Genomic DNA, 67,748 nt, shown 5'->3' on the forward strand with positions numbered 1-67,748 from the left:
GTCTCCTACAAGTAAGTCTCCCTGCTCCCAGGCTGTGCCATCCACTAGCCACGTGACCTTGAATAATTCATAAAACCTCTCTTAGCCTCAGTTTCTGAATCTGTAAAATGGGCTGTTAATAATAGTACCAGGTCAGGCATGGGGCTCACACCTGTAACTCCAGCACTTTGAGAGGCCGAGGTGGGTGGATCACCTGAGGTCAGGAGTTCGAGACCAACCCGGCCAACATGGGGAAACCCCATCTCTACTAAAATACAAAAATTAGTCAGGCACAGTTGCAGGAATCTGTAATCCCAGCTACCTGGGAGGCTGACACAGGAGAATCATTTGAATCTGGGAGGTGGAGGTTGCAGTGAGCCAAGGTAGTGGCACTGCACTCCAGCCTGGGCAACAGAGGAAGACTTCTTCTCAAAAACATAAAAAATAATAGTACCTACTCAGTAGAGTAGCTGTGAGGTTTAAAAGATACTATAGGTGTAAAATGCTTCGAAAAGGATATGGCACACAGTAAGTGTCTTAGTCTGCTTTGTGCTGCTATAAAAGAATGTCACAGACTGGGTAATTTAGGAGGAACAGACATCGATTTCTTGCAGTTCTGGAGGCCGGGCAATTCGAGATCAAGGTGCTGGCAGGTTTGGTCCGTGGTTCCAAGATGGTGCCATGTTGCTGTGTCTTCCCGAGAAGAGGAATGCTGTGTCTTCACATGGCAGAAAGTGGGAAGACAAAAAAGAATGAACTCTGTGGAGCTCTGTGGCCTCACATGGCAGAAGAGCAGAAGAGAGTGAACCCACTCCCACTAACCCTTTTTATAGCAGCATTAATTCATTCATGAGGGCAGAACCCTCATGGGCTAAACATTTCTCCAAAGACCCTACCTCCTAACATTTACATATGGATTCAATTTCCAACACGTGAGTTTTGGAGACACATTTAGACCATAACAGTAAGCATTCAATGAGTGTTAGTTTTTCATTATTGTTTCTGCTTTTGTTTATCTCCATCCTTTTTAAGGCTCTTGTACCATAGGTACTTACATGCCATCTTTAAATGCTCGATTGGTCTGCAAACTTCTTTCTTTTTCTTTTCTTTTGTGAGACAGGGTCTCGCTCTGTTTGTCCAGGCTGAAGTGCAGTGGTGTGATCATGGCTCACTATAGCCTCGACCTCCCAGGATCAAGCGACCCTCCTGCCTCGGCCTCCCGAGTAACTGAGACCACAGGCACACACCGCCATACCTGGCTAGTTGGTTTTTTTTGTTGTTGTTGTTTGGTGCTTTTTTGTAATGGAGGCAGGGTCTCCCTATGCTGCCCAGGCTGCTTATGAACTCCTGGGCTCAATTGATCTTCCTCTCTCAGCCTCCCAAAGATTACAGGTGCAAGCCACCATGCCCAGCCACGTCTGCAAGATTCTTGAAGGCAGAAGGTACCTTATCTATCCATCTACCTATCTACTTATCTACCCAATCCATCCATCATCTATCTAGATATCTACCTATCTATGACAGCTGTTGCCTTTTACTCCTACTTCATGGTGCCCATGCTCACCCTCAGATCAGGTCTCATTGGAGTAGCTGGGGGAATTTTTTTATATCCAGCTAAGGGGAAGTTGAGTTGAGGATATATTTAAGTTGGGTTTAATGGCATATTGTGTGTGTGTCTCTTTTTTTTTTTTTTTTTAGACAGTCTCGTTCTGGCAACCAGAGTACAGTGCAATGGCGCCATCTGGGCTCACTGCAACTTCCGCCTCCCATGTTCAAGCAATTCTCCTGCCTCAACATCCTGAGTAGCTGGGATTACAGGCGTGCGCCACCAAGCCCGCCTAATTTTTGTATTTTTAATAGAGACAGGATTCCAACATGTTGGCCAGGCTGGTCTCAAACTCCCAACCTCAGGTAATCTGCCTACCTTAGCCTCCCAAAGTGCTGGGATTACAGGTGTGAGCCACCGTGCCTGGCCTTTTGTGTGTACTTTTAACACATTACTAGCCAGTTTCAGAGTGGCTTCTAGGAAACTCTCACTCCACCCCCCCAACCTGGATAGACTCTCCAGTTGGTTCAGGCCCAGAGGTTAGATCTCAGCGTAAATCCGTCTGATGGTGTCCAGAACCAGAAGTATAGTGGAAGAGAAACAAGTTTGAAAAGTGTGGAGTCAGAAACTACTCTGGAAAATTCAGACACGAAAATTTGTAAGCAGGGGATTAAGTTGCCATCCAAGCCTACACGAAATGAAAATTCTTTCCTGTCTGGAACATATTCGGTGATGCAATGTATACAATTAGGAATGTACCATACATTTTTCTTTTCTGATGGAATGTATGTGAAATAGAACGGATCAGGATTCCTGGTTTATAGGGCACAAACCTACATCAGTACAAAAACCAGGGAGCAAGTCTGTGTGTGAAGTCACATTTTTGATCCAGCCCAGTGAATTGGACCGCATCTTGGAGTACCTGATGTCCCCTGTTCTGATGAAGTCTGGCAGTTCCAGATGAAACGGCAGGCGAAATTGCCACTGACACAGCAAAATACCCTAAAGAAACATATTTATCAACGAGCCAATTTTTATCCCATAAAGAGTAATTCGATTACATAATTACGTAGCCCTGTACAATGTAGAGGAAATTTAAGAAGGCATTTGAATTGCCCTTATATGTCCTAATTTCAGATTAACTATATAATATATATAATGTATTAAGTGTGTGTGTGTGTGTGTGTGTGTGTGTGTGTTTGGAGTCACACATTTCTGGAATCATTGATCCAACCAGAAATCGATCAACCAGTATGCAGGCCAAAATGGCAAGATTAAAAACTACTATAGGCTGGGCGCAGTGGCTCATGTCTGTAATCTCAGCACTCTGGGAGGCCGAGGTGGGTGGATCACTTGAGGTCAGGAGTGCCAGACCAGCCTGGCCAACATGGTGAAACCTCGTCTCTACTGAAATTACAAAAATCAGCCGGGCGTGGTGGCACATGCCTGTAGTCCCAGCTATGTGGGAGGCGGAGGCAGGAGAATGGTTTGAACAGCTAGCAGCTTTGAGTAGTCTTAGCTATCTGGGAGGCAGAGGTTGCAGTGAGCCAAGATCTCACCACTGCACTCCAGCCTGGGTGACAGAGCAAAACTCCATCTCAAAAACAAACAAGCAAACAATCAGACTACTACTATAGAGGTGTGTCAGGCAGTTAATTAATAAAAACATGTTACATTGCCTAAATTTTGTGAGGTTTAAGGTACTTGTCAACTCTTTAAAATTCAGGATTTACTGTGATTTCTTTACATACTAAAATGTGTACCTGGAATCCTATATACTGCTACTTAAAGTGGAACCCCAAAATTGTATAAGTTCCTGGCCCCACTTTGCCTCGGTCCTCATCAAGTGTCACCCCTGACGTGTGGTACACACCACACATCACACACATTTCCACAGGGAGTCATGCTGGAAGGTGTATCTCTTGATGGAGGGAAGAAAGGGCCAAGGGCCTTGATGGAGGTAAAAAGGGCTATGGTTCTATCATGTAATAGAGCTGGGACTTGTAATCCACAGAGGTGAAACGATGGGGCAAATCCAATCACTTGGCTTCCACTTTGGGGACTGAGGCACAAGAATGGCAAATAGAAAAAGAGGAGGGGGTTTAGCAGCATCCATGGTCGAAAGAAAGAAAGAAGGGAAGAAAGAAAGGAAAGGAAAGAAAGGAAGGAAGGAAGGAAGGAAGGAAGGAAGGAAGGAAGGAAGGAAAGAAAGAAGGAAAGAAAGAAATAAAGAAGAAAGAAAAAGAAAGAAAGAAAGAAGAAAGAAGAAAGAAAGAAAGAAAGAAAGAAAGAAAGAAAGAAAGAAAGAAAGAAAGAAAGAAAGAAAGAAAGAAAGAAAGAAAGAAAGAAAAAGAGGAGGGGAAGAAAAAGACCCTTCTAAGTAGGTTGCAGTTCTGTATTTGGCCACCAGATGGCGGTAAAAGAATGTGCTCTCCATTCATTCCAAAAACTCATTAAGAGCTAATCAAAGCAAAGCGGGTTTTTCCTGTTTCCTGCCGGTGCCTTCTCCCCCTTTCCAAGCCTCAGTGCACTTACTATTGTTCCATTCTTTTTGGTTAAAGTCATCAGAAATCTGCGTGTTTGTTTGTTAACTCAGCTGTAGCCTGCAGTTCGTCTTCTAGACAACTTTCCCTGCTTCTTATAGTTAAGGATTATGTTCTTATTAACTGTTATTAGAAGAATTTTCTGACTCAGAAGTTTCAGGACTTAAAGCTATAGTCTTCGTTTAATAATTGCCTGATTATGTGCTGCTCTGCTCGGAGCTTTCATTACCCGGCTTTTATTTCCAGAGCATTTCTCATACCCGGCTCCCTCAGGGCTCTGTACTGAGCTTTATCTGACAAACCAGCCTCGACTCCAGTCTGTCTGGGAGAGATACGGTTCCATCTGGTTTTGCTGGGGCCCCACGGAGGTGAATTACTCCTATGTTAACCATAACAAAAAAGGTCAACTTGCCTAAGAAAAGCAACGACAGAAATAGAAGAGTCAGCCTCGCTGGATCCAATCCTTCATTTGCCAAGCTGGCCTTGGACACTATTGCCCCCTTCTCTCCCACCAGCCCCCCAGAGATTTTGATAGCCCTGTAGGCCAACACTATTTGCTCAGACTGCATCCCCAGAGAGTACGGGGCGGCCACCACAGCTGATCACCTCCTAACCTCTTTTGAGAGTTTTGCCGTCACCGAGGGCCCTTGACCTGAATGTGTACTTGGCGTATGAGCGGGGCCTCTTGCTGGGAAACCGTGCCAACAGTGAGAGGCAAAGAACACAACTCAAGAGCAACCATGCTGCTCTCCTGAGTGTACCGGCACAGGAGCTCCTGCCTCTCCAGCAGTTGAGATGACCATGTTTGTTTTGATGAGTCGTGTTTGCCTTCTTAAATTGATGACACTGCCGGCTGAGGTTTGAGAGCCATCTGTGTAAGAAGACGTAGCAAAGCTCACTGGCCCACACTGACGGCAGATCTTGGCTGCATCCTTAGTAAGCCTCCCACGGTCCTTGACTGCTCCAAGATTGACACGTCCCATGAGACAATGGACACTTTTGCAAAGAGGAGCAGAATTAGAAAGCTCACAGTCTGTTTTCCATGCAAAGTGCCTTTCGGGCTCCAGATCCTGATTATTCTGGTTTGGCCTTGTATAAATGTCCTGCTCTGAACAACAGCTTGAATTCTCTGGTTGGGCAGAATGGAAGAATCAGTGCTGGACAAGGAGTTAGGGGACCTAGATTCAGATGCCAGCTGTGTCCCTTCTTTTGCAATGAAGGACTTCTTCCCCTGGCTTCAGAGTGCCACCAACAGACACCCTTCCCCCGTCCCCCTCAGGCCCTAGCTATGGCTACGGCTACATCTTTTCCCAGGATAGCCCACACCCGATGACTGATTGACAAGGGGGAATTAAGGCACAGCCCTCTCATCCCATCTTAGGATGGCTCCAAGGGTCATTCAATCTTTCAACCTCCTTATAGAGCAGGCTAAGACTCCCCTAAAGACTGCATTGCAGCTCCGCTTCTTCTGCCCACTCTTGCTTGCTTTCTTCTCTTCCCTTCCTCAATCATGGATCCCACAGGCTCTCCCTAACAAATCTTCTGCACACTGAACTCCACCTCAGAGTCCTGCTTCCTGGAAAGCCCTGCGCGCAACAGGGACCTTGAGAAAGTTGAGTACCCTTTCTGAACTGTGTCAGGAGGTTGTCCAAGAGCCACAGAGCTATGTTCTGTGCCGCCCCCTTTGTGGTCATTTTCTCTCAGCTGGTCACTACAGATTCCACCAGCTCTTGGCAACTAGACCCACCAAGGAGCTCAACATGGCCCGAGAACACAGTCACAAAGATGTATTCACACTGGACGTGGCTGCTCATCAAGGCAGGCTCGCAGGCGGTGCTGGGATATGCTCTGTAGCTCTCAATTGCAATCCAAAGAGCATGGCTGTATTTGGTTTTCAAGCCCATTTGCTGCTTAATTCTTTTTTCTTTCTTTCTTTTTTTTTTTTTTTTTTTTTTTGAGAGGGAGTCTCGCTTTGTCGCGCAGGCTAGAATACAGTGATGTGATCTCAGCTCACTACAACCTCTGCCTCCTGGGTTCAAGCAATTCTCCTGCCTCAGCCTCCCAAGTAGCTGGAATTACAGGTGCACGCTACCACACTTGGCTAATTGTTGTATTTTTAATAGAGACGGGGTTTCACCATGTTGGTCAGGATGGTCTCAAACTCCTGACCTTGTGATCCACCTGCCTTGGCCTCCAAAAGTGCTGGAATTACAGGCATGAGCCACCATGCCTCGGCTTTGCTGCTTAATTCTAAGGAATAATTTTCCAACTCAGTTCCTCCAACCTAGAGACAGGCCTGGGAGGTTGTCCACTGGGCTGCTTTATCCCAATGCTGACCTTTTCTACCTCTCTTCCTATAGAGCAGCCCTGTCCAATAGACATAGAATTCAAGCCATATACGTAATCTTCAGTACTAACAGCCATATACCCAAAAGTAAAAAGAAACAGGTGAAATTGATCAAAACAATATACTTAACTCGATGTGTCCAAAATAGGATCATTTCAACATGTGATCAGCATGAAAGTAAGGTATTTTAATTCTTTCTGTTCCTACTATCTTTAAAATCTGGTGTATCTGACACAGCACATCTCAGATTGGACTAGTCACATTGCACATGCTATTGAACTAATCACAATACAGTTTAGGCGACGGTATTGGATGGAGCTGGCATAGATTAGAAATCAAGAGCGTTACAGAATAACGCAAATGAGAATCTAGGATTTTGTAGCAGAGCACTTCGCTGTCTAAGGCTGATGAGTTTGAAGTCTCAACTCGTAGGTTTTTGCTGGCCCTTGTATCTCATTTTTCCATAAATTAAGGATAGGTCAGGTGCAGTGGCTCACCCTGTAATCCCAGCACTTTGGGAGGCTGAGGCAGACAGATCCCTTGAGCCCAGGAGTTCAAGACCAGCCTGGGCAAACTGGCAAAATCCCATCTCTACGAAACATTCAAAACTTAGCCAAGTGTGTTGGTGCGTGCCTCTAGTCCCAGCTATTAGGGAGGTTGAGGTGGGAGGATCACTTGAGCCCAAGAGGTCAAGGCTGCAGACAGCTGTGATTGTGCCACTGTATTCCAGCCTGGGTGACAGAGCAAGACCTTGTCTCAAAAAAAAAAAAAAAAGGATAATATTCTACCTGCCTCATAATACAGGTGTGAGGCTCTAACAAGATAACGCCCCTAAAGCAACAGTGCATCATAGGTTATCGAAATACAACAATTTTCTTACTGACTTCCCCCCACCCCAATGCTCATCAGCAGCCAGGACTGAGGCTTGTAATATTTGAAAGCAATACCAAAGACATGTTTATTTAGAGGTGCATTTGTGTGCCTCTTACAAAGTCTTGACCAATTTTCTAATCCCAATCAGGAAAGGAAGCGTTTGGAGCGAGGTATAATGCTACGTGTTCCTTTAGAATATAAAACGTTTAATTAGATGCCAAGAATTGGAAATCTTGATTCAGAGCCCGAAATGGCTAATAAGGTTTTATTGTTGCTATTACTTAGAGTTTTTATAGAACTTTAGGCTTGCAAAGTGCTTTTCAATCACTTGAGAGAATCTAAGTTTGTTAACAGCGAGATGAAAAAATGTTCCATTCATCAGAAGAGACAACATACATAATATTTTAAGTATTTAAGAATTACGACCCTGCTGTGAGAACTACTAAAATTACTTTTACGTGGATACGAGAGAGTCTAGTTATAGACAAAGGACATTAATGCGGATACCAGTGTTATTACCCTGCTGAGTCTGCAAGGGCGAACTCTTGCAACTCAGGAAGTAGCAAAGTTTGTAAAACAAACATTAGCTGGCTCTAGTTACATATACGGAGCTTTTTGCCCACACGTCAGTTTTGAACATTTTTCTAAAGGGGCCCTTAAGGTTTTATAGGTGATCATACTATAAAATCGTACATCATTCCAATATGCCATAATTTGTGACTGTTCTGGGTCACTGAAATCTCCCAGGATTCTGCTGTTGGGGCTCCTTCAATGAGAGACAAATTTGTCCCAATTCCTCTATACATATCAGTGGGGCAGCATTGGCTGGAAAGCATGTGAAAAGCCAGTTTCTCCTTCCCATGTATACCCAAGGTGGTTTCAGGGCCTTTAGCCTGTTGGAGGTATTAGTTAGCTTCTGCTATGACTCAGAGCTCAGTGCATACAACCGTGAGTGTTGGTGGATCTGGATGGCTGGTTAGGTGGCTCTGCTGATCTCGGCTGAACTTGATCACATGCTTGGGAGGCAGCTGGTTGATGGTGATTAAGCTTCAATTCAGCTTTGCCCCAAATGCTTCTCATCATCCAGCAGGCTAGCCAGGACTCTCATGGAGATGGCACCGGGTGTGATGGTGCATGCCTGTAGTGCCCCCTACTCCAGAGGCTGAGGCAGGAGGATCCTTGAGGCCAGGATGTTGAGGCTGCAGTGAGCCGTGATTGTGTCACTGCACTCCAGCCCTGGGAGACAGAGCGAGATCCCGTCTCTTTAAATTAATGGATAAAAATTTTTTAAATATCATGGAGATGGCAGAGTTCTAAGGGAGCAAGCTCCAATGCATGAGACACTTCGAGCCTGTGGGGGCATGCTTGCTAATAGCCCGCTGGCCAAAACAAAGCAAGTGGCTGAGTCAATGTCCAGAGCTGGGGTAGATCAATGCACCTGCTGTGGGAAGGCACTGCAGAGTCACATGACAACGGGCACAGATGAAAGGAGGGGTGAGACTTGTGGCCATCCACACGAACTGCCATGGGTGGGGACGGATTAGAATCATTTTCACCAGGCACAGTGGCTCATGCCTGTAATCCCAGCATTTTGGGAGGCCAGAGTGGGTAGATTGCTGGAGTCCAGGAGTTCAAGACCAGCCTGGACAACATAGCAAGACTCCCGTCTCTACAAAAAAATTACAAAACTTAGCCAGTCACAGTGTTTCGTGCCTGTAGTCCCAGCTACTGGGGAGACTAAAGCAGGAAGATCACTGCTCATGGGACGTCCAGGGTGTAATGAGCCACGACTGTGCCACTGCACTCTAGCCTGGGTGACAGAGTGAAACCCGTCTCCAAAAAAAAAGAGAATCATATTCTTGAAAAGGAAAGATGTGTTATCGACATATGCATCCATTTGGACTGAGAGCAAAGGTTCACTGGCAATACCAAGCTAATGCCAAGCCACTTTCTGCCTTCACCTGTCAAAACAGTTAATAGACCAAAGATCAAGGGAAAATTTTTCCCCAGCTTTATCAAAGTACGATTGACAAATAAACCTTGTATTTATTTAAGGCATACAACATGATGGTTTGATGTAAGTATACATTGTGAAATTAGCTCTCTAATCAAGCTGTATCATCACTTCACATATTTACCCTTTTTTGTTAAAACTCTTGAAAGATCTCTATTAGTGGCCGGACACAGTGGCTCACGCATGTAATCCCAGCACTTTGAGAGGTCGAGGCAGGTGGATAACCCGAGGTCAGGAGTTCGAGACCAGCCTGGCCAACATGGCAAAACCCCGTCTCTAGTAAAAATACAAAAATCAGCCAGGCATGGTGGCACGTGCCTGTAATCCCAGCTGTTAGGGAGGCTGTGGCAGGAGAATCACTTGAACCCGGGAGGCGGAGGTTGCAGCGAGCCAAGATCGCACCACCGCACTCCAGCCTTGGCAACAGAGCAAGACTCTGTCTCTAAGAAAAGCATTTTTTTTTTTTTTTGGTAGAGATAGGAGTCTCATCGTGTTTCCCAGGATAGCGTAAAACTCCTGGCCTCAAGTGATCTGCCTGCCTCAGCCTCCCAAAGTGTTAGAATTACAGATGTGAGCCACCATGCCTGACCAAGAATGCTTTTCAAGTAAACCCCTCCCTAACCAACACCAGCCCACAGCCACCTCCTGCCTGCCTCCTTGGAGTGGCCTCCATTTAAGGCCCTAAGCGCGCTGCAGAATTCAGCCTCAGAAAACAGGAGGTCAGGAACTGCAGGCCCCAGCAGCCATGCCTTGGCTGTGTTTGGGCGGTTGCCACGCATGCTGGGGAGAGATTCTGCTCTGTGCCATTCAGCCGCGCATCAGCTGGTCCCGCGCCAAGCCCACACTCAGGCCCGTCTGTCAGGGTGGCACCTGGCCTCTCGCAGAAGCAGATGGTTTCCATTGATCTTTCCTTGCTAGTGTTTTCTGCATTAACACTCGCTTAATCCTGGAACTTAATGGAATCCTCACATGCTCTAGTTTCCTCTATGTTTTCCCCGTAGCCAAATTGTTTTTCTTTCTTCCTTTGTTTTTAAAGTTTTTACTTTTCTGCAATAGTAGAATTATAAATGGATTTGTATATACAGAGGGAAAGATCAATAGCCTGTATTTTCGAGGGCAAAATGTAACCTCACAGCAAAGCAAAGACGATTATGAAACAATCATTCGTTTTTCCATTTCACGGGTCTCAACATACAGCTCACCTCACATCCCTAGACCAAACCGACCTTCACCTCCCTGGAGGCAGGAGGCTCAGCCTAACAAAACCTCTCAGGGTACAGAGAAAATAGGAAGGCCCATCCTTTCCTTTGTAGTGGCCCAGAGGACAATATGGATTGAAAAGTTTTGTTTTTAAAGAAAAGGCATGACTTCCCGGCAGCTAAATGTTACAGACGTTCCAAAGGCAAGACAGCACTGCCACCCTGAGGTTCCAGCTGCGGAGGAGACAAGTATCTCTGGTGACCTGGCCAGAGGAGAGCAGGGCAGCTCCCCCCGTGCTTGGGCTGGCTGATCTCTGCCTGCAACCCAGCTTTGTGCAGGTTTAGCTTTGCCTACTGAGGCTGCCCAGCCGCACCCAGCAACGTGCCAATCGCAGCCTTGGTTGGGCGCTCCTTCTGCTGTGTGCCTGAGATGCCAGCGTTAGTGTAAATAAAAGGGGAGGAAGGGCTGGGCGCGGTGGCTCACACCTGTAATCCTGGCACTTTGGGAGGCCACAGCGGGCAGATCATCTGAGGTGAGGACCAGCCTGGCCAATATGGTGATACCGTCTCTAATTAAAATACAATAATTAGCTGGGCGTGGTGGCGAATGCCTGTAATCCCAGCTGCTTGGGAGGCTGAGGCAGGAGACTCGTCTGAACTCGGGAGGTGGAGGTTGCAGTGAGCTGAGATTGCACTACTATACTCCAGCCTGGGCAACAGAGTGAGACTTCGTCTCAATAAAAATAAAAGTGGGGGCAGGGGGCCAGGGAAGGAAGGAAGACCTAGAAGCAAATACTTGAATATGCACAGACTAGCTCTGGCCAATAGAAATATACTGCAAGACACAGATGTGATTCCAAATTTTATAGTAGCCATTTTTTGTTGTTGTTGTTTGGATAGTCTCCCTCTGTCACAGACTGGAGTGCACTGGTGCAATCACGCCTCACAGCAGTCCCCGACCTCCCAGGCTCAAGCAACCCTCCCACCTCAGCCTCCCAAGTAGCTGGAACTACAGGCTTATGCCACCATGGCTGACTAGCTTTAGTTTTTTTGTAGACACAGGGTCTCACTATGTTGCCCAGGCTGGTCTTGAACTCCTGGGCTCAAGCCATCCTCCCTGCCTAGGCCTCCCAAAGTGCTGGGATTATAGGCGTAAGCCACCATGCCTGGCATCGTTTTTGAATGTAAAAAGAAACAGGTGAAAATAATTTTAATAAAATATTTTATTTAACTCAGTACATCCAAAATATTATCATTTCAACATGTAATCCATATGAACTGTTATTAATGAAACATTTTACATTCTGGTTTTTGTAATAAGTCTTTGAAATCCAGTGTGTATTTTATACTGCCAGTACATCTCAATTTGGAAGAGCTGAGAACTTGCTAGCCACATGTGGCTGGCTAGTGGCTGCTCTATTGGACAGCACATGCCTGGGGTTTTTCTGAAGGGGACTCCAGAAACAGTTTTAACGGGGGTTGCCTCTCAGGAAGAGAACTAAGAGAGACTAAGGGAGAAGGGATGACAAAGTTACTTTTAACCATAAAGGCTTTTATATTGCTTGAATTATGTGCCAAGTATATGGGTTGCATATTAAAAACACACACACAAAAAGGAAAATAGGCACCGTCCTACACTCTTGGCAAGAGTATGTGCCGATCCCACATTCTGGAGGGGAATTGGCACAATTCTACGTCTAGAAACGTAGTTTAGAGAAACGAATCAGCCGGGCACAGTGGCTCACTCCTGTAATCCCAGCACTTTGGGAGGCCGATGGGAGCAGATCACTTGAGCCCAGTTCGAGACCAGCCTGAGCAACATAAGGAGACCTCATCTCTGAAAAAGAAAAGAGAAAAAGAAACGACTAGACAAGAGAAGCCAGTATATTATGAAAAAGGATGCTCACATCAGCATCTTAGTTCCTACTGCAGCATTGAAACATCCTAAGCGTCATAAACCAATGTGCAGTGAAACTGCACCCTCTGGAGGGGGTGCCTTCTAAAGACAGGCAATCAGAGACGGAAATCACCAACAGTCAAAACTGCCTTTGAAAATAACACAGGCCAGCGATGCGGTGGAGGCTCAGCACTAAATTCTATACAGCCAGGTCACTGTTTCTCAGAGTGAGTCCCAGGTGCAGTAATTTGCTCACATGTAGGGGCCATACTGTGAGAAATATGTGTCCCAGACACTAGTATCACTTGGCAAGATTGGAGAGAGACATTTGAATTGAAAGCAACTGAGGAAATAGAAGACTCGTGGCTTCCATCTCATGTTCATTCCTTGAGTGAACTGGTGGGCCAAATCACCCCTATTATTTCAACTGTTGCCTCTTGCTCTTCAAAGTGTACAGTGAAATTGACATATTTTAAAGGGGCTGATGATGTGACTCTGCTGCATATTGACATGTAACTATAAAGAAAACAGATGGAAAGGTACGCCCCAAACATTGTGTTTTTTAACAAATGATTTTTCCTTTTTTGTTTTCATGTGTGCATATTTATCTGCATTTTTACATTTTTCTCCAACGAACAGCCTGAGAGTGAATTTTGGATTCTTTCTGGAACAGAAAAATAATTGTTTTAAGTCAGTGCTTGCCCACTGCAAGGTAGCCCACCAAAGCAGAAGAGTTATAGGTTCCTCTGGATCCCCCCAGGGCATCCTAAAAAGGGAAAATGTTGTGTTCTCTCCTTCAAGCCCAGGGCACATTCTCTTGCCACCACAGTCAAAGGGACTTGGGAGGCATTAGAGATGGTGCTGGTGCTTCTAGAAACTGCGGTCCTGCTGTGGCCCCCTGAAGACAGCAGCTCCCCTGCCCTAACACAATGCCATTACCCCCGGGATTCAAAAAATATGAGAAACATCTACTGCAGAGAGGCTCCCCACTCTGGGGACCCAGCTACCTCATCCCTTCCCCTGGGGGCTTCTGTCACCACCCCACTGCCATGCCACACATGGAGCTAGGAGCTAGCACAGCTGACCTACCAGTCTCGACACAGCAGGACAGACTTCAGTAAACACAGGGCACCTTTCAGAGGAACGAGCAGAGCCTCAAAACATGCAATTAGGTGCAGGTTGAAAGCATGAAACAATCTCTTGCAGCAACTTGCTGCCATTTCCAGTCCGCACGCTCCCCCCTCGGAACATGCTAACGAGCGTCACCCCCAGGTACTCTCAGCTCACCTGGAGCCTACAGCATCTCACTGACTGTGCAGAGCGAGCCTCCAGCAGGGAGTTGTCACTCCTACTTGACAAGTGAAGGAAGCCAGGCTCCTGGAGACAAATGAACTCACCTAAGTGTCTCAAGGTGGGCTCCCTGGGAAGGAGACTCCTGGGGCAGAGTTGAGCCTGCAGGATGTTGATTAAGTACTTTCGGAAAGGAGGAGAATGAACTGGGGGAGCAGAAGGGAGGGAGGGTGGGTGTTGGAGTCAGCTGTGACGCAGGCTCTGGAACAGCCTCAGGCATCCCCGTGGGAAGCTCTGGAGTGAGACTGGCTTTTCAGAGTTGTCCTGAGTAGGGTCAACACATGGCTGGATTTTTCAGCTCTGGGCCGTCAATGAATGGGGACTTCCCTAGAAGGCGATGACCTTGATGAGGCGCTCTCTGGAGCTGCAAAGGGCTGAGGGTGTCTGCAGAGCCCTGCCGATAACAGAGGGATGGGAGCAACGCATCCTTCCTTGAAGGGGGATCACTGTGAGCACTGTTAAAATTCACACTCTGATTGAAGAGACCCCCCAAACAGGCTTTGTGTGAGCAACATGGCTGTTTATTCACCCAGGTGCCGACGGGCTAAGTCCGAAAAAAGAGTCAGCAGAGGGCAGTGGGATAGGAGTTGGTTTAATAGGTTTGGGGTAGGCAGTGGAAAGTTACAGAAGTTATGGTTTAGGGTGGTTTTTTTGCAAGCTGGAAGGGGGTCGTAGGTTTGCAAGCTGGGAGTGGGCTGTAGAGTGTGAAGTCATGAGTTGATCAAGGTCAGTTCAAAGTCCAGTGGCCTTTTCAATTGAGGCCGGATTAAGAAACAATAGAAGAATGTCTCACGTTAGTTAGGCTCTGCAAGGGTTGATCGTTTTTCCGCTTTTCATGGTCTTCAAGTTATTTCAGGTTTTCTAATTCCGGAAGGCCCTCCAGAGGTGTATGTGAGGGCCACAGAGGTTACCATGCCATCCACAGCACAGTCAGACCTTACAACCACCACACCAAGGTCACCTAGCTAATGAGTGAGCCGTCATTGAGAGCAAGCAATTTGTCAGTGCTTTCTGCTCTGCTGCTGAGTTAAACTGCCTCCTCTGAGCTTCAGCTTTCACAGCATCTCTGGCCCTCCTCCTAGACTAGGTCCTCTCTCTCAGTCCTTCTAGAAAAGATCAAGTCCCTTTCGAAATCTAGATAACAATGCCATTCCAGTTGCATGTAACCTAGGCCAAGTCTCAGGAGTTCCCTGACCAGCTATTCCAGTTTCTGAGGTTTCAAGATCTTTCACTAGTGTCCCAATTAAGCCAAACATGGCAACTTCTTCCTCTTTAGCTCAAGGGTGAGCCACTCTGCCCCCCACCCACCATCACCACCATTACCTCTACAACCTCCTTCAGCTCCACCTCATTCTTTAGCAATTTTAAGAAACGTTGTTCCTAAATGAATCAGCGCAGGAACAGAAAGCCAAATACTGGCCAGGTACAGTGGCTCATTTCTGTAATCCCAGCACTTTGGGAGGCTGAGCCAGGCTGATCACTTGTGGTTGGGAGTTCGAGACCAGCCAGGCCAACATGGCAAAAACCCTGTCTCTACTAAAAATACAAAAATTAGCTGGACGTTGTTGGTGGGCACCTGTAATCCCAGCTGCTTGGGAGGCTGAGGCAGGAGAATCGCATGTACCAGGGAGGCGGAGGTTGCACTGAGCTGAAATCACACCAGAGTGAGACTGTCCCAAACAAAAAACAAAACCAAACTAACAAAAAAGGCTGCTCCTAAGTGAATCAGTGCAGGAACAGAAAGCCAAATGCTGCATGTTCTCACTTATAAATGGGAGCTAAACACTGAGTACACATGGTCACAAGGAAGGGGACAACAGACACCAGGACCTACTTGAGGGTGGAGGGTTAGAGGAGAGAGAGGATTGAAAACCTATTTATCGGGTGCTAATGCTCATTACCTGGGTGACAAGATAATCTGTACACCAAACCCCCATGAGAAACAATTTACCCTTGTAACAATCCTACACATGCACCCCTGGAACCTAAAATAAAAGTCGGAAAGAAAACAAAAAGGCTGTAATTATCCAAAGGAGTTTTACTAAAACCTAAGGAAATTCACAAGGGAACCAGAACACTGGCAGTGCACAGTGGCAATTCGTAAGGACAGTTTTCTCATCCGGTGGTAGCTTACCAGGCATCAGTGAGCTGAACCAAAATCCTGACTCAGAGACACCCCTTTTCTTTTTCTTTTCTTTCTTTTTTTAAATATTTTTTTGAGACCCAGTCTCGCTCTGTTTCCGAGGCTGGAGTGCAGTGGCGCTATCTTGGCTCACTGCAACCTCCGCCTCCCAGGTCAAGCGATTCTCACGTCTTAACCTCCCAAGTAGCTGGGACTACAACCATGCACCACCAGGCTTGGCTGATTTTTGAATTTTTAATAGAGACAGGGTTTTACCATGTTGGCCAGGCTGGTCTCAAACTCCTGACCTCCAAGTGATTCACCTGCCTCAGCCTCCCAAAGTGCTGGGATTATAGGTGTGAGCCACCATGCGTGGCTTCCTTTTCTTTTTCTTTCTTTTTATTTTTTTGGAACAAGATCTCACTCTGTCACCCAAGCTGGAGTACAGTGGCCTAATTATGGCTTACTGCAGCCTTCACCTCCTGGGCTCAAGGGATCCTCCCACTTCAGCCCTCCCCTCCACCCCTGGAGCTGGGACTATAGGCCTCAGCATCTCAAACGGCTGGGATTACAGATATGTGCCACCACACCCAGCTAATTTTTTAAAAAAATATATTTTGTAGAGCTGGGGGTCTCACTGTGTTGCCCAGGCTGGTCTCAAACTCCTGGGCTCAAGTGATGCTCCCACCTCAGCCTCCGAGTGTTGGTATTACAGACGTGAGCCACCACACCCAAGCGAGATGCCCCTTTTCACCTCTCAAGTGTGTGTGTGTGTTTTGAGACAGGTCTCACTGTGTCACCGAGGCTGCAGTGCAGTGGCACAATCAGCTCACTGCAGCCTTGACCTCCTGGGCTTAAGCGATCCTCCCACTTCAGCCCCCCAGTAGCTGGGACTATAGGCATGAATCGCCATGCCCAGTTAATTTTTGCATTTTGCATAGACAAGAGTTTTACCGTATTGCCCAGGCTGCACTTCTAGGGTTTTTATGCCCCCTCCTCACCCCCCACCAGCCACACAGGGCAGGAGTTAGTGGGCCACTCATTCCTGTAGCCCGTCTGGAGGTGAGTGACACAGAAGACAACCCACACAGGCAAAGGGCAGCCAAATCATACCCCTCACCCTTCCTTAGAGGAGGACTGAGGGATGTACTTGGAAGGCTGAGGGATGAGAATCGCTTGAACTCGGGGCGGGCAGAGTTACAGCTAGCCAAGATCGCACCACTACACTCCAGATTGGGCGAGAGAGCGAGACTCCATCTCAAAAAAAAAAAAAAAAAAGAATTCTTGTAAACGTAATTAGAATACCAATATTGCCCCCAAAATAATTAACAATGATACCTTAATGGTTTTTGTCACTTTCTGTTTTTAGGATGAGGTCTCACTCTGTTACCTGGACTGGAGTGCGATGATGTGATCATGGCTCACTGTAACCTTGAACGCTTGGGCATGTAGTAACCGAGTGAGTCAGAAGGAACTCGCCATGCTCTGAGTTCCAAATCAAGAGTCCTTTATTAATTAGCCAGCGACTGAGAGATGGCTAATGCTCAAAATTCTCTCAGCCCCGGGGAAGGAGCTTGATTTCCCTTTACACCTTGATTTAGGTAGGGGAGGAGGAGCCTAGCTGAAGCAGAATTTTACAGAAGCAGAACAAGCAAGTCAGCTAGTAACCAGTGGGGAGGAGGTTCCCAGGATTGTTGGTTGCTAAGGGTATTTCCAAACAATCACCAAGGGGGATTCAAAGAGAGTTATACACAATAGCAGGTGTGCTTGCCAAGCATAATGCAGTTACATTGGTCATATGGTAGGATAAGCACAGAGTCAGTGTGACATAAGCACAGTTTCAGTGTGGCCCAGTTATGCACCCAAAGGGGCTGTGGAAGGGAGGGGGAGGCTAGGTTGGAGTTTACAGCTAAGATGGAGTCAGTGATGCTAGCCCAGGGTAGGTTATTACAGGCATAAGTGATCCTCCTGCCTCAACCTCCTGAGTAGCTGGGACTACAGGTACACTATTATGCCTGGTTAATTTTTTTTATTTTCTATAGAGACAAGGTCTTGCTCTGTTGCCCAGGCTGGAGTGCAATGACATGATCTTGGCTCACTACAACTTCTGCCTCCTGGGTTCCAGTGATTCTCCTGCCTCAGCCTCCTAAGTAGCTGGGATTACAGGTGCTCGCCACCATGCCCAACTAATTTTTGTATTTTTGATAGAGACAGGATTTCACCATGTTGCCCAGGCTGGTCTTGAACTGCTGGCCTCAAGTGATACACCCCACCTTGGCCTCCCAAAGTGCTGCGATTACAGGTGTGAGCCACCCCATCTGGCCATGTTCCTTTATTTTTTGAACTGGTAGTACATTTACATAGTTCAAAATTCACAAGGTAACAAAAGATATATAGTCTCCCCACTCCTGCCGTCAGCCATCCATATCGTCTCCCCAAAAGCAACCAGTCTGATCAGTTTTTCGTGTGTTTCCTTCAGAGTTATTTTATGTAGATACTAGCAAATATGCATATATCTTTATATATTCCACCCCTTTTTACATAAATGGTGGCATGCAAAAATGCTACTTTTTTTACACTTAACAATACATCTGCAATTGATCCATAGAGCTTTCTGTTCTTATTACAGCTTCAGAGTACAGTGTATTCTGAAGTATAAATGTATTCTGAGCTATTTAACTGAAAGCCTTTTATTGGTGGATATCCCGGTTGGTTTACATGCCACTTACAAATACAGTCATGCCTCACATAACAAGGGGGATACGTTCTGAGAAATGCATAGTTAGGTGATTTTCTCACTGTGCAAAACCAGGGAGTGTGCTTACACAAACCTAGATGGGATTGCCTACTACCACAGACCTAGGCTGTATGCTGTGGCCTATTGCTCCTAGGCTACTAACCTGTACAGCATGTGACTATACTGCATACTCTAGGCAACTTGTTGGAAATAGATGCTCATTGCAGCAAAGAAAAATGAGCACTGAGACAAAGGATCTCTCAGCAATGCAATTTTTACTTCCAGGACTGCAGGAGGGGTACTCTCACTAGCCATGGTGCCACGAGAGTACAAAGAGCAAAGGAAAACACACAAATGTATTTCTTGTGCATTTGGGGTCGTTCTTACAGCTGTGTCTGCTCTCCGTTGTCTGGAGCCGGACCTCACAATCTAAACTAAAACCCAATTGGCTAATTTCTAAACAGGTTAAAGCAATGGAGAGCTGGGACATGCTTGTGAGCATGTCCAGTACAGATATCCTGGTTAAAGTACAAGGACATAGAATGTACTACATGCCTGTAAGCATGGCGTGTCTAACAGCTACACAGGATAGGGCTTAACGAAGTTATTAGCACACTTATTCTTTAACAAGAAAGGAAACTTTAAAAAGGAACTTTTCTACTTCCCACACAGCTGTAACACAATGGTATTTCTGTATCTAAACATAGAAAAGGCACAGTAAATGGTATGATTTTATGGGACCACATTCATAAAATAACACCTTCATAAAAACACAGTCTGGACTGTTGATCAAAAACATCATTAGATGGCGCATGACCGTAACTATACTGAATAAACCTATTGACAGTACTCACACAGCTTTTAACCAGTAAGTTCTCTTGCTTAGAAACAAATTAAAGTTCCAAGTAAAGGAGGCACCCTGTTGTGTAAGATAAACAATAATAACATACCCTAGAGGATCAGAAAAGATACAACTTACTTTTGGATGGCTTGGGACAAGGGAGAAGATATATGTGGAGTGAAAAAGACTGAATGTGGGCTGGGCACAGCTAAGGCGGGTGGATCACCTGAGGTCAGGAGTTCAAGACCAGCCTGGCCAACATGGTGAAACTCCGACTCTACTAAAAATACAAAACATTAGCCGGGCTTGGTGGCGGGCGCCTGTAATCCCAGCTACTCGGGAGGCTGAGGCAAGAGAATTGCTTGAACCCAGGAGGCGGAGGTTGCAGTGAGCTGAGATCATGCCATGGTATTCCAGCCCAGGCAACAAGAGAGAAACTCTGTCTCAGAAAAGAAAAGAGAAAGACTGAGTCTGTAAGAGGGGAAATCACAGATGGATTCATTTAGAAAAAAATTAAGTGACATTGAACTATGTATAGAATGCACAGTATGGGGGTGGTGAGCTGCTACTTCAATTTAAAAAAAGGAAAAAAAACCTCTAACTTAAAAATTCCAATATTAAAATGGCATCATATATACTGCTTGCCTAGGAATGTAAGTATCAGGCTGTCCAAATAAATCACAGACCTACGGCAAAATCTGACCCAGTTCTTAGGAACACAGACTATAAAACACCATAATGGAGGCAAAAATCCACATCAAAATCTCCGTTGTCTCAGAAGATTGGATTTAAAGAAGTCCTTCTCTATTCAGTGACACTATAACTGGTAAATTCGAATAATACTATTCCTGCCTCTTGTCATTAACATATGCTTGCCACTTCTTGGAAAATGTCTCTGGTTTCTTTTTGGTTTGTGGGTAGAAAGTGAGTATAATGCAGTTAAGGTAGGAAATTTTCCCACAAATAGGCACTGTAGACGTGACATCTTCCCACAATGCACCTGACGCTCTGAATTATTAATTAGGACATTATATGTATTGCTCCATGCATGGGGTTATATTTAACTCCATGTACTGAACAATCTAAGCTTTCTACCTTCCTGAGTTTGAAAATTAATCTGTAACAACATTTCTTTTGTGTTTATTCAGAAAAACGTTCTTGTAACAAGGATGGGAAATCATTTTCAGCTGACCCAGAGAGGTGAAAAGTCAATTGAGGTCTGGGATAGAATCCCCAAACAGGAACATCCACAATTAGCCCCTGGCACCCCCAGGTTCAATCTTCCAGAAAATTCTGTCTAGAAGTATTGAAAAAGCTTTGCCATCGATCAGATCTGAGTTCAAATCTAGATTCTACCAAAATCTAAAATATGGCTGGGCAAAGTGGCTCAGCACTTTGGGAGGCTGAGGTGGGTGGATCATTTGACGTCAGGAGTTCCAGACCAGCCTGGCCAATATGGTGAAACCCGATCTCTACTAAAAGTACAAAAGTCAGCCGGGCGTGGTGGCAGGCACCTGTAGTTCCAGCTACTTAGGAGGCTGAGGCAGGAGAATAGCTTGAACCCGGGAGGCGGAGGTTGCAGTGAGCTGAGATTGCACCACTGCACTCCAGCCTGGGCAAAAGAGTGAGACTCCATCTAAAAAAAAAAAAATGCAAAAATATATTGCAATTATTAAAAAGAATTTTGCAGAATTTTGTGAAACGGATGGTACTGCAGCATTTTATGTAAAGACAAAACACTAGAAGCAATTTAAATGTCTGTTGGAATGGGTTTGGAAAAATAAATTATGATGTACTGATTATGTTGTGAAGTGACTTAGGCCGATTTGGTCAGGCACACATGGAAGCTCTCTGTAGCCACCATTAGTCCAAAGTAAGTGGAGCCTACTTATTCCCCACCTTGCTACTGGGTTAGAAGAAAAGCAGGTCTCAGGCCCAAATTGGCCATATATATTAGCAAGCAGGCACAACAATTTTCCAACCTCTTTGATGGACTCAAACCCAGCTCTTGGTCCCTCGGACACGGTTCATTTGCAGCGAAGTCTACAGTGTTCTGAAAAGAGGATTCCTTTAGCCTTGTAGGTGGAATCAGGCAACCAGAGCATCCAAATTCATGGCTAGACAAAGGGTTTATTGGACATCTAGCCTTAGGTGCTACTGAGCATGGACCACATGCCCATCTAGATTCAATCACGTTGGTCATGCAAGGGGGAGGAGGATCTCTAATATAGCTCGCAGCCAATCCATATACCTTTAATACTTCTTAATTCAACAATAAGAGCCTATTTCTTTCTTTTTTTTTTTTTTTTTCCGAGACAGAGTGTAGATTTGTGATCTGTCACCCAGGCTGGAGTGCAGTGGTGTAATCTCAGCTCACCACAACCTCCCCTTCTCGGGTTCAAGCAATTCTCCTGCTTCAGCCTCCCAAGTAGCTGGGATTACAGGCGCCCACCACCACGCCCATTTTTGTGTTTTTACTGATTTTTGTATTTTTAGTAGAGATGGGGTTTCACCATGTTGACCAGGCTGGTCTCGAATTCCTGACCTTGTGATCCACCCACCTAGGCCTCCCAAATTGCTAGGATCACAGGAGTGAGCCACCGCACCCAGCGATAAGAGCCTATTTCAAATAGCCATTGTGCAGGTTAATTGGAACACTCATTATGCTCATTAGCAACATACCTGGCAACACCTGTAAAGGGCAACTGATTGTTCCAAGAAGGTAGCTTAAGGTAAATACAGTAACACACATTGTTAACACACTATCTGTATATTACAGACACTGTACACAGACAGTAGAATACCATATACCTATTAAAAAGAATAAAATAAATACTTCCTGACATGGCATGGTAGCTAAGATATTTTATCTTTTTTTTAGAGAGAGAGACAGGGTCTCACTATGTTGCCCAGAGTGGTCTTAAACTACTGGCCTCAAGCAATCTTTCTGCCCCAGTCTCCTAAAGTGCTGGGATTATAGGCATGAGCCACCTTACCCAGCTGCTGAGACATTTTAAAGTGAAATAAGAATGTGTAATGTAATATTTTTCTTAAAAAATTAAAAATTATATATATGATTGAATAGGTGTACCAGAAAGTCTAGACAAATATAGAACTTATTTTTACGTCTAGAGAGGGAAGAGATGACCAAAACTTTACATGTTTTTCTTTTTTCTGTTGTTTTTTTTTTGAGAGGGAGTCTTGCTCTGCCGCCCAGGCTGGAGTGCAGTGGCATGATCTTGGCTCACTGCCACCTCTGTTTGCCTCCGAGGTTCAAGCAATTCTTCTGCCGCAGCCTCCTGAGTAACTGGGATTACAGGCACGTGCCAACATGCCTGGCTAATTTTTGTATTCTTAGTAGAGATGGGGTTTCACCATTTTGGCCAGGCTGGTCTCAAACTCCTGGCCTCAAGAGATCCTCCCACCTTGGCCTCCCAAAGTGCTGGGATTACGGGCGTGAGCCACTGCACCTGGCCCATGTTTTTCTTTATGCATTTCTGTATTTTGAGTTTTTTTTCACAAGCTGCGTTACTTTGGTAATATAAATTTTAAAAATTAAAAGTTTTTATAAAGTGATGTTGCAGAATAACTATGTGATGAAATGCTTATAATATATTGTTGGGTAAAATAGTATTTCATTAGCTATGACAACCGTTGTCTCCCTATCTATACGCAAACCCCTACGGCAGATTGTATTTTCCAAAGATAGCCACACCAATGAATATCCTAACCCACAGGCTCTTCTTACGCTGTGACTTTGACTTTCATAGGCCTCTACCGACGGGTGGAGGGGGGTCTATGTTCCCTCCCCTTGAACATGGGCAGCCCCTTCTATCTGCCTTGACCAGTAGAATACAGAGGAAGTGATGCTCAGTGACTTTTTTTTTGAAACAGAGTTTCGCTCTTGTTGTCCAGGCTGGAGTGTAATGGCACTATCTCGCTCACTGCAACCTCTGTCTCCTGGGTTCAAGCAATTCTCCTGCCTAAGCTTCCCGAAGTAGCTGGGATTACAGGCACCTGCCACCATGCCCAGCTAATTTTTTAAAATTTTTAGTAGAGACAGGATTTCGCCATGTTGGCCAGGCTGGTCTTGAACTCCTGATCTCAGGTGATACACCTGCCTCGGCCTCCCAAAGTGCAGGGATTACAGGTGTGAGTCACCGTGCCCGGCCTGCTCAGTGACTTTCTAAAGCTAGGTCATAAAAGGTGCTATGGCTTCCACCTGGTCTTCTCCTTTTGGAGACACACACCTGAGCCTTTAGAGTCCAGCGTTTCCATGGAATTCATTTGGTTACCCTGAAGCCACCTGCTAGAAAGTCCATGTGTGGAGAGGTCACGTAGAAATAGAGGGCCAGGCACATTGGCTCATGCCTATTATCTCAGCACTTTGGGAGTCTGAGGCGGGTGGATCACCTGAGGTCGGGAGTTCGAGACCAACCTGACCAACATGGAGAAACTCTGTCTCTACTAAAAATACAAAATTAGCCAGCCGTGGTGGGGCATGCCTGTAATCCCAGCTACTCAGGAGGCTGAGGCAGAGAATTGCTTGAACCCAGGAGACAGAGGTTGCAGTGAGCCGAGATTGTGCCATAGCACTCCAGCCTGGGCAACAAGAGCAAAACTCCGTATCCAAAAGAGAGAGAGAGAGAGAGTTGTGCAATATGCCCCAACACTTCCAGCCCCTAGATGTTTGAGTCTTTTCAGCACAGGTGCCAGACACGTTAAGTGAAGAAGCCTTAAAGATGACACCACCTCCAGCCCGGTATGACTGCAACGGCATTGACAGATCCCAAGCCAGGTGCCACCCAGCCAAGCTGCTCCCAAATTCCTGATCACAGAAACCCTGAGAGCTAATAAATGGATATTGTTGCTTGAAGCCACTAAGGTTTTTGTTGTTGTTTCTTTCTTTTTTTTCATTTAAGACAGAGTTTCACTTTGTCTCCCAGGCTGAAGTGCAGTAGCACGATCATGGCTCACTGTAGCTTCGACCTCCAGGGCTCAGGTGATCCTCCCACTTCAGCCTCCCTGATAGCTGGGACTACAGGTGTGCATCACCATGCCTGGATAATTTTTTGTGTTTTTTGTAGCGAAGAGGTTCCACCATGTTGCCCAGGCTGGTCTCAAACTCCTAAACTCAAGCTATCTGCCTGCCTCTGCCTCTCAAAGTGCTGGGATTACAAGTGTGAACCACTACACCCAGTCTGAAGCCACCAAGTTTTGAGTGGCTTGTTGTGCAGCTATAGATAACCAAGACACCCCTTTTGAGAGCGTGCACTGCTTCCTCAGCCTGGCAGAGGAAGTCCTAAGAGTCTGTTGTCTGCACACCCACACCCACACATACCAACAGCTATCAGGTCCACTGGACGCTGCCTGGCCCTGGCGGAGCTGCTCTGTTTCTTTCTTCCAAAAATTTGTAATGTGAACACCAACACTGAGTCTCCTAGCTGGGGGGCACTAGACAGTTAAGCTTCAGTTTCCACCCTGTGTCCCAGCCAGCAGAGGAGGGCAGAAGAATGAATCAAATACCCAGAGAAAGGCAGGAAACAGAGACCCCATCACCTTAACAGAGGATAAGAACCTGCTTTCCTATCTTTCTCTCATGTTCCTGATACACTTCCCACCGTTGGTTCTTCCAAGAGACACCCTAATGATCATCATCTTAATCATTATTATTATTATTATTTTGAGACAGAGTCTTGCTCTGTCACCCAGGCTGGAGTCTGGAGTGCAATGGCGCGATCTTGGCTCACAGCAACCTTCACCTCCCGGGTTCAGGCAATTCTCCTGTTTCAGCCTTCCCAGCAGCTGGGATTACAGGTGCCTGCCATCACACGCAGCTAATTTTTATATTTTTAGTAGAGACAGGGTTTCACCATGTTAGCCAGGCTGGTTCCAAACTCCTGGCCTCAAGTGTTTCACCTGCCTCAGCCTCCCAAAGTGTTGGGATTACAGGTTTGAGCCACCACGCCTGACCCGTCTTCATTAATAATAATATATACTAATATAGGTCAGGATGATGGAGTGTTCCCTAGCCAAGTACTAGGCACTCTGCCCATGTTAACTCATTGAATCCTTATGTGACCTATGGGGTCAATACCATTATACAACCCATTTTACAGATGAGGCAACTGAGCACTGAAAGGTAAAGTAACTGATCCAAGGTCACACAGGCAGTTGGATAGTAGAATCTATGTCTTACTAGCTCTTTACCCAATACTATTGTTAGATACCCTGCTATCCTTCCAGTAAAGGACCCACTTTTTGTTAAGGTCTTAAGGGGACCGAATGAGTCACTTGCAGTCAAATCATTTCTGATGAAGCCAAGTGTGTATAGGACCATTCCAATTTGGTGAACTTTGATACAATTAAACCTAACATCAATACAAGAGGGGAAAACACAATGATTGCAGGAAACACCATGATGGATTCAGGTACAAATCTCACTTCAGGTCACTGGGGCTTCTAGAATTGAGACTTGTCTGCTGGTGCGGTAATTGCCAGGGTTAGAGCTGGGGCAGAAAGAACTGTGGACAGGAAGGAGTGGAGGAGGGCAGGGGGCCGTGAGGTGGGGAGCATCCATGCCCAAGCCAAGGCAGGAGTGGAGGAGGGCAGGGGGCCGTGAGGTGGGGAGCATCCATGCCCAAGCCAAGGCAGTTCAGTAGAAGAGAGGAAGAAAATGAATCAAAACTCCAGCTGGATTAGGTAAAAACTGAGGAAATCTAAATAAAGTATGGACCTTGGTGGCCAGGCATGGTAGCTCATGCCTGTAATCCCAGCACTATGTATGGGAGGCTGAGGCGGGCAGATCAGTTCAGGTCAGGAGTTTGAGACCAGCCTGGCCAACGTGGTGAAACCCCATCTCTACTAAAAATTCAAAAATTAGCCCGGCGTGGTGGCAGGCGCTTGTAATCCCAGCTACTCAGGAGGCTGAGGCAGGAGGATTGCTGGAACCCAGGAGGCAGAGGTAGCAGTGAGCCGAGATCGTGCCACTGCACTCCAGCCTGGGAGACAGAGCAAGACTCCATCACAATAAAATAAATAAATAAATAAAGTATGGACTTTATTGCTAAAATATTAATATTGGTTCATTGGTTCTGACAAGTACACCACACTAATGTATCATGTTAACAATAGAGGAAAGTTGAATGTAGAGTATATGATAATTCTCTGCACTATCTTTGCAGTTTGTCTATAAACTGAAACCTATTCTAAAATGAAAAGCTCATTCAAACAAATTCTAACTGGAAAGCTGAACTGGGCACCAAGTGGAAAGCTGAACTGTGGATGACGGAGAGAGCAAATGCCAGATCAGAAGTCTGAATACCAGGTGAGTTAGGAACACGGGGTTGTAAGCTCCTCCAAGGCAAAGTCTCCGTCTGAGACGTCCTTCTCTCTCCACCCCTGACATCACACCTAGTGCACTCGGAACTCAAGATTGAAATGGGCGAGGACAACGACAATGCGAAGCCAGGCTTCCATGCTCCTCTGTAGGCTCTCCCTAATACCCAAGAGTGGGCCTGTGTAAGGCATCCCCACAGGCCACTAGATGCAGGGTTCCTGGAATGATCCTCCTGGGGATGAGGAAGGGTATCTGGAGACTGGAGACTTTTCATTAATAAGTCATCGCATTCATAAAGAAGGGGAAGTAGCTGCCAGAGGTGATGAGAGAAGGGAGAGCACAGTTGGTTTTCTGAGGCTGGTAATGGATCCGTAATGACCAATTCACACTTCCAAGTCTAGACTCTTTCCCCTATGGTCAGCAGGACGATGCTCAATGACTCGGGAAAGCTGCAGTGTGGTCTCCCTAGAGGAGGGAGGAGCTTGAAGACATTGCTGGAAGCTTTAAACAGCTTCAAGGATGGGGAGGAAGCGGGGAAGCAGTGAGTGGGGAAGGAGAAAGGGTGGTCAGGCAGGTTTGAAGGCCCACATGACAGCCACTTCCCAGGGGTAGGGGAATTTCCACAGCACCAATCAGCAGCTATAGAAAGGGAAGGTGGGCAGCCACATGCTGGGAGGAAAGGGAATCAGGTTGTGGTTTTTTGAATCGTGGGTTCAAAGCAGAATGGGGAAGGCAGAAGAGACAGAAGGGGAGCTGGTGGGAGGAAACAGAGGACCTGCTCAGGACATCAAGCACCCCAACCAGCTCCTGTCAGCTTCAGAGATTCTGTCTTGAAAAGATTTGTAGCAGAGACGGGATCTTGCCCTGTCTTTGCTTTTGTAATTATCTGTGCTACCAGAAAGGGGTCCAGATCCAGATCCCAAGAAAGGGTTCTTGGATCTCACCCAAGAAAGAATTTGGGGCAAGTCCATAGAGTAAAGTGAAAGCAAGTTTGTTAAGAAAATAATGGAATAAAGAATGGCCACTCCGCAGACAGAGCAGCAGCTTGGGCTGCGCAACTGATAGTACTTATAGTTATTTCTTGATTATATGCTAAACAAGGGATGGATTATTCATGAGTTTTCCAGGAAAGGGGTGGGCAATTCCTGGAACTGAGGGTTCCTCCCCATTTTAGGCCATATAGGGTAACTTCCTGACATTGCCATGGCATCTGTAAACTGTCATGGCGCTGGTGGGAGTGTCTTTTAGCATGCTAATGTATTATAATTAGCACATAATGAGCAGTGAGGACACCAGAGGTCACTTTCATGGCCATCTTGGTTTTGGCAGGTTTTGGCTGGCTTCTTTACCTCATGCTTTATCAGCAAGGTCTTTATGACCTTATCTTGTGTCAACCTCCTATCTCATCCTGTGACTGAGAATGCCTAATCCCCTGGGAAGGCAGCCCAGTAGGTCTCAGGCTCATTTTACCCAGCCCCATTCAAGATGGAGTCACTCTGGTTCAAACACCTCTGACATCTGGGAATTGAACTTACTATGATCCCTTTACTACCGGAAGATTCCCTCTATTTCATACTTAGGGATAAATAGAAACCATCATTTGTTAATTTATTCATTCACTCATTCATTCATTCATCCATTGCCGTGTGCTTACAACGTGCTCTGTGCATATTAGGCCTTGCTAACTTAGAGCTGAACCATGTGGAAATAAGCTTTTTCTTCTATACCCCTTCAGATGGGACATAAATTCTCCATTTATTTCCCTAAGATTCAGCTCTTAAGTCAGCAGGGCCCAGTGTTCACACAGTGCATTATAAACACACAATATTGGATAAAGGGATGAATGAATAAGTGAATGAACAAATAACAAATAATGTTTCCTATTCATGTGAGTGTAAATATGCTCATCCACTAGGTGCAAACTGAAAATACCCTACTTTTGCCATTTTCTTTTTTTAGACAGAGTCTCGCTCTGTTGCCCAGGCTGGAGTGTAGTGGCCGGGTCTTGGCTCACTGCAACCTCTGCCTCCTGGATTCAAGCAGTTCTCCTGCCTCAGCCTCCCAAGTAACTGGGATTACAGGCACCTGCCACCATGCCCAGCTAATAGAGACAGGGTTTCACCATGTTGGCCAGGCTGGTCTCAAACTTCTGACCTCATAAAGCGCTGGGATTACAGGCATAAGCCACCGCACCTGGCTGAAATTTTTTAGGTACAATTTGATATGGTAACATGCTTACATCTTTTTCCCCCTTTCACACAGCTAGGAACTCTAATTTGCATGAATCATAAGAGGACAACTTGTTGCATTTTCACCTATGGATATCCCTCATGTAACCACCACCTAGATCAAGACACAGAACATTTCCGGAACCCCAGACACTTCCCTTATGCCCTTCAAGTCGGCCTTCCTGACCTTCAGAGATAATGAATATTCTCACTTTTATTATCATAGAGTCAGAAGATGCAGTGCATTTGATTAGGTTTTTTTCAAGGGAGTTGGGAAGAACTATCCCAAAGTCGCTGAAGTCAGTATCCAGTGGCTCAATGAGATGAAGCGCCCACTAAAACTTGGAGATAGGTTTGCCCTCTGCCTCAGTCAGGAAAACAAGACATATCAAGTAAGGCCAGGCTCGGTGTCTCACACCTGTAATCCCAGCACCTCGGGAGGCTGAGGCAGGTGGATCACCTGAGGTCAGAAGTTCAAGACCAGCCTGGGCAACATGGTGAAACCCCATTTCTACTAAAAATACAAAAATTATCCCAGCATAGTGGAGGGTGCCTGTAATTCCAGCTACTCAGGAGGCTAAGGCAGGGGAACCGTTTGAACCCAGGAGATGGAGGTTGCAGTGAGCCGAGATCACACCATTGCACTCTAGCCTTGGCGACAAGAGTAAAACTCCATCTCAGAAAAAAAAAAATTCAGGCCCAGTGCAGTGGCTCACACCTGTAATACAGCACTTTGGGAGGCGAAGGTGGGTGGATCATTTGAGGCCAGGAGTTTGAGACCAGCCTGACCAACATAGCAGAAACCCTGTCTCTACTAAAAAATACAAAAATTAGCTGTGTGTGGTGGCACACAGCTGTAATGCCAGCTACTCGGGAGGCTGCAGTGAGCCAAGATCGTGCAACTGCATATCAGCCTAGGTGACAGAGCAAGACACTGTCTCAAAAAAAAAAAGAAGAAAATGTTGGCCAGGTGCAGTGGCTCATGCCTGTAATCCCAGCACTTCGGGAGGCCGAGATGGGCGGATCATGAGGTCAGGAGATGGAGACCATCCTGGCCAACATGATGAAACCCCATCTTTACTAAAAATATAAAAAATTAGCTAGGCATGGTGGCATGTGCCTGTAATCCCAGCTACTTGGGAGGGTGAGGCAGGAGAATTGCCTGAACCAGGGAGTCAAAGGTTGCCATGAGCTGAGACTGCACCACCGCACTCCAGCCTAGTGACAAGCAAGACTCCATCTCAAAAAAAAATGTTGACAGACCTTAAGAAAAGGATGTACTCATCAGAAGGCAAGGTTTGTCAGTGGAAGTATATAAGGAGCCTAAGAAACGAATAAGGATATGCAAGCAGTGTCCAGATGAGAACATGCTCAATTTAGCCAAAGATCTTTTGGTTACATTCCCTCAGACATTCAATCAAACCAGCTGATGCAAAAGAGAAGGTTGACTTCACATCCATAGGATGGCTACTATAAAAAAAAGAAAAAGAAAAAGAAACAGAAAATAACAAGTGTTGCTGAGGATGTGAAGAAATGGAAACCCTTATACACTGCTAATATGAATGTAAAATGGTCCAGCCTCTAAGGAAAATAGTATGGCAGTTCCTCAGACAATTAAAAACAGAATTACCACATGCTATGGCTTAAATGTGTCCCCTAAAGTTCATGCGTCGGAAACTTAATCCCCAGTGCAACAACAGTGTTGAGAGGTGGGACCTTTAAGAGGTGATTAGGTCATGAGAACTCTGCCTTCATGAATGGATTAATGTTGTTACTGGGGAAATGAGTTAATTATTTCGAGAGTGAGCTTGTTTTAAAAAGCGAGTTAGGCCCTCTTTTGCTCTCTTGCTCTTTCTCTCTCTCCCTCTTGCCTTCTGCCATGGGATAGCACAGCTAAAAGGCCCTCACCAGATGCCAGCAACTTGATATTAGCCTCCAGCACTGTAAGAAAGAAGTGCTTTTTTTCATAAATTACCCAGTCTGTGGTATTCTATTATAGCAACACGAAACAGCAGCTCCAGACACCATATGACCCAGCAATTCCACTTCTGGGTATATACTCAAAATAATTGAAAGAAGGGTCTCATTGAGATTTTTGTTTTTGAGACAGGGTCTCTGTTGTCCAGGCTAGAGTGCAATGGTGCAATCTCAGCTCACTGCAACCTCTGTCTCCCAGGTTCGAGTGATTGTCCCACCTCAGTCTCCCAAGCAGCTGAGACTACAGATGCCCACCATCATGTCGGCTTATGGGAAGCTCGCGTTCAGTTTCCAACATCGGCTAATTTTTTTTTTTTTTTGTATTTTTAGTAGAAACAGGGTTTCACCACGTTGCCCAGGCTGGTCTCAAACTTCTGGGTCCAGTGATCTGCCCACCTCGGCTTTTCAAAGAGCTGGGATTATAGGCGTGAGCCACCATGCCCAGCCTCGAGGAGACATTTGCACACCCATGTTCATAGCCACATTTTCACAATAGCAAAAATGTGTGGGCAACTGGAGTGTCCATCCACAGATGAATGAATAAACAAAATGTGGTGTATTCTTAAAACAGAATGCTATTCAGCCTGAAGAAGGAAGACAATTCTGACACCTGCCACAACATGAACCTTGAGGACATTATGCTAAGTGGAATAAGCCAGTCACACAAAGATAAATGCTGTATGATTGCCCTTACATGAGGTGTCTAGAGTAGTCAAATTCATAGAGACAGAAGGTAGATCAGTGGTTGCCAGTGTCTGGGGTAATGGGGAATTATTGTTTAATGGGAACAGAGTTTCAGAAGATGAAAGAGTTCTGGGGATGGACAGTGGTGACAGCTGCACAACAATGGGAATGAACTTAATGCCACTGAACTGTACAGTTAAAATGGTGATGATGGTTAATTTTATGTTATGTGTATTTTATCACAATTAAAAATATTTTTTACTGAGGCGGATGGATCACCTGAGGTCAGGAGTGCAAGACCAACCTGGCCAACATGGTGAAACCTGTCTCTACTAAACATACAAAAATTAGCCAGGCGTGGTGGCGCATGTCTATAATCCCAGCTACTCGGGAGGCTGAGGCAGGAGAATCACTTGAACCCAGGAGGCGGAGGTTGCAGTGAGCTGAGATCGCACCATTGCATTCCAGCCTCGGCAACAGAGCGAAACTCCATCTCAAATAGTAATAATGATAATAATAATTAATAATAATAATAATAGTACTTTGTAAAGAAGAGGAGGTTGAGTTATAAGAATTCTGGGCCACCACACATAGTTCTAAGTCAGGGGATACAGCTGAGTCTCCCCACAGATGAGAAAAGAATTTTAGAGCTGGCAGGAATTGCAGGCACATTTGGTCTTTCCTGTCTACTTGTCTCTGGATGTTTGCTTTGCTCTTATCTCTCTGCAGCCCAGCTTTTCCACCTCTGAGTATGTGGCAAAAGATGGTAATTCACAGGTCTCCCTGTTCAACTGTTATACAAGAATCACTAGCATCTTTTGGCCTCAATCCCAGAATTCTAGGATAGAGAAGCCCAGTCAGGGTCATGTGACCACTCCTAGTTTATTCTGCCAGGGATGTGGACTCATAAAATACAAAAAGGGCCAGGTACAATGGCTCACGCCTGTAATCCCAGTACTTTGGGAGGCCAAGGCGGTGAATCACTTGAGGCCAGGAGTTCGAGAGCATCCTGGCCAACATGGTGAAACCCCATCTCTACCAAAAGCACAAAAATTAGCTGGGTGTGGTGGCGCAGGAGAGGCTGAGGAGGCTGAGGCAGGAGAATCACTGGAACCTGGGAGGCAGAGGATGCAGTGAGCTGAGATTGCCCCACTGCACTCCAGCCTGGGCAACAGAGTGAGACTCCACCTTAAAAAAAAAATAAAGTACACACAGGACTGTAGAGGTCATGGAAATGATTGAAAGCTATCATCAATGGCAAGGTGTGGTCCTTGCAGTCATCCCCAACATATGGTTTAGTACAGTGCCCTGTCCGTCTGATAGAAATATTCAGTCTGCTCGGTGAGTACCTTCCAGATGTGGACACGGGTACAACAGAGCCTAATGAATTAAATATTTGCTCTGATTGTATACTCACCAAGTCTATTTTGAGTAACTCAAAGAGTCCTATGTCACTTGCATTTTTGGAGAGAATACACTAGCCAGGTTGACATGAATATGCAGACTACTACACACTTATATATCTCACTGTAAATGAACAAACTGCTATTTGCAACATTAAGATCTTATGAGCTTATTATTTTGTGTTGATGTCACCCAGTTGGATTAACTCTGGGATGCTGATAGAACTGGGATTCTCAGGCTGGAAGGCCAAGGCCCGGCTTTTGCATTATAGTGAATTCCCATGGGAAATGCCATCTCTACTATCTCTTGGAAGACGGCGGTTAGCATGCCAACCACAACACTGGCCTTTCTTTGGAAACTTCCACACTCCCTGAAGACATGTTTTGTAAACACAAGATTCTGCAAACATAAATTGAAACCACATACAAATAATTTCTACCAAGTCAAAGGGAAGGGCGCCTTCTCAAGATCCAGAAAAAGCAAACTAGATTTTTAAAACCTTTCTACTGGAAAATACAGCGCACAAGTGAACACACAATATCAATGCTCAGAATATGGATAATCACAAAATGCACACTAGTGTAACAACCAACCACCACCATTCAGAAATGACCAGCACCCACAGATACTTCTGCATGTCTCTTTCAGACACATCTTCCTCCCCTCCACCTGGGAGGTAATCACTATTCTAATTTTTATGGTAACTGTTTCCTTGCTTTTCCCTAAACCTTTGTCACCTATGCTGGATCCTTTAAAAATATAGTTTCTTTTTTTTTGGTTTTTTGGAGATAGGGTCTCCCCTATCTCTGTCACCCAGGCTGGAGTGCAATGATGCGATCTGGACTTACTGCAGTCTTAACCTCCCGGGTTGAAGTGATCCTCCTGTCTCAGCCTCTGCAGTAGCTGGGACTACAGGCATACACCACCATGCCTGGCTAATTTTTTTTTCTTTTGAAACAGGGTCTCACTCTGTTGCCCAGGCTAAAGTGCAGTGGCACAAGCTTGGCTCACTGCAACCTCCGCCTCCTGGGTTCAAGTGATTCTCCCCCACTTGGCCTCCCGAATAGCTGGGACTACAGGCACACACCACTATGCCCGGCCAATTTTTGTATTTTTTTGGTAGTGATGGGGTTTCCCCATGTTGGCTAGGCTGGTCTTGAACTCCTGACCTCAAGTGATCCTCCCACCTCGGTCTCCCAAAGTACTGGGATTACAGGTGTAAGTCACCACACCTGGCCCAGACTTTCCTTCTTTTTGATGGCCTTTGAGGAGCAGTGGTCAGATATTTTGTAGAATGGCCTTCTATTGGCATTTGTCTGATGTGTTTCTCATTATTAGACTGGGGTTATGGGTTTGTGGGAGGAAGATCATAGAGGTGAAGTGCCTGTCATTATCATTGTATCACATCAAGGGCACACACTGTCAACATGACCGATCACTGTTGGTGTTGACCTTGGTGATCTAGCCTAGGTAGTATTAGTTGGGTTTCCAAACTGTAAAGCTGCTCTTCCCTCCGCTACACCTTTCCATACTGTATATAGTACCTTTTGAAGAACAGAAATTCTTAATTTTTACTGAGTGGAGGCTGCATGGTCTGGGAGAGGGGCACGATCTTCGCCTCCACAGGGATCCCAGATAGGATGTCTGGTTTGCAGAGATCAACTCATGTCACCGAGCTCACTCTGGGATCACTCAGAACTCACGGCTGGACTTAATTTGAGGGTGAAGGCGGGACTTAGGGAAGCTACTGGAATTATGTATTCTTTCAAATCATGCATCTGGACCTCTAGCTCTGAAACCCAAGAGACAAGAATTTGACATTTGTTTTCTGGTTCTCCTGAGAGTCCTCCCCTCAGGGCAACGGATGGCTGGAGTCCTGCCTATTTGACCCGGGGGGAGGGGGGAGAAAGGCTTGTTTTAGGCTAAGTGGGGTCATAACTTCAAATATTGTATTACCCTGCCTCACACATATCCATCTCTAAATGCTTCAGTGGAAAAGTTAACGGCACATCACCAGTTGTTTACTGAGCACTGAAGATTGAATCAGCAAAGCTGCATTCACGAAGCAGAACTGCTGATGATTCAGAATGTGACCTTGAGTACACATGTCCTTTCCTAGGCTTCCATCTCTCAATCTATGAAACAAGGAGGGGGCTTCTGACAATGTTTATCTTGCTAAATTCCAGGGCTGTAAGGAACAGCAATGCCCCTTTGCGACCTCAGGTGAAAAGGCCCTTAGATGTAAAGAATAAGCTATTCGCTCTTAGCTCAAAAAGGGATGTTATTTCTCAAGATATAAATGGAGTGTGAAAGATTGTGAGGTTTTCTGGGGAAACGGGGGGTGGGGATTAATTGTATATTCACAAAATTTTTGGTCTTCCTCAAATTCAAAGAAATAAGAATGCAGTAGGACTATTTTAAGAACAGAAACATTCACTCCTTTCCTTGTTTCCTTAGACTAGATGAAACGGCAGGCCGTCTGCTCCGCTTTAGCTGATTATGTCCCTAAATAAGGTTTAGATACGCTCTTGCAGGGCCTGTGATTCAAACCCTGTTCTAAGACATGCAGGAAAATGGACAAAGAATGAAATCTTAGTTGGTGTGAAGAGATTGTGAATTTATCATGCTTAAAAATGAATATTTAAAAGTGATTAAATCCCAGCACTTTGGGAGGCTAAGGCAGGTGGATCGTCTGAGGCCAGGAGTTTGAGACCAGCCTGGCCAACAATATGAAACCCCCGTCTCTATTAAAAATACAAAAATTAGCCAGGAATGGTGCCGCACACCTGTAATCCCAGCTACTTGGGAAACTGAGGCAGGAGAATTGCTTTAACCCGGGAGTCGGAGGTTGCAATGAGCCGAGATCACACCACTGCACTCCAGCCTGGGCAACAAGAGTGAAACTCCACTTCAACAACAAAACAAGTGATTAATTTCTTTTCAAGTCAGTCACATTAGAGTAGATGTTTTGGAAATTAGGTGCTTTAGACATTTTGGTTCTAATAATTTCACATGCCTAATGGAAAAATATCTCTTCTCCCTTTCAGAGTTCTCTAAAGTCATTTGTACAAATTCTCCTCTAGAGGAAAAGCAAGTCTGAGAGTTTTCTGTTTCTTGACGTTGGGTGAGGATATCGACTCTACTCCCTAAACTGAGAGTGGCTTTGGTAAGCATAATGTGTTCTAGAAAGTTCAAACTATTTAGGGAGTGTTTTTCTTTTCCTTTTTTTGCTTTCTTTCTTTTTTAATAAAGAGACAGGGCCTCGCTATGTTACCCAGGCTGGTTTCAACTCCTGCTGTCAAAGGATCTTCCCTCTTCGGCCTCTCAAAGTGCTGGGATTACAGGCATGAGCCACCACACCTGGCCTCGAAAGTGTCTTTCTGATTCAGTTTTCAGTTGGGCAAGGTTTTCCTAGAGTGGGTCTGCTACCTTGGGAACTCTTGGGGTCACTGCTTTTAACTCACTCTCATTTTTTTTCACCCTCAGAAAACTCCAGGAAGAAAATGGAGACTGGGAACTGAAGAAACAGTAAGGCATTTCCCCCTCCCCACCCTGTCTTACATTTGTGCACTAAACCATGCTCAAATGCCTTCAATGGCTTAGTGTAGGTCTCTTAGGTACAATTTAAGATCCTCAATAAATATGTCCCTAACTGAAAGTTTTAGCTCTGTGCCTCCTCTCTTATATGATCTCTTCTTTGATCAAACTGATGCACACTTGATGGGCCTTTCTCCCCTCCTTGCCTACAGTTTTCACTGGAACAACCTCCCTATCTCCTATCCTTGGATATGAAACTATTTCCACGTTTCAAGGTCATCAGATGGGGTGTCATTTTCTGCCTGCAGACGCCATAGTGTGTCCCTTCTTGCCTCACATCATAGGCAAAATACTATGAACTGCGGGAGGCAAGGATTTTAGTCTAATTACTACGTCTAGCCTTCATACATCCGCATGGAACACCTTGCCCAGATTGGAAACTGAGTGAATGGGCAAATTGAGTTATTAATTAACTTTCTGTCCCATAACTCCTTGTACATCAGAAAGTCTTTGGAGGTGGACTTGCCAGATTTAGCGAATCAAAATATAGGATACCCATTTATATTTGAATTTCAGATAACCAGTAATAGTTCTTTTACTACAAGTATGTCCTATAAATTAATTGCGACATAATAACAAATAATCTGTTTATATGACATTCAAATTTAACTGGGGGTCCTGTATTTTATCTGGCAACACTATGTGGAGGGCAGGGGTTCCCCGAGGTGCCTGGCTTCTTCCCAGCAGGTGCTTGGCGTCTGTGTACTTGTTAGAGCGAAACCCCAACCAGCCCCGCCTTTCACAGCTGGCGTCCGTAGCGGGGCGGAGGCACAAGATCAGAAGAGACTGACACTCTGGTTGGAGACCATCGCTCGAGACTGGCAGAAAGGTCTGCACTCGAGAGGCCGCCTCACCCCGTGGGTTCAAAGACCCCTCTACTGGCTCCACCACCCCCTCTGACCACCCGTCCTACGCTCCACCTCGTGACCCGTCATCACTGACCTGGGAGGCGGGACTGCCCGGCTTGTCAATCGCTGCCTCCCATTGGCAGAGCTCTCCATCCGTTACTTTAACCCCGCCCATCAGACCGAAGCTTCCCAGGTTACGTCTATTCCGTAGACCGCGGCGTAGCTGGTGATTGGGGGAGAAAGCGGCAGCTGTCCCTGCGGAGGCGACGAAGGGAGGGGACCCGGGAGTCTGGACGAGTCCGAGCGAGTCCGAGCGCGTCACCCCCTCAAGCTGCAATAGTCGCCCGTGTCCCGCCGGTCAGCTCCGTGTCGCCCCGCACTGCTGCGGCCGCCACGGCACCATGGCTGTGTTTATCATGCTCCTGGCGTTGGTGGCGGGTGAGGAGCCGGGGGCGGGCAGGCGTACCTTGGGAGGCCCTGCGCCGCTGGGCTTGGGGGTCGGGGGCGGCTGCGGGCAAGTGGCTGCGGGGCGGGTGCCGCAGTGCGGTCAGTCGCGGAGGCCTCACCTCAGCCTCCTCCCCATCAGCATCTTCTCCGGATCGGCCGTGGCAGCGCGGCCAGGCCGCCAGGGCCTGGCTGCGTAGGGGGCCCCTGAGGCGGCCTCCACCATCCACTTCTTTGCGGAAGGCGCGGCCGGCCGGCCTCTTCCGCCTGGAGAGGCTCTTAGGAGTACGGAGATGCATTTCTCAATGAACTGCTAAACCGCAGCCTATTGCGAAGAAGGGAAGGCAGACTTTTTAGCTGCCACTGGCTGCCGCGATGTTTTTGCATTTGTCTGGTGTCTTCATTTCTAGTAGTTGTCATCAGTAATTGCTGAAATCTCCTCCCTCATATATATTTCATGATGCAAAAGTTGAGATGGAGTCATTGTTTTTATATGATTCTTTCTTTTCTTTTCTTTTTTTGAGATGGAGTTTTGCTCTTGTTGCCCAGGCTGGAGTGTAATGGCGCGATCTCGGCTCACCGCAACCTCCGCCTTCCGGGTTCAAGTGATTCTCCTGCCTCAGCCTCCCGAGTAGCTGGGATTACAGGCACCCATCACCATGCCCAGCTAATTTTTGTATTTTTAGTAGAGACGGGGTTTCACTGTGTTGGCCATGCTAGTCTTGAACTCCTGACCCCGTGATCTGTCTGCCTTGGCCTCCCTAAGTGCTAGGATTACAGGCGTGAGCCACCGCACTCGGCAGTATGATTTAAGGCGAATACAAAACACCCCTTAATAGCTTGTCACAGTTCCAAATTTTAAGGATATGGAAACTAGGATATGAGTCACATATTTAGGGGCACATGTCAATAAGTGGTAGCTTTCTGAGTAGAACCTAGGTTCCCAAGCATTCAGCAAGAGGAGAAGAAATCAGCTAATACGTGGCCTCTTACTGCTTATCATGTGGTAATGTATTTCACCTGACAGCAATCCTTAGAAGATGGTATCATCTTCGTTTTGCAGGGCAATCAACCTAAATAAATTACCCAGTGCTAAACAGGTAATAGCAAAGCTGGATTTGATTTCAGATGAGCTGGTGCCATGGATGGGCCTTTCCCATTATATATGTTGTGTTGCCCAGGTAACGCTATTACTGTATGAGAATGTGGGAGTGATGGGGGCTAAGATTGGAGGCACAGACAGTAGTGAACAAGAGGCCAAGTTGAGAACAGCTTGGAGGAATGCGTGCTCCGATCCTCAGTGTGTCAGTTTAAAACCTATGGGAGTCGGGGGGCGGTGGCTCACGCCTGTAATCCAGCACTTTGGGAGGCCGAGGCAGGTGGATCACCTGAGATCAGGAATTCGAGACCAGACTGGCCAACATGGCGAAACTCCATCTCTACTGAAAATACAAAAATTAGCCGGTCATGGTGGGGCACACCTGTAATCCCAGCTACTCAGGAGGCTAAGGTACGAGAATCACTGAAACCCGGGAGGCGGAGGTTGCAGTGAGCCAAGATCATGCCACTGCACTCTAGCCTGGGCGATAGAGCCAGGCCTTGTCTCAGAAGCAAGCAAACAAACAAACCAAAAACCTGTGTGAGGTGTTGGGAGGTCCTGCTTTTGGAATGGCAATTTAATTCTGCACCAGGATGCTCTTGAAATCTGCAGATCTCCTCTGTCCCTAGAGGTGCTGGATTTTGTGTGTTAATAATAGCTATGTTGTATCCATGCCCCAAACGTTTTAGAGTTCTTTCTTCTATTTCTGGCTCTGGAAAGATCATTCTGATCTACTGAGATACTTTGAGGGAATTAATTTTAATTCAGTTTTCGAAATTTAAAAAATATTCCCTTTGATCCTGTGGTTTAACTGAACGTCTATTGAGATTCCATGTTTTAATGTTTTGACTGATATTATTTTGATTCAGTGAGGTGTAGGCTTTTCTGTTTTGGGTCTGAGATAAAATAATTGCCTCTGCACATGGTTTGAACATGCTTGCCTTACTAGCATAGCCAAGTTCATACAGAACAAGAACCCGATCCTGTCAGCTTCTTAATTGCTCAGTCTTGTCAGATGAGGTTCAATTATTATTTTCCACAATGACTAAATGTGATGTAATGGAAAACATCTTTAAGAGCTCTGATTTCTCTATTCCAGGCAGAAGCAAAAATAGAAATCCTTTAAAACCATATTACCAAACTAGAGAGAGCACTAAGGACTTAAAGACAGAGGAAGGGAACTAGGGTTTTGAATACCGTATTATGAGGAGTATTTGAAAAAAAATCAGATACTTAGCCTGGAGAAGAAAGGCCAAGGGTGAACCCATGGAATTTGAAGTGATGTCATGTAGAAGAGAAGAGAGCTAAGACCCATTTTATTATTATTGTTATTGATTGATTCCATCCACCATTCATAGACGATCATAGCACAGTATAGTGGAGTTCCTAGAGGGAAGGACACTTAGCCCAGACTGAGGAGGCTGAGGAAAATTTCCCATGGGAGGTGCCTCCCAGGGCTAATTTGTGAAAAGTTGGGGTGGGAAGAAAAGGTATTTGAAACAGAACAGCATGTGTAAAAGCATAGCAATGTGGGAGCAAAGGGGCAAGTAGTTTGGCGGGGCTGAAATGTACAGGGATTAAGTTGCGGAGATCCCAGAAAGAAGGTTGATGAGGTTCCTTGGGTGTTAATGTTTTTGGGTTTTGCCTCAGAGTCTCTGGGCAGTGAGAGAAGGCATTTAAGCAGAAGGGTAAATGAACAGATCTGTATTTTGAAGCAGTTATGGGAAAGGCTAGATTGGAGAGTGGCATGACAAGGGTCATAAGGCAACCAATTCTAGCAAACCTGGTGAGGACCTGAAGAGCATGCCCTGGATATAGAGAGGAAAAGATTCGTGAGATAAGAAAAACAAAATCAAATTCGGTGGCTAATTACCTGTGTTGCTGAGGAATGATTTAAAGACGACCGATTCCAGCCACTGGGTGGAAGGTGGTATCATCCTTCGAGACAGAGAATACAGGAGAAGCGTGTGGAAAGATGGTGAATTTGGTGTTTTGGTGTTTGCAGCCTTAGGAGTAGATGAGCTCAGCCCGGGAGAGATGTAGAATAGGAAAGCAGTGAGAGTCAAGAATGGAGCCCTCAGATCTACAAAGTGGAATATGCTAGGTGGTCCATTTGGATCTCAGAAGAATGTACTAGAACTTTTATTTATGTCTTTTTTGTTCTTGTTTTTGAAACAGGGTCTCACTCTGTCATCCAGGCTGGAGTGCACTGGTGTGATCACGGCTCACTGCAGCCTTGACCACCCAGGCTCGAGCGATTCTCCACGTCAGCATCCCTAGTAGCTGGGATCACAGGTGCATGCCATCATACCCAGCTAATTTTTTATTTGTTTTTGTAGAGATGAGGTCTCAAACTCTTGGGCTCAAGTGATCCTCCTGCCTCAGCCTCCCAAAGTGCTGGGATTACAGGCAGATGTGAGCCATCTCACCGAGCATTCATCTATCTATCTACCTAACTATCTGTCTTGCTTTTTTTTTTTTTTTTGAGACGGAGTTTTGCTCTTGTTACCCAGGCTGGAGTGCAATGGTGCGATCTTGGCTCACTGCAACCTCCGCCTCCTGGGTTCAGGCAATTCTCCTGCCTCAGCCTCCTGAGTAGCTCAGATTACAGGCACGCGCCACCATGCCCAGCTAATGTTTTGTATTTTTAGTAGACACGGGCTTTCACCAAATGACCAGGATGGTCTCGATCTCTTGACCTCGTGATCCACCCGCCTCGGCCTCCCAAAGTGCTGGGATTACAGACTTGAGCCACCGCACTCGGCCTCTTTTTTTTTTTAATTGAGATGGAGTTTTGCTCTTCTTGCCCAGGCTGGAATGCAATGGCACAATCTCGGCTCACCACAACCTCCGCCTCCCAGGTGCAAGCATTTCTCCCGTCTCAGCCTCTGAGTAGCTGGGATTACAGGCATGCGCCACTATGCCTGGCTGATTTTCTATTTTTTTGGTAGTGACACGGTTTTACCATGTTGGACAGGCTGGTCTCAGACTCCTGACCGCAGGTGATCTGCCTGCCCCAACCTCCCAAAGTGCTGGGATTACCAGTGTGAGCCACCATTCCTGGCCTAATTTTTTTATTTTAAGTAGAGATGGGGTTTCACTCTCACGGCCAAGCTAGTCTTGAATGCCTGGCCTCAAGTGATCCGCCTGTCTCGGCCTCCCAGAGTGCTGGGATTACAGGTGTGAGCCACCATGCCTGGCCTATTTTTATCTTATCTCTTTTTGAATAATAAATGTGAGATATTTTGTAGACTGTCCCTCAATTGGGGTTTATCTGATGTTTTCTCATAATTAGATTGGGAAAAATACTACACAGGTATCTTATCCTTTCAAAAAATTGTATTTTTGTGTGCTTTGGAAAATAGTACAAATACATAATCTGTTACTATAGTAGAAGTGTATACTTTACATGGAGAGGAAGGATGAGAGGGAGAGAGAGAAGAGAGGAAGACTGCTTTCCAGTTTTGTGCTGACAGGGTTGAAATCTAAAAAGGTTGGCCACCACTGCTTTAAAGGACAGGAAGGGAAAGAAACAGAGGAGAAGCAGTCAAAGGGGTCGCAAGGAAAACCAGGGACTGTGGCTGCATGCAGACCAAAGCAGGGGCCTTTAAGGAGGGAGTTGCCAGTATCAAACGCTTTGGGAAGTTAGATAAAATTAAGGGAAGGAAATTGCCTTTTTAGTTTAGTGAGTTGTTTCAGTGGTATGGTGGCCTTGGAAGTTATGGGTGGCTGGGTGTAGTGGCTCATGCCTGTAATCCCAGCACTTTGGCCGAGGCAGGCAGATCATTTGAGATCAGGAGTTCAAGACCAGTCTGGCCAACATAGTGAAACCCAATCTCTACCAAAAAAATACACAAGTTATCCAGACATGGTGGCATGTGCCTGTAGTCCCAGCTATTTAGGAGACTGAGGCAGGAGAGTAATCTCTTGAACCTGGGAGGCGGAGGTTTCAGCAAGCCGAGATCCTTACCACAGCACTCCAACCTGGGTGACAGAGCAAGACTCTGTCTCAAAAAAAAAAAATTATGTGGGTTAGGTAGTAAACGTAAAATGAAATATAGAAGCCAACAGTGGTTGACAGCTCTTCCTGCATTCTTCCTCTGAAGGGGAGCAGAGGCTGGTAGCTGGTGGAGACTGGTAGGACCAAAGGAGGTTTGTTATGGTTTTAGTTATAGAATGGGAGTGCCCTGAGTATATTTTTATGCTGAAGTGAAAGGTCCAGTGGAGAGGGAGAAAATCGGTGGTTTGAGGTGTGACTTCATTCATTCATTAACTCAACAAGTACTTACTGAGCACCTATGTGTCAGGCTCTGTTCTCAGCCCTGGGTATAGTGTGTGAACAAGATGCACTGAAATCCCTGCCTTCATGGATCATATATTCTATAGGGCCATCTTTTGATGCCTATTACCATATAGCCACCTAACTCTTGATATGTTATCTGTCCTAGAATAGTGGCTTACTTAATAAACAGTGAAGGAATGAAGGTCCCTAAGAAGGCTGAACACAGGATTATCTTAGACTGGAGGAGGGACATCCCTGCCCTCATGTCTGGAGGGAGAGGAGGTACAGATAGGGGCTTATGCAGAAAAGTTTGTGGTGGGGAGAGGAAGCAGGTAGCTCAAGAAATTCCTCTGTTTTCTCTGTGAAGCTGGAGATGAGGTTATCTGTGAGACTGAGTGGGGGAGCGAAAGCATAGGAAGTTGAAAGTTAGGAAGCTCATTTCAGTTCAGTACAAGGAAAAACTTCAAAGGACTAGAATGTTGGGACAATGGAGCCAGTTGCCGGCAAGTATAGTTCATATATTGAGGTGGTGTCCCCATCACTGGTAGTATTCAAATAGAGGAGGGATGACTTTCTGCCAGGTCTCCCTGAGACATGCTTATACCTATAAGCAGAAATTTGGACAAATGACCTTTCTCTGAATAGGAGTCCCTGACTCTAAGGTTTTCTAAAGCTCTGGGCTTCTGAAGGACTGTTGTACAGGCATGGAAGTTGAAACTAACTATGAAGTTGAGGCAAATTATTTGGTATAGGTTTGCTGGATTGAATGAGTAGGGCCATGTCTCAAAACAAGGGTGTCCAAATCAAACTATGGTTTCTTAAATGTGTATGGTACCTGGGGCCGGGCATGGTGGCTCACACCTGTAATCTCAGCACTTAGGGAGGCCGAGGCAGGCCGATCACCTGAGGTCAGGAGTTTGAGACCAGCCTGGCCAACATGGTGAAACCCCATCTCTACTAAAAATACAAAATTTAGCCAGGCATGGTGGCATACGCTTGTAATCCCAGCTACTTGGGAGGCCAAGGCAGGAGAATCGCTTGAACCTGGGAAGCGGAGGTTGCAGTGAGCCAATATCATGCCACTGCACTCCGGCCTGGGCGACACTGCGAGACTCTGTCTCAAAACAAAAAACAAAATATGTTGTGGTACTTGGGAAGCATAGGTCTCCTGCTTCCCCATTTTTCTTAGTGTTTGCAATAGTACTGCTTTAGTGAACCAAGATCTCTATCAGTTACAAAAGGCCATTCCATTCTGCTAATTTTTTAGTCTGTCTTCAGCTAGAGCAGTTTGGAAGTTCCTGTTCTGACAGCTCTGCTGGATTGAAACTTGTAACTCTTCGTGTATCAGCACCATCCTGAGGCCTTTTATTTACTGTCAATACTGCAACATCAAAACATTTACTGTTGCTTCTATGTTACTTTATTTCCATACCCTGTTAGTGGTACTTTCCTTAGGTCAAGAGAGTAACACTGATGCTTTATGAAGTCTAATTTTCCCATACTACGTGTGTAACATCTGTTCTGGACTTGGAGCTAAATGTTTCATAGCAACCCAAAGCTTCCATTAGCTGCTTGTCCCTGTGTAAGCTAGATATCACTAGGTTAATAGATAATGGATGAAGAGGCCAAATACTTCATCCTTAGCTGTGGAGGGCTTATAAAATAGTCCCTTTATTCTTATCTTTATCTTTTAATTCCAAATCCTTAGACTAGTTGACTTTATCATTACAGAATACCTTTTCTTACCCTCTTGACATGTCAACTACAAATACTATTTCCTGGACTTCGTTTCTAAAGTCTGAAGAAGTGTTTTTATGTTTCCATTTGTGACATGTATGCCCCAACCCACCCTCGCCACATTTGACAGGCCTCACTTCACTAGGGTTGCCTGTAGGACGTAAGGAAACATATTACCTATCCTAAGACATACTAACCTGCCAAAATCTTATAATGCCATACTAGGAACTTTGTGAATTTCCATTATGTAGGGAGGATTGCTGATATAAATAATTTAAAGATTTCAAGTTTCTTTTCTTCCTTTTTAGTCTGTGTCTGGGTTTTGTTTTTTTTTGTTGTTGTTTTTTAAGTTTTGGAGCTATGCCACTGATTTCTAATTCCTGCCAAATTGCCACATGCCTCTATTAAGAGCCATCAGTCGGAAGGTGTCTGTATCATTAGGAAACCTGTTTTATAGTTGTCCCTTTGTTGATCTCTTCTCGAGATTTTGTTTGTTTCTTGTTTTTATCAGGTAGCCTCTGAACCAGAATAGGTCCAGAGAGGCTCTGATAGTTGTACTTCTGCTCTAGCACGATGTATGGACTTAAATTCTTAGAGCGATACTTTGAAGAAGAATTTGTTATTGTTTAGGACTCAGCATTTTGACCAATCATAATTCAATATGCTAAGTCAGTGGTGAGTGGGGAAACATGTATTATATTGAATAATTGTCAAGGTAAAAGATTTACAATGTTGATAATTCATTTCCTAATCTGTGTTCTTTTCAGGTGCTTTGGGGAACGAGTTTAGTATATTAAGATCACCAGGGTCTGTTGTTTTCCGAAATGGAAATTGGCCTATACCAGGAGAGCGGATCCCAGATGTGGCTGCATTGACCATGGGCTTCTCTGTGAAAGATGTATGTATATATTGTTTTAAATGTTGGGAGCTGCTTCTAAGAACATTTTTACTGATTTCTGCTAATAGCCCAAGAAAGCATCAAACAAACATGGGTACATTTGGTACAGATTACAAAAGTTAAAAATCTCATCTGGACCAGGCACAGTGGCTCATGCCTATAATCCCAGCACTCTGGGAGGCCGAGGTAGGAGGATCAGTTGAACCCAAGAATTTGAGACCAGCCTGGGTGACATAGTGAGACCCCTATCTCAATTAAAAATAAATGAATTAATTTTTAAAAAGCCCATTTGTGATTGGGAAGATTTTGGATAAGTGCTTCAAGCTTGGCTTCGGAAACAAATCATTAGAAATCATTAACTATGTAATTATTTATTCATAGTAGTGAAATTCTTTGTATATTAGAGAATATATCTGTCCTGCTATTAATAGGATATCTACTTTGTTTTTGTTTTTTTTAGTATAGGTGATAGATTCACTATGATAAAATATATATGCATTATGCCTGAGGTTAGGAAAATAGTGTGGTTAGTGGCCATGGGGCAGCCAAGGACCTTGATTTCCTAGAATGAAGCTATGACCTGTTGTAGTGATTGGTTGCTTATGTGATTATAGGGGGTGGGAGGGTCTATACCCAGTCAATCTCAGAGATTGGAAGCTAAGGGCTTAGAAGAAAGGAAATGCAACTTGCTCTGTGCTATCATCTCCTTCTCTTTGTAAGTCTGGTGCTTTTGATGTGGTCTCTCAATATGTATCGTCAGCCACTGAAAGGAACTTTTCTCCAAATCCTGAGCACCCTCGAAACCAGAAGCTCTGCATGGGAACTGCTTCACTGCCAGGCCTGAGGGCAGAGCCCCTGAGCTCTTTGCAGTCCTTCGGCATCCAAAGTGAACATGATTGGTTGTTTACATTTAAGGATAAAATTTGTACCTAGTTCTTTTTTTAGAGACAGGATCTGGCTCTGTCACCCAAGCTGAGTTTGAGACTGTGTGGCTCACTGCAGCCTCAAAATCCAGTGCCCAAGTGAGCTTCCTGTTTCAGCCCCCTGCCTCAGCCTTCTGAGTAGCGAGGACTACAGATGCATGCCATCATGCCCAGCTAATTTTTTAATTTTTTGTAGAGACAGGGTCTCGCTATGTTGTCTAGGCTGGTAGGTCTTTAACTCCTGGCCTCAAGCAACCTTTCTGCCTCAGCCTCCCAAAGTGCTGGGATTACAGGCATGAGCCACCACACCCAGCCTATGCCTAATTCTTTTTTTGTTTTTTTTTTTCCGACAGAGTCCTGCTCTGTCACCCAAGCTGGAGTGCAGTGGCCCAATCTTGACTCACTGCAACCTCCGTCTCCCAGGTTCAAGTGATCCTCCCACCTCAGCCTCCCCAGTAGCTGGGACCACAGGCACACAACAACACCATGCCCAGATAATTTTTGTATTTTTTGTAGAGACAGGGTTTAGCCGTGTTGCCCAGGCTGGTCTCGAACTCCTGGACACAAGCAATCTACCTGCCTCAGCCTCCCAAAGTGCTGGGATTACAGGCATGAACCACCATACCCAACCATCTAGTTCTTTGTATTGTTTTGTTTTGTTTTGTTTTGTTTTGTTTTGAGACGGAGTCTCGCTCTGTCACCCAGGCTGGAGTGCAGTGGCGCGGTATCAGCTCCCTGCAACCTCTGCCTCCCAGATTCTCCTGCCTCAGCCTCCCAAGTGGCTGGGATTACAGGTGCCCGCCACCAAGCCTGGCTAACGTTTTGTATTTTTAGCAGAGACAGGGTTTCACCATGTCGGCCAGGCTGGTCTCGGACTCCTGACCTCAGATGATCTTCCTGCCTCGACCTCCCAAAGTGCTGGGATTATAGGTGTGAGCCACTGCGCCCGGCCCCAACCATCTAGTTCTTTATAACCTTAAACTTGACTACAGATGGCTGTTAAAATAACTTTGAGAAAATAGTTAATAGGAATTGTTTTATTTATAAAGAGGATGTTTGCATGACCATCTTGCTATGTCACTGTGAAAGATAAACGCGATGCTGTATATAAGGGCAGAAAATGGTGTGGGAGAAGAAAATGTCCATGGCTGCCTGAAGAAAAGAATTAGTTTGCAATCTGAAATTTGAAAAGTACCTATGGTTTCCTTGCCTGCTTTTTTTCCACAAAAGGTGTGAGATGACTTACTATTAGACTTTGTTTCCAGTCCGTAGAATTTTAAGAAAATGAAGAGGGTCAAGATCAGCGTTCTTGATCAGGAGATTGCAACAACTGGCATAAATAAAATGTTTACTTTCCCTGTGAATTTTCTTTGTCACTGTCATCCCAGAACCCCTTAACTCTGCTTGTTAGATGTTATTGGAGGGGTGGGTTCCTGAGTTGATAATCAAGCACCGTTTGTGCTTTTCAACGTTTAGGACCTTTCTTGGCCAGGACTCGCAGTAGGTAACCTGTTTCATCGTCCTCGAGCTACCATCATGGTGATGGTGAAGGGAGTGGACAAACTGGCTCTACCCCCAGGCAGTGTCATTTCATACCCTTTGGAGAATGTGAGTATTTTTTATAATAAAAAAATTAAAGGGATGCATTTTACATTTTCCCTTGTCAGCTGTCATTATGCATTCCATTCTAAACATACTTCTCTTACCTGTTTCTGATGCACAGTTGCTTTTGAAATTCTTTCAAAAACATAATTTTTTAAGAAAATTACATGATGATTATAATCAATTGAGACTTGGCTGTTCTCTGTGGATGAGAGTACTGTTTAAGATAAGAGAGAAATTGCCCCTCTCAAAAGGAGAAACCAGTTGTGGATGTATACTGCTGCCATTTTCCTGGCCACTGGCTTGTCATCTTCCCTGAAGGATTTTACCTCTTTGTGTGTGTAAGGACAGTGGAAGCTGCTTGCTGGCTCACTTACTCCTTCACTGGCCATTCTGGCATTGTGGGTGACTGTGCTGATCTGAGAGGTCCTCCTTCCATTATAAGCATATAGAAGTGCTTCAAAGAATGTCACAAAAACATTTTTACTAGCATAACTAAACCTGAATGCAAGACGGGGTGGTACACACAAGTGTTACATATGGATGGGAAACACAGAAGCCATACTGGTGAGCAGGAGCTAACACTGAAACTGTGTTTGCTGTGGAAAGCCAGGGACTAGCAAATGCTGTCAACTTGTTCTTGAAAAGAGGACTAGTAAAACCCCAGGTACCTCAGGGCTGTTGCACAGGAAGGAGCTGGCTTGCTGCCCTTGGCTGTTGGACACAGAGTCCCCAGAGACAAATTAGACTTATAGGCTTATGCTGTGCAGAGTGGTTCTTTCCAAATTCACATGACCAGCACCACAGGGATACCTCCACAGCCAAGGGCTCCTTTGGTAGAAGATGGAAGATGAGTGGAATTTAAAAAGCACCTGAAGGAAAAAAAAAATGCCATGAGAAACCAGGTGCAACAAACAGCATTCATCTCCTTAGAACTACGGATTATAGGCCAATTTTAAAGAGATTTAAAATTACATACATTAAAATTGCAAGGAAAAAAAAACAGGGCCAGTCATGGTGGCTCATGCCTGTAATCCCAGCACTTTGGGAGGCCAAGATGGGTGAATCACTTGAGGCCAGGAGTCCAAGACCAGCCTGGTCAACGTGGCAAAACCCCATCTCTACTAAAAATACAAAAATTAGCCAGGTATGGTGGTGTGTGCCTGTAATCCCAGCTACTCCAGAGGCTGAGGCGGAGAATCACTTGAACCCAGGAGGTGGAAGCTGCAGTGAGCCGAGATCATGCCACTGTACTCCAGCCTGGGCAATAGAGCAAGACTCTGTCAAAAAAAGAAAAAGTGATGCTGAGATTTCATCAGTAAGACATAATCACATTGATTTCTGCCTGTACCACGTTAGTGTTACTTTGCTACTTAAAAACATGGATCTTTAAGTAGTAAGGGAACTACTGAATGGAAGATCAACATAAGAAATCTCCATTAAAACAAAAACATGACTATACTGTTGTTTTAATACAGTAATACTGGGATCAAATAATTTTTTGAGGAGAAAAATAACCGTAATTTATTTTTTAAAATCATGTAGTGCAAAACAAATCTATAGGGATAGAAGTCAAAATTTTCGTTACCCTTGAGGGTGGAGGTAGTACTTCGAGGGTGCTGATAGTGTTCTGTGTCTTGATGTGGCTGGGCTACCTGAATGCATGTATTTGTAAACATTTGTTTAGCTATTACCCCAAGATTTGTACACTATATTATATGTATTTTACACTTTAATAAGACATTCAAGAAAAAAATTAGGTCTTATCACAATTGGTTACTTTAATAATATCATCATGTTCTAAGATAAAGGCTTCAGAAACCTTGTGACATGCTTAACACCTTATCTAAGAGTCTTTAGCTATCTGAAGACAAATGTTAAATCTCATTAAACATTTTTAAAATTTTGATATGAAAGATGAATTCCATTTTTATTTCAATTAAATTCAATACTCAGATTCCTCTAACGTCTTCAATGCAAGTTAAATAATGTATTGTGGAATACACATTCATCGTGGCACATTTAGTCAATATTGAAACCAAATGTATTGCTGCTTCAAATACATAAATGACCACCAGAAAATGGTTTGGACTATATACAGTGTTGTGTCCATCAGGTTTAAGTTATGTTCCACCGAAGCACATTGGGAGATACAGACTCAGCCTACCAGGGGGCTGTTTAACCTGTGCCTTCAGAAGGGCTTGTTTGGAAATGATTTGGGGCTTCTAAATTTCCATAAAAAATGCTGGAAAAAAAATTTAAGGCCTCTTTTTAAATACCATCTGAATGATTCTCCCCACTTTAGTTCACATAATCATTGCGTTCTTACTCTTAAATTTCAGGCAGTTCCTTTTAGTCTTGACAGTGTTGCAAATTCCATTCACTCCTTATTTTCTGAGGAAACTCCTGTTGTTTTGCAGCTGGCTCCCAGTGAGGAAGTAAGTGATAAAAGTTTTTAAGACATTTTTAAAAATAAGCTTTTATATTTAAAACTTTATTATGAAATGTAATTTTATGAAAATTTAATACTAATTTATAAACGATGTTGTCATACCTCTGTGTATTGGAATTAATCTGTAGAATGTGAGTTAAAATTTCCTATTCTTCTTACAGAGAGTGTACATGGTAGGGAAGGCAAACTCAGCGTTTGAAGACCTTTCAGTCACCTTACGCCAGCTCCATAATCGCCTGTTTCAAGAAAACTCTGTTCTCAGTTCACTCCCCCTCAATTCTCTGAGTAGGAACAATGAGGTAAGTGCAGTTATTCAACAAATACATGAATGTCATTATTAATTTCCCTCTTTTTAAAAAATAGAGGCAGGGTCTCGCTCTGTTGTCTAGGCTGGTCTCAAACTTCTGGCCTCAAGCAATCCTCCTGTCTCTGCCTCCCAAAGTGCTGGGATCACAGGCATGAGCCACTGTGTCTGGCCTCCCATTCCTTATACTACTTGAAATTTTGGTATTTTAGAAAATGAAAAATTGTGCCCATTTACTGCTGGGGTAGAGTCTTCTTTAGTGTAATTTTCTTAGGACTCTCATGAATAAACTGATCCTTTTTGTGAGTTGAGCTGTGGTAAATAGCATCACATTTTAGTACAAGGGTTGCCACCTATTAATTCAAACAGGCCAGAGGTCATAGGATCTACTTGGTGACTGGTGGAGCTGTGTGGATCTAGTAACTTGGAAACCGTTGTCCACTGCCTCTGCTCATGTGTTGCCATATTTTTCTCATTCATTCTGGACATTGCAGTGGAGGGAGCCACCTCTGCTTTTGACTCCTGTCCTTCAACTTCTCCATCTGCTTATGTACCCCCTTAACCATGTGGCATGCCACCTTTGAGGTGGCCTCCCCTCTTTATTTACTGTGGGTGACCAGGGCCATCATCTTTTATTCTCTGATGTGGAACCTATTCAAGGGAAGTGAGCAAACTGGGCCGATGGTAGGATCTCATTGCAGAGTACCTATCCTGATGCTTTGAAGGAAACCACTGGAGAACTTGCTTTATGGTTTTGTCAAAAATACAGCTATTGAGTGGCAGTCACTCCGCTACGGAATGGCTATCGCCTTTTTGTTAGGAAATAATGTTTTATGTGCATTTTCAGTTGAAGCAAACATACCAAATGAAAGATAATTACATAAATTCACTTATATGATCAACATTTGTAATATCTTGTCCCTTATTTGATAAATGGCCAAAAGATCTCTGGTGCACATTTAAAAGAATGCTCTTTTTTTTGGGGCTCTCTGAAGGTTGACCTGCTCTTTCTTTCTGAACTGCAAGTGCTACATGATATTTCAAGCTTGGTAAGTAGGCTGCTCTAATTTTCAGTTCCATTTATTTTGGTTTCTAGAGAATCCTTGAATGATAGTGAAGCCAGTTGAAAGGTTTGATTAAGTATGCCCTAGATTTATGATCCCATGAAAACTGAAAAATTAGTGGCGCTATTGGGAATTGTGGAGACATCCATGTTATAGTCAAATTATTTTACGTTTCTCCTTTTTAGGGAGAGACAGCATATCCTCCAAGAACACAAGCCTGGGCGTGAGAACACCCCAGACGTAGTCCTAACTTGGCTGTTGATTTCTCGTCAGACTTTAAGACTTAATTTTTAGCTATATCTTTGGGTCGAAAATAGAAATAATAGTTTGGACTAATAATGCTGTCAGTCAAGTCAAAAATGGATGAGATCTGTCTGAATGGTATTTTTTTGGTGAATGATTTTTTAAATCATCATTCTTGTTACGGAAATAGAAATTCTTACCTATTTGCTGTCTTATGAAGTTGTTTTCCAAACTTTTTCAACAGGTGTTGGTTCGGGGAGTTGGGAAGTATAGTGCATTCCTGGGATCAAACTGGTCCAGCCATCTGTTCTTTCATACCTTGGCCCACACCTGAGTTTTTAAAACTGAGGAATTTTGTTGAGAGCTTTTATTAAATATCCAGTGAGTCTTGTACTGCTCCTAAATGTGAGATTCGTGTTGGATTTATTAGAAACGCTTATTCAAGACAGTTTCTTTTGCCACCATTTTGGACTATTTGCATGTTGTGGTACACTGGTATGGTTTAGTTTAGCCTAGTTTAGGCATAAAACTTTAACTGGCTGTGTTTGACATCTTTCATCTTACTTTATCCACTACCTGTTTTGGTTTGTTTGTTCTCCTAAGCTGTCTCGTCATAAGCATCTTGCCAAGGATCATTCTCCTGACCTATATTCACTGGAGCTGGCAGGTTTGGAAGAAATTGGGAAGCGTTATGGGGAAGACTCTGAACAATTCAGAGATGCTTCTAAGATCCTTGCTGATGCTCTGCAAAAGGTAAATATCAATGCAGTATCAGAGGTTAGAGTATGAGCATTTCACTTTTGTCTCTTAATGGAAGAATCTGCTCTGTTAAACCCTGTTGATTGAAGACGTACTTGCCTTCTTTGGGGCTCCTCTAATTATGTTGGCCAAGGATGGAGTAGGGTCAAAGATGTATATTGATAAATTTCTTCCTAATGCTAGAAAGAACAGCATTAGGAAAAGTTACCTCACACAAAACTTTACAGAATTATTGTGGTAAAATATATATAACATAAAATTACCATTTTGACCACTTTTAATTGTACACCTGAGTGGTATTCAACACATTCACATGTTGTGCAGCCCTCACCATCTTCTATTTCTAGAACTTTTTTATCTTCCCCAACTGAAACTCTGTACGCCTTATTAAACACTATGAGATAACTGAAGTAGAATGCCCAGCACAGTCCCAGACACTTAGTAGATGCATAATCAGTACTAGCTCCCCTCTGCCCTTGAAATCGTTCACTGGCATCCTTTCAGTGAGGCTTCATATCTTAATCTCTGTGGATGTTTGTGATGAACCGGAGACCACTTAGGAAGGTTTCTTCATTTTTCTTTCCAATTTATCTCCCTCCAATTTATATGCTGACAAATTCAGTGTCTTCTTAAAGTAATTTTATTTTGAACATTTGAATATATGTTAAAAACATTTGAATATATGTTAACACTTTTCTGTATAGTTGAGCATAATCAAAACCTTTAAAACTTGCTTATTTTAAGAGGTAGTGTATTTCATGAGCCAGGAGGTAAGTGTACATTGTTACTGTAGTTGCACGAAAGCGTTACAAATAATTTTAATAAGTCTGTTTGAGGTAATGCATATGTTAATTAGCCAATGTGGACTTAAGCCATTCCACAGTGTATACATATTTCAAAACGGTATGTTGATGTGATAAATATATACGATTTTGTCAATTAAAAATGAAAAAAGTACACATTTGAGATTCCTAATAATGTTAATAACTAACTTTCAGTTTGCAGATGACATGTACAATCTTTATGGTGGGAATGCAGTGGTAGAGTTAGTCACTGTCAAGTCATTTGACACCTCCCTCATTCGGAAGACAAGGACTATCCTTGAGGCAAAACAAGCGGTGAGTTATAGATACTGCTTCAAAACGGTAAAATCAGCTTTCTATAAAAAACACAAACCAAGTCCCATATCACCTATGGGTGACATGAATGAGCAGTCAATAAATCTGAAAAACAATTTCAGTTAAAATATAAGCTGCTTGTTCACATAAGTATGTGTATTTTGCCTGTGATAATCAGTTCTTTGGGGTTATAATCAGATAATGCAAGAATTTGAGTTAGAGGTAAAAGTAAATCTGTCCAAGATTATAATTCAAATGTCAGTACACACAAGGAGACATCACAAGTTAATGTGGCGCCAGATGCCGTGGCATGCACCTTTAATCTTTGGCTCCTCAGGAGGCCAAGGTTGGAGGACTGCTTTAGCTCAGGAGTTTGAGGCCAGTCTGAGCAAACATAGCGAGAACCTGTTTTGAAAAAAAAGAAGTGAAGGTGTGTGGGAATGCTGTGGTGCCCACATCCTGTAGGCTCTGCTGTTCTAGGAGGCACATTGTCTTTGTGGCACAGTCCCTTAATTACTGAGATCCTCTGTGTGCCCCTCTTTATAATTTTCATTTACCTCAACAGGTTTTTGGGTATGGATGTTGCTTCAACTTTAAGCATTTAGAGGGTCAGGATTAAGCATTCCCATGGTTACTGGCCATGGGAAAACACATACATACGTGCACATTTACATACATACGTATATACTTAACGCTGCAGCAGAACCTAGGGAGGGTGATGGGAAAGAGTAGTGTAGATAATCCCTAACATCCTACACCCAAGAACATTGCTTAGGGCTGGCTGCATCACTTGCAGCATTTCAGATATCCAGTCAGTTACATACAGCCCCGCTTCAGACCCATTTGCAGCCCCCACCCTGCTCGGTTTTACTGACCTCAGTGTGGGACTTAGAGTCAGAAGGTCGAAGCCAGTGCCTATTTGAGATAGTCTAGTAATGACTGGTTTGAGATTGTTTCTTTCTAAATTAAACTGGGGATGGAAGGACCTCTGTTTCAGATAGCATGTCAGGGTAGACAACCCCCCCAAATTTCCTACCATAAAACATTTAGAAATGCTTGATAAAAGTAGACCTTTTAAAAAGTACACAGTTTGGCCCGGGTGCAGTGGCTCAAGCCTGTAATCCCAGCACTTTGGGAGGCTGAAGCAGGAGGATCATCTGAGGTCAGGAGTTCCACACCAGCCTGGACAACATGGTGAAACCCCGTCTCTGCTAAAACTACAAAAATTAGCCAGGTGTGGTGGTGGGCACCTGTAACCCCAGCTACTTGGAAAGCTGAGGCAGGAGAATCGCTTGTACCCTGGAGGCGGAGGTTGCAGTGAGCCACGATTGCGCCACTGCACTCCAGCCTGGGAGACACAGCGAGACTCCATTTCAAATAAATAAAAAACTTAAAAAATAAAAAATAAGAAGTACATAGTTCGGCTTGAAAGAAAGGAAAATTCTCTTACAGAGTAAATAAAGAAGAGAAATCTGAATGTGGTAAGCAGGCCACCCTAAGTATGTTTGCCAGCCAGATGACCAAGAGGCCTTTGGTGCCTTGTGTGTGGGGAATGGGAACGGACACCTCCAGGTAAAGCTGGGGACCCTGAAAGAGCTGTGCCCTCAGCAAGAGGGTAGACTGGAAAACAATCTGCCTGCCAGCAAAAGGAAATAGAAAGGCACCTGGGCTCTGGGTGGCTGGCACATGTGTTGACAGTGGGAATGCCTCCCAGAGAATTTTTCTTTTTCTTTTTTCTTTCTTTGAGATAGGGTCTCACTCTGTTACCCAGGCTGGAGTGCAGTGGTGCAATCTCAGCTCACTGCAGCCTCTGCCCCCCCAAGTTCAAACAATTCTCCCATCTCAGCCTCCCGAGTAGCTGGGACTGCAGGTGCACACCCCCATGCCCGGCTAATTTTTTTGTATTTTTAGTAGAGATGGGTTTTCGCCATGTTGCCCAGGCTGGTCTTGAACTCCTGGGCTCAAGCCATCTGCCTGCCTTGGCCCCCAAAATGCTGGGATTACAGGTGTGAGCCACCACACCTGGACCCACCTCCTCCTCTCACTCCTTCCCCTTCTCCTCCTCCCCCCTTCTCATCTCCTTTTCTTTTTCTTCCTTTTTTTCTTTTCTTTTCTTTTTTTCTCTTTCCCTCAACTCCATACTAATGCTCTTACCTACTTCATAGAGAAAAAGAGGCCTCAACATGAGGTTTCTTTTTTTCTGAGACTAAGTCTCGCTCTGTCGCCCAGGCTGGAGTGCAGTGACACAACTCTTACTGCAACCTCCACCTCCCGGGTTCAAGCGATTCTCCTGCCTCAGTCTCCCCAAGTAGCTGGGACTACAGGTGCTGGCCACTACAGCCAGCTAATTTTTGTACTTTTAGTAGAGACAGGGTTTTATCATGTTGGCCAGGCTGGTCTCGAACTCCTGGCCTCAAGTAATCTGCTCACCTCAGCCAACCAAAGTGTTGAGATTACAGGCATGAGCTACCGTGCCCAGCCTACGAGCTTTCTTTTTAGGGTGATAGAAATGTTCTAATATTTTGGCAATGACTGTGAACTCACCAAAATTCATTGAATTGTACACTTAAAATGGGTAGGAAAAAGAACCTGTTTATCAGGAAAAAAAAAAGGAAAGAAAGAGGTCTCCATGGGTGTGAAATCCTTTCACATTTTACTCAGCTCTGAGTTCCCCACAGGTAAATACGCATGTTTGTGTACCCATTCTCTCCCACAGTTGAAATCACTCTCTTCCATTAGTTTAAGGAGACAGTTAGGAGTGTAGGGAACATTTACTGAGTGCGGCAACATGCCAGGTGCTGGGGCTGTAGGGACAAATAGATCTCGGTTACATTTTCTTTTTCACCCTCACTGCCAGGCACCCTGCCCTGATGTCTCCCACCTCATTTGGCTGCTGCCTCCTAACTTGTCTGAACTCATCTGTCTCTCTGCTTCCCAGCTGGCTCCTCCCAAATCCATCCTACATATTGTCATCATAGTTATCTTTTTTCTTTTCTTTTCTTTTTGTCCCAGGCCAGAGTGCAGTGGTGCAGTCATAGCACATTGCAATTTCAAACTCCTGGGCTCAGGTGATCCTCCTACCTCAGCCTTCTGAATAGCCAGTTCTATAGGCTCGAGCCACCACACTCAGCTAACTTTTTATTTTAATGTCATCTTTTTAAGACAAACTTGATCATGTCACTTACTTTCTGCCTAAAGCTTATCAGTGGCTCCTTATTGCCCAAAGGCTCATGTCAGATTTTCTGTAGCTTCCCTGCTTCTAGCTTCATCTCCTGCTGTGTTCCTACTTTTAAAATTCTCTAGCCAGAATGAATGATGTTTCCCAAACAACGCCTTTTTCAGAATGAATTCAGTTTTTCAAACAATGTTTTTACACAGCTCTGTATTTTTAAAAAAATGTTAAGTGGATCATACATACATAAGTATATAACATATTTAATATTAAAGAATAAAAATAACACTATATGGCTCCATTTTCACGTGGCTATCAAGAACTGACACTGCGTAATTTATAAAGGAAAGAGGTTTAATTGACTCACAGTTCCCACACGGCTGAGGAGGCCTCAGAAAACTTACAATCATGGCGGAAGGCAAAGGGGAGACAGGCACCTTCTTCACAAGGCAGCAGGACAGAGAGAGAAAGTGCCATACTTTTAAACCATCAGATCTCATGAGCCCTCCCTATCATGAAAACAGCATGGGGGAAACCGCCCCTGTGATCCAGTCACCTCTCACCAGGTCCCTCTCTCGACATGTGGTGATTACAAATGGAGATATCAATAGCTTAAGAGAATGCTTGCTCCTCTGACGCTTCCTGTTTTCTCCCTCTACCCTCCCTCATTCGGAGGTAACTGCTGTCCTGGATATCATGTTAGTCATTCCCTTACTTTTCTTTACGGATTGACTACATTTGTAATTTGTCCTTAAACAGTATTGTTTGGTTTTCCCTGTATTCGAATTTTATATAAATGGAATAATACTATATGTATTTTTCTGTGTTCTTCATTCAGTCTTCTTTTTAAGATTCACTCAGGCTGACGAATGTAGCTGTAGTTATTTTACTATTACATAGTCTGCTGTGGGATACACCACAATCATCCATTCTGTTGATGATATTTTTGTTTTTTTGAGATACAGTCTCATTCTGTTGCCCAGGCTGGAGTGCAGTGATGCAATCTCAGCTCACTGCAACCTCTGCCTTCATGGTTCAAGGGATTCTCGTGCCTCAGCCTCCTGAGTAGCTGGGATTACAGGCGCCTGCCACCACACCCAGCTAATTTTTGTATTTTTAGTAGAGACAGCATTTCACCATGTTGGCCAGCAGGCTGTTCTCAAACTCCTGACCTCAGGTGATCTGCCTACCTCGGCCTCCCAAAGTGCTGGCATGACAAGCATGAGCCACCACACCCAGCCTTGTTGATGATATTCTTATACATGTCTCTTGGTACACATATAGAAATTCTCCATAGCGTATGGACTTACTGGATCACACGATATGTACACCATCAACTTTATTAGGTATTGCCAAATTTTCCCAAGCAGTTGGACTGGTTTATACCTCCACCATCAGTGCAAGTATCTTCTCCATGAAGGCGCTCCTTCTTGCTTCCTCCTAGTATAAGTAGCTCTTATGCCACTTATGAAGAAATGTTTCTTAGACAAATGAGTCATAGCCACTAGACTGGGCTAATTTCCTGTCTTAAAATTCTTCCCTCTTGATTTTTCTTTTTTTTTTTCTATATTGTAGAAGAACCCAGCAAGTCCCTATAACCTAGCGTATAAGTATAATTTTGAATATTCTGTGGTTTTCAACATGGTACTTTGGATAATGATCGGCTTGGCCTTGGCTGTGATTATCACCTCTTACAATATTTGGAACATGGATCCTGGATATGACAGCATCATTTATAGGATGACAAACCAGAAGATTCGAATGGATTGAACATTCCTTGTGCCAGAGTTAGAAGAGGGGGCTGGAAATTGGTTGTTTTGTTAAACTAGATCTTTTAGTGTGCTTTAAAGTAGACAGTATACTTTAAATTTATTTTAAGAAAATCAAATTTTGTTCTCTATTTTGTGTGTGCCTGTGATGTTTTTCTAGAGTGAATTATTGTATTACAGTATTGATGTGAATCAAACTGTGTGGTATAGATTCTGTAATCTTCTTGAATATCATGATATAGCCATTTAACCTGATTTCATTCTATTTAATGAATTTGGAAATATGCACTGAAAGAAATGTAAAACATTTAGAGTAGTTCATGTTATTTATGATGGAAAAAAATGCACTGAATTTATTAGACCAACTTATGAATGCTTAACTTCTTTACGCAGCATAGGAGAAAATCATGTTTGGGATATTGTATACGATGAATGATTTGTAAATGTCTTAATTTGATGTAAATAACTCTGAAACAAGAGAAAAGGTTTTTAACTTAGAGTAGCCCTAAAATATGGATGTGCTTATACAATCGCTTAGTTTTGGAACTGTGTCTGAGTGACAGAAGACAGCTGTTTTTAACCCTTTTCTGCAAGTTTGTTGACCCACATGGTCTAGTATGGCTACTAAAAATACTACATTGATCTAAGAAGAAACTAGCCTGTGGAGTATATAGATGCTTTTAATTACACACACAAAAATCCCTGAGGGACATTTTGAGGCATGAATATAGAATATTTTTATTTCAGTAACTTTTCCCCCTGTGTAAGTTACTATGGTTTGTGGTACAACTTCATTCCATAGAATATTAAGTGGAAGTGGGTGAATTCTGCTTTTTATGTTGGAGTGGACCAATGTCTATAAAGAGTGACAAATAAAGTTGATAATGATTCCAAATTGGTGTCATTGCAGTACTGCATCTATTTTGTATTATAAAAGCTTAACAAAACAGGCTTTTCTTTCTTTTCTTTTCTTTTTTCACTTCACAATTCTTTTATGACTGACACAGGCTTTTCTTGCATCAGGATTGGCTGTTTTGTTGTACAGATGATTTCATGCTGTTTCTTTTACATTTGTTTATTCTCACTTCCTCCTGAGATTTAGTACTAATAAAAGAAAGGCATTTTAATTACCATTCTTGTTACTGAATTTATATGGATTATATGAGAAATTCATACTTTATGTAGAAAAAGGTTAAATTTTTCTATAGCTTTTTTTTTTTTTTAATTAAAAACAGTTTAGAGACCAGTCTTGCTCTGTTGCCCAGGTGGAACTCCTGGCCTCCGGTGATTCTCCCACCTCAGCCTCTCCAGTAACTGGGATTACAGGTACCCACCACTGCACCCGGCCTTGTAGTATTTTTAAAGATGAATAAGCAACTAATTGGTTAGAATATGAAGGACTGTCTCAGGTAAAGGTTTAAGGTAACAATTGTTTTTTTCAAATAACATAGTAGAATCTTTAGCTTCATAATTACATAGCAAGATTATTTTAGTGTGAGCATTGTAGCCCTGACCCTGGGATCCTTCCTTGGGTTTATATTAGCTGTTTCTGCATCTTCTTTGCAAAGGTCATCAAACTATTTCTAAATAGCATAGAGTTGGCAGGTTTGAGAAGGTAGCATTTGTTTGGTTGTGTTTTCTAGCACTTACTGCAAGATGCCCTTGACAATTACAGCATCAAACCCCAATAGAGTGGAGGAAATTTTGGTTATCTTTTTGCCTCTCTTTGAAGTATAAATTCTAACCACCCTGATACTCAGCTTCACAGGGAAGAAAAACTACATTGTTCTTTTTAATTTTTTTTTCTTTTTGAGACGGAGTCTTGTTCTGTCGCTCAGGCCGGTGTGCAATGGCATGATCTCAGCTCTCTGCAACCTCCACTTCCCAGCTTCAAGCGATTCTCCTGCCTCAGCCTCCTGAGTAGCTGGGATTACCAGCACCCGCCACTGCACCCAGCTAATTTTGTATTTTAGTAGAAACGGGGTTTCAGCATCTTGGCCAGGCTGGTCTCGAATTCCTGACCTCGTGATCCACCTGCCTCGGCCTCCCAAAGTGCTGGGAATAGAGGCGTTCGGCCAAAAAACTACATTGTTCTAAAATCAGTCTTCCATCCCTACTTCCTGCCAGAGTGATGGGGGTGAGGGCTTTTCAGCTGCTTTTCACCAAAACAGTTCCCGCTCTGACCTCCATGGAACGCAACATGGTCTATGTGTAGGGAGCAGGAACCTATCATGCCGCAGAGTGGTTAGAATTCATTTGTCTTTCACAACTTTCTTAAACATTGCCAGAGAAGTTAGATTGTTATGATTAAATATGAAATAAACCAATGCCTTTGTAATTTAAAACTGATGGGACTTTAAGTTCTAGGGGAAGAGAAAAAAATAATTACATGACAGCACTAATCCGTATAGGGTAAATGGCATCAGCATCCTTCTATCTGCCTTTCTAGGCAGAAAGCAATTCATTAAAATAAATGTTCTGCCAGGATTATTACACCTGTTGCTGATGATTTGCTCTTAAATTAATTCTAATTTGTTCAGGAACATAAATCACAGTTTCGAGATTTGTGTGAGAGGCAGAAAAGGCAGACTCGTGGCAGATGATTCCACTGACACTGAAAGAGAAAACCCAAACACTTTACATCTCATTGGTGGACTATTCCAGGTTTATAAAATATCGAGATTCTGCATATGTAGATATTGCTTATGGCCTAATAGGAATAATATATAATTGATGTTTGTTTTCTTATGTGTTTTGTTGAAGGAATAATCTGAACCCATTTTCATTGATGCCAAGTAATATGGAAACTATAAACTTTTTTTTTTGAGACTGTGTCTTACTCTGTTGCCCAGGCTGAAGTGCAGTGGCACAATTTCAGCTCTGCAGCATCAACCTCCCAGGCTCAAACTATCCTCCCACCTCAGCCTCCCAAGTAGATGGGACCACAGGCGCATACCACCAAGCCTGGCTTATTTTTTAATTTTTTGTACAGATGGGGTCTGTGTTGCCCAGGCTAGTCTCAAACTCCTGGGCTCAAGCAATCCTCCAGCCTCAGCCTCCCAAAGTATTGGGATTATAGGCATGAGCCACTGCATGCCCAGCCTAAACTCAACTTTGTTGGGGGACAGAGTCTTGTTCTATCACCCAGGCTGGAGTGCAGTGGCACGAACTCAGCTTACTGCAACCTCTGCCTCCCGGGTTCAAGTGATTCTCCTGCCTCAGTCTCCCAAGTAGGTGGGATTACAGGAACCTGCCACAATGCCTGGCTAATTTTTGTATTTTTAGTAGAGACAGGGTTTCACCATGTTGGTCAAGCTGGTCTCGAACTCCTGGTTTCAAGTGATCTGCCCGCCTCAGTCTCCCCAAGTGCCACGATTACAGGTGTGAGCCACTGTGCCTGGCCCACTCTAAACTTAACTTTTTCTTTTCTTTTTTTTGAGACACGGCCAAGATGCTGAAACCTGGCCTGGCCAAGATGCTGAAACCCCGTTTCTACTAAAATACAAAATTAGCTGGGCAAAATTGCTCTGTTGCCCAGGCTGGAGTGCAGTGGCACAATCTCAGCTCACTGCAACCTCTGCCTCCTGGGCTCAAGTGATTCTGCCTCAGCCTAAGTAGCTGGGACTACAAGCGCATGTCACCACACCAGCTAATTTTTGTATTTTTTGATAGAGATAGGGGTTTGCCATGTTGGCCAGGCTGGTCTTGAACTCCCAACCTCAAGTGATTGCCCGCCTCATCCTCCCAAGGTGCTGGGATTATAGGCGTGAGCCACCGCACCCAGCCTGAACTTAACTTTTTAATGGACAATCTAACAATTTTCCATGTAGGGACCAGGGTCAGTATCATGCATACAGTGGCATCAAACCTTTTAACCTTGGGCACAGGTAGTTTTTTTTTACCCTTTTCATGGCAGAATGACTGAATATTCTGTAGTTTCTCTGGAAAATAGTCATTGGGGAAGGGTATCAATAAGAGAAGCATTGTGAGGGAAATGCATCGGGAGTTATACAGATGAATTCAGTTCACTGCTTCACCACTTACAAGTTGAACAACCTCAAGCAAATCCCTTAATCCCTCTGAATCAGCATTTTTAATCCACATAATGAGGGTAGTAATACTCCAGGTCTATAAAAATTAGCATTCAGTAGGAGAACACAATAAAGTTTATGAATGCTTAATAAATATAAACTATAATGTTAGTACTAAGCTCAAGTTACTCTGCTTAGAACCAGCATTGTGCCATTGATGTGTGCTAGCCAGTTTTTTGCAAGCAATAGAAACAACCCTTGGTTAAATTTTGCCAGTTGTCCTGCCAATGTCCTTTTACTAGACCAGGGTCCAGTCCAGGAGCATGCATTGTGATGTCATATTTCCTTAGTCTCCTTTAATCTGACACAGTCCACTTTCGAAGAGTATTGGCCGGTTATTTTATAGGACGTCCCACAGTTTTGGTTTGTTTGATGCTTGCTCATGATTAAATTCAGGTTATGCAGTTTTAGAAAGAATCTCACTGAAGTGGTGCACCCAGCTCAGTGCATCCTTATCAGGAGACAGATGGTGTTGATGCCTTGGTTTTGGTGACATTAACTTTGGCTCAGGTGGTCTCTGCCAGGTTTCTGCCCCATAAAGTGACTGCTTTTTCCTTTGTAATTAGACTTTTTTTTTTTTTTTTTTTTTTTGAGATGAAATCTCACTCTGTCGCTCAGGCTGGAGTGCAGTGGCGCCATCTTAACTCGCTGCAACCTCCAAGTCCTGGGTTCAAGCAATTCTGCCTGCTTCGGCCTCCTGAGTAGCTGGCATTACCCGTGGTGCCCGTCACCACGCCCAGCTAATTTTTGTAGTTTTAGTAGAGACGGGGCTTCACCATGTTAGCCAGGCTGGTCTCGAACTCCCAACTTCAGGTGATCTGCCCACCTCAGCCTCCCAAAGTGCTGGGATTACAGGCGTGAGCCACCGTGCCTGGCGGTAATTAGACTCTTTAGGACTACATTTGTATCCCATTTTTTAAATTGCATTTTAGGTTTTGGGGTACATGTGAAGAACATGCAAGATTGTTGCATAGGTACACCCGTGGCAGTGTGATTTGCTGCCTTCTTCCCCTTCACCTATATCTGGCATTTCTCCCCATGCTATCTCTCCCCAACTCCCCACCCCCACTGTCCCTCCCCTATTTCCCCCCTACAGACCCCAATGTGTGATGCTCCCCTCCCTGTGTCCATGTGTTCTCATTGTTCAACACCCGCCTATGAGTGAGAACCTGTGGTGTTTGATTTTCTGTTCTTGTGTCAGTTTGCTGAGAATGATGGTTTCCAGGTCCATCCATGTCCCTACAAAGGACACGAACTCATCGTTTTTGATGGCTGCATAATATTCCATGGTGTATATGTGCCACATTTTCCCTGTCCAGTCTATCATCGATGGGCATTTGGGTTGATTCCAGGTCTTTGCAATTGTAAACAGTGCTGCAATGAACATTCGTGTACATGTGTCCTTATAGTAGAACGATTTATAGTCCTTTGGCTATATACCCAGTAATGGGATTGCTGGGTCAAATGGAATTTCTATTTCTAGGTCCTTGAGGAATCGCCACACTGTCTTCCACAATGGTTGAACTAATTTACACTCCCACCAACAGTGTAAAAGTGTTCCTATTTCTCCAAATCCTCTCCAGCATCTGTTGTCTCCAGAATTTTTAATCTGTCATCCAGATTTGTATCCCATTTTTATCATACTTTCACACACTAGTCTCTCATCCATTGGTGATTTTTGCCTGAAACAATCATTACTGTGTTTACCAAAAGATGATTTTCTGTTTTCGTCATTCCCTCTGTATTCATTGGAATTCTACTGTAAGGGAGAGCTTTTCCTTCTCCCCTATTAATTTATTTATTCATTATTTATGTCAGCATAAAGTTCATGGATACTTGTTTTAGTCTGCATTATCATCCATTACTATCATTTATTTAATGTTCAGTTGTCCTAGATTTGGCCACTGGGAGCCCCTTTAAGTTGGCTCCTCTGTCTTTTTCACATATCCCATCATTTTTTTTAGCATTTTTCTACTTTCTGGCACCATGTGATATTTATCGACTACATTTTCAAATTAACCCCATGTGATGGGGAGAAAGATGGAGAGGAGGGGTAAGGAAAGGAAAAGTGGTATTGGTTGGAATATATAAACACATACATGGCAAAATGAGGAAGGAATTGGGGTAGATGGTCTTACTTTTGGCACTTCAAAAGGTAACAAGGTCATGATTACAATTTTTAGTGACTTTTTTGGTTTGCCACTCCTTCAGCATTCCCTTTACCTTCAGCTAACACCTCAGCTGGGTTTTCACTCATCACAGCAGCCCCTTTATCCTTGAAAATAGAAGGAGATTTCCAATAACTTGGCACTGAGCCAAGTGGGCTACCCAAAGGGTGGCATATGCACGGTCACCAGTCTGCCATGTAATAAGTACAAAACTTGAGATCAGTGTTGAGACATTTTTTTCTAAGATAGAGTCTCGCTCTGTTGCCCAGGCTGGAGTGCAGTGCAGCCAAGATCACACGATCTTGGCTCACTGTAACCTCTGTCTCCCAGGTTCAAGCGATTCTCCTGCCTCAGCCTCCTTGGTAGCTGGGACTACAGGCACATGCCACCATGCCCAGGTAATTTTTTGTATTTTTAGTAGAGATGGAGTTTCACCATGTTAGCCAGGCTGGTCTCAATCTCCTGACCTCCTGATCTGCCCTCCTCGGCCTCCCAAAGTGCTGGGATTATAGGCATGAGCCACTGCGCCTGGCTGGTGTTGAGCCATTTTTATAGCAATTTGACATTTCATGATATCCAAACACATTGATAGACTCATCTCACTGAACAAGGTGCAGACCAGTTGCAAAGCTTGTGTGGTAAGTCACATATAGAACAACCTGTGACCTGGTCATGGACAGCAAAACCATGTCATAATAGGAATTATTTAAGGTTAGTTTGCCAAGTGTTACCCAAAAGTATATAAAATTGAGAATTTATACTTAACATTGAATTTTTTTTTTTTTTTAGATAGATTCTTGTTCTGTCGTCCAGGCTGGAGTGCATTGGTGCAATCTCAGCTCATTGCAACCTCTGCCTCCCCGGTTCCAGCAATTTTCCTGCCTCAGCCTCCCGAGTAGCTGGGACTACAGGTACACACCACCATGCCTGGCTAATTTTTATATTTTTAGTCGAGATGGGTTTTCACCATGTTGGCCAGGCTGGTCTCAAACTTCCGACCTCAGGTGATCCACCTGCTTCATCCTCCCAAAGTGCTGCAGTTATAGGCATGAGCTACTGCACCAGCCTTGAGCTGAATACTTTAAATGGATAAATTGTATGGTATGTAAATGATAACTCAATATGCCTATTTAAAAAAAAACTACAGTGAGGTACTCTTTCTCACCTGTCACACTAGTAAACATTTTCTATCTTGACAGTATACTCTGTTGAGAAGGCTGTGGGCTAACCCTCTTGCACACTGTTGTAATGCAAATTGGAGGGCAAATTTGGCAGTATCTAACCAAACTAAGTATGTATTTACCCTTTAACCCAGAAATACTATTTCTAGGACGTTACCCTTATAATACACCTGTAACAAGGAAATAGCTATATACAAGGACATTCAGCATTATTTGTACTTGCAAAATAGTAGAAACTACCTAAGTGTTGAAACAAAGGATATTGGTTAAATAAACTATGATATATCCACACAACAGAATACTCTGTAGCTTTTTTTTGTTTGCTTTTTTAGACGGAGTCTGACTGTCACCCAGGTTGCAGTGCAGTGGTGTGATTTCAGCTCAGTGCAACCTCCAATTCCCAGGTTCAAGCAATTCTCCTTCCTCAGCCTCCCAAGTAGCTAGGACTACAGGCATGCACCACTGTGCCCAGCTAATTTTTGTATTTTGTTTTTAGAGATGGGGTTTCACCATGTTGGTCAGGCTGGTTTTGAACTCCTGACCTCATGATCCATGTGCTTTGGCCTCCCAAAGTGCTGGGATTACAGGCATGAGCCACTGCGCCTGACCCCTATGTAGCTATTTTTAAAATACCAAAGAGTAAGGAAGACTTCTGTGAGGTGATATGGGGTGGCTTCCAGAATATACTGCTAAGAGAAAAAAGTGAAAAAAAAGTACTGTAGGCCCAACATGGTGGCTCATGCCTGTAATCCCAGCACTTTAGGAGGCCGAGGCAGGAGGATCACTTGAGTCCAGAAGTTCAAGACCAGCCTGAACAGCATAGGGAGACCCTGTCTCTACAAAAAAATACAAAAATCAGCCAGGTGTGGTGGTGCATGCCTGTGGTCCCAGCTATTTGGGAGACTGAGGTGAAAGGA

The 67,748-nt window shown here is 44.3% G+C and overlaps 1 protein-coding gene across 1 annotated transcript; it reads left to right on the top strand.

Moving 5' to 3' along the window:
• Nucleotides 1–37,790: 37,790 nt before the first annotated feature.
• ATP6AP2 (ATPase H+ transporting accessory protein 2) lies at nt 37,791–60,286 on the top strand. The gene is made up of 9 exons (XM_008989147.5): nt 37,791–37,963; nt 45,855–45,985; nt 48,385–48,516; nt 50,853–50,948; nt 51,124–51,261; nt 52,262–52,315; nt 53,177–53,326; nt 54,331–54,450; nt 59,198–60,286. The coding sequence occupies exons 1-9, from the start codon at nt 37,927–37,929 to the stop codon at nt 59,390–59,392; spliced, it is 1,053 nt and encodes a 350-aa protein (XP_008987395.1). The 5' UTR covers nt 37,791–37,926; the 3' UTR covers nt 59,393–60,286.
• Nucleotides 60,287–67,748: the final 7,462 nt, after the last annotated feature.

This window comes from Callithrix jacchus, chromosome X (genome assembly GCF_049354715.1).
Source record: "Callithrix jacchus isolate 240 chromosome X, calJac240_pri, whole genome shotgun sequence".
Classification (NCBI taxonomy): Eukaryota; Metazoa; Chordata; class Mammalia; order Primates; family Cebidae; genus Callithrix; species Callithrix jacchus.

Bases quoted from the DNA above. Each gene is read 5' to 3' on its own strand.
- ATP6AP2 (XM_008989147.5), top strand. From the start codon at position 37,927: ATGGCTGTGTTTATCATGCTCCTGGCGTTGGTGGCGG. The intron at 45,986-48,384 runs GTATGTATATAT...TTCAACGTTTAG, and splicing joins TGGGCTTCTCTGTGAAAGAT to GACCTTTCTTGGCCAGGACT. The intron at 52,316-53,176 runs GTAAGTAGGCTG...TGTTCTCCTAAG, and splicing joins TACATGATATTTCAAGCTTG to CTGTCTCGTCATAAGCATCT.